The sequence below is a fragment of the Dreissena polymorpha genome, chromosome 3 (assembly GCF_020536995.1).
Source record: "Dreissena polymorpha isolate Duluth1 chromosome 3, UMN_Dpol_1.0, whole genome shotgun sequence".
Taxonomy (NCBI): Eukaryota; Metazoa; Mollusca; class Bivalvia; order Myida; family Dreissenidae; genus Dreissena; species Dreissena polymorpha.
Genome location: NC_068357.1, coordinates 66,877,786 through 66,938,733, shown reverse-complemented (window position 1 = coordinate 66,938,733; position 60,948 = coordinate 66,877,786). Strand labels below are relative to the sequence as shown.

General features: G+C 35.9%; 4 protein-coding genes across 7 annotated transcripts in view; 1 reads left to right on the top strand and 3 right to left on the bottom strand.

The window, feature by feature from the left end:
* Window positions 1–308: 308 nt before the first annotated feature.
* On the bottom strand, window positions 309–25,787 carry LOC127874581 (ribosomal RNA processing protein 36 homolog). Its single transcript, XM_052418976.1, has 10 exons — window positions 25,716–25,787; window positions 19,623–20,148; window positions 18,487–18,502; window positions 15,329–15,389; window positions 13,499–13,570; window positions 10,602–10,668; window positions 8,340–8,444; window positions 7,363–7,437; window positions 5,085–5,202; window positions 309–486 (listed from the first exon to the last, which is right to left on the bottom strand). The coding sequence occupies exons 2-10, from the start codon at window positions 20,112–20,114 to the stop codon at window positions 341–343; spliced, it is 1,152 nt and encodes a 383-aa protein (XP_052274936.1). The 5' UTR covers window positions 20,115–20,148; window positions 25,716–25,787; the 3' UTR covers window positions 309–340.
* LOC127874574 (conserved oligomeric Golgi complex subunit 2-like) lies at window positions 25,784–45,956 on the top strand. Its single transcript, XM_052418963.1, has 18 exons — window positions 25,784–25,970; window positions 28,098–28,259; window positions 28,798–28,863; window positions 29,201–29,281; window positions 30,054–30,163; window positions 30,716–30,821; window positions 32,267–32,446; window positions 33,627–33,751; window positions 34,310–34,433; window positions 35,095–35,234; window positions 36,196–36,257; window positions 36,552–36,718; window positions 38,681–38,896; window positions 40,748–40,823; window positions 41,575–41,720; window positions 42,127–42,263; window positions 43,473–43,644; window positions 44,357–45,956. Exons 1-18 carry the CDS (start codon window positions 25,890–25,892, stop codon window positions 44,462–44,464), a joined length of 2,259 nt encoding a protein of 752 aa, XP_052274923.1. The 5' UTR covers window positions 25,784–25,889; the 3' UTR covers window positions 44,465–45,956.
* A 413-nt stretch (window positions 45,957–46,369) lies between these two features.
* LOC127874570 (uncharacterized) lies at window positions 46,370–54,172 on the bottom strand. 4 transcript variants are annotated; one of them, XR_008046996.1, is made up of 4 exons: window positions 54,045–54,172; window positions 49,225–53,625; window positions 48,728–48,775; window positions 46,370–46,443 (listed from the first exon to the last, which is right to left on the bottom strand). XR_008046996.1 is itself a non-coding variant. In XM_052418960.1 (2 exons), exons 1-2 carry the CDS (start codon window positions 54,166–54,168, stop codon window positions 50,921–50,923), a joined length of 2,829 nt encoding a protein of 942 aa, XP_052274920.1. In that variant the 5' UTR covers window positions 54,169–54,172; the 3' UTR covers window positions 47,817–50,920. The 4 variants fall into 4 exon arrangements, 1 of the variants encoding a protein (XP_052274920.1); XR_008046995.1 differs by lacking the exon at window positions 46,370–46,443 and having other exon boundaries at window positions 47,817–48,775; XR_008046994.1 differs by lacking the exon at window positions 46,370–46,443 and having other exon boundaries at window positions 47,817–48,902; window positions 49,593–53,625.
* A 4,755-nt stretch (window positions 54,173–58,927) lies between these two features.
* The window catches only part of LOC127874557 (uncharacterized), a 3,007-nt gene continuing 986 nt past the window's right edge, over window positions 58,928–60,948 (bottom strand). Inside the window, exon 1 of the mRNA XM_052418938.1 lies at window positions 58,928–60,948. This exon is cut by the window's right edge and continues 986 nt beyond it. Within this exon, the coding sequence (XP_052274898.1) occupies window positions 60,363–60,948 (586 nt within the window). The 3' untranslated portion in view covers window positions 58,928–60,362.

Below are 60,948 nucleotides of genomic sequence, written 5' to 3'. Positions count from 1 at the left end.
AGACCTGTTGCCTTGACTTTTGACTTGAAAATCAGCTGATCTTCACAATCAGATCAGTTTGCATGATTGTAGGTGAAATAATTTCTCTTGAAATCAAACAGAAATAAAGACCGGCCAACCAAGCCCCTGTTGAAAGGGCAGGTACAAAGCAATGTCCATCCACTTTTTTAAAGGGGGGGACATAATGATGCCAACAAGCAATTCAATTAACATAAACAATGAATTATAGCCAATCAAATGTAACATTATATAGTTCATAGTCATTATCCCCCCAAATACTTGATTATACAAGTATGATAGTTCACAAATATATTTTATTTTTTATTCAACCACGAGAGCCCTATGAGAATCGTTCGTGTCTTCCCGGCAGTTTTTTCTTCATCTTCTGAGCGTTTTTCTTGCGTTTCTTCATCAGGTACTGGTCAACCTTTCCAGACTTCTGAAGCTCCTTGTACTTCTCAGCCAACTCCAGTTTCTTCTTATCAGCTGCAAACAAACGATGTTTCAAGTTAAAACCCACTGCCAGAAATAATACAAAAAGTTTGTGGAATTTTTAAAATAACATTTTTATTTGACATTAGATTAATTGCAAAGAAACTTGATTTCAATTTATGACATAACAAGGCTATTGTCAAGCAATATGGTCCACCACTGTCATAAATTCCACCATTTTCAGATTTTTTTGATTTTTTTGGTTACCATAGCAACCACAATTTTTGACGTAGGAACAAAATGAAATGACGTGCATAATGTCCATATTGCCATCTATCCATGTTGCAAGTTTCATGAAAAAAATATTAAAAACTTTTAAAGTTATCGCAGGATCCAGAAAACCGCCATTTTCAGCAGTATTTCTAGTCTATTTGTTGCCATAGCAACCAGAATTTTTGACGGATGGAAGTTATGAGCATGTTCTGAGCGGAAACGCAATTTTTTGATGATTCAAGTGGCCGTAACTCAGAAGTGCCTGAATAAATTTGTCTGATTATCGAACTTAACCTAGATTTTATTGCCTTACAAATTTGTATGAAGTTTGGTGAAGATCCAATGACAATTGGTGGAGTAATTGAGCGGAAAGGAGAAAACAAGAGCACCGCCTTGCGGGTGCAGACCGCTCATCTATTTTCTTTTTAAAGGTGAAGGGACTCTCATTTTCAATCACAAAGGAGGGAGGGGTAGAGTGAAGAGCGGTGCATTGTGTGGGGGTGTGGACATTTATTACATTTTCTTCCAAAAATGCGAAAAAAAGGGAAAAAAAAATCGGGGGTGGGGGGGTGGGGGGGGTGGGGGGGGGATTCTTGGGTGCGATGGTTGGACGGTATTTCAAACATAAAATAATAAAAATAAATATTTGTGTTTTTTAACCGTTTCATAAAAAAAAATTGGGGGGGGGTGAGGTGGGGGGGTATAGTGTGAGGGTGTGGTGGTCATTTGTGAGATGATCTTAAAAAAAAAAAAAAAAAAAAATAAAAAATAGGGGGGGGGGGGGGGGGGGTTCGGGGGGGGGGGGGGGCACGGGCGATGGTTTGGGTGGAGTCTATTGTGGTATGTCAGGTAAGAGTAGTTTTGTCAAAGTATCAATCAAATCTAATCATAAATAAAGAAGTTATGGCAATTTTAGAGAAATTTAATAATTTGACCTTGAGAGTCAAGGTCATTCAAAGGTCAAGGTAAAATTCAACTTGCCAGGTACAGTAACCTCATGATAGCATGAAAGTATTTGAAGTTTGAAAGCAATAGCCTTGATACTTAAGAAGTAAAGTGGATCGAAACACAAAATTTAACCATATATTCAAAGTTACTAAGTCAAAAAAGGGCCATAATTCCGTAAAAATGACATCCAGAGTTATGCAACTTTTCCTTTTACTGTACCCTTATGATAGTTTGCGAGTGTTCCAAGTATGAAAGCAATATCTATGATACTTTAGGGGTAAAGTGGACCAAAACACAAAACTTAACCAAACTTTCAATTTTCTAAGTATAAAGGGCCCATAATTCCGTCCAAATGCCAGTCAGAGTTACATAACTTTGCCTGCACAGTCCCCTTACGGTAGTAAGTAAGTGTTGCAAGTATGAAAGCAATAGCTTTGATACTTAAGGAATAAAATGGACCTTAACACAAAACTTAACCAAAATTTTCAATTTTCTAAGTATAAAAAGGGCACATAATTCTGTCAAAATGCACGCCAGAGTTATCTAACTTTGCCTGCCCATCCCCTCATGATAGTAAGTAAGTGTACCAAGTTTGAATGCAATAGCATTGATACTTTCTGAAAAAAGTGGACCTAAACGCAAAACTTAACCAAAATTTTCAATTTTCTAAGTATAAAAAGGGCACATAATTCAGTCAAAATGCACGCCAGAGTTATCTAACTTTGCCTGCCCAGTCCCCTCATGATAGTAAGTAAGTGTACCAAGTTTGAATGCAATAGCATTGATACTTTCTGAGAAAAGTGGACCTAAACGCAAAACTTAACCGGACGCCGACGCCGACGCCGACGCAGACGCCGACGCCGACGCCAAGGTGATGACAATAGCTCATAATTTTTTTTCAAAAAATAGATGAGCTAAAAACTCAATTTTTTTATGATTCAAGGGCAGTATCTCAGGAGTGTTTAGGTCAATTTGGCAGATTATTAAACTTGACCTAGATCTTATGACCTTACACATTATCATGAAGTATGGCAAAGATCCTATGACATTTGCTTGAGTTATTGAGCGGAAACGAGAAAAAACGCAATTTTTAGATGATTCAAGGGCCGTAACTCAGGAGTGTCTGGGTCAATTTGGCCGATTATCGAACCTTACCCGGATGTTATTGCCTTACACATTGTTATGAAGTTTGGTGAAGATCTGATGACAATTGCTCGAGTTATTGAGCGGAAACGAGAAAAAAAAATTTTTACGATGAATCAAGGGCCATAACTCAGGAGTGTGTTGGTCAATTTGGCCGATTATCGAACTTGACCTAGATGTTATTGCCTTACACATTTTGATTAAGTTTGATGAAGTTTGGTGAAGATCTGATGACAATTGCTTGACTTATTGAGCGGAAACTAATCCGGACAGACTAACTAACTGACAACTGACGGACATTGCGATTTTAATATGCCCCCAGAACCTATGTTCTCTATGTTCTGGGGGCATAAAAAACTTGAGCCCAATAGTCTTTTAAGGTGCACAAATTAGTAGTAAAATCTTTTTGACTGAAATGCACATGCAGTCATGTCATGTACTCGATATCAAGTTTTACAAGACTCTAGTCTACCGTAGCAAACTTTGAATCTCACAAAAGGCTACAATGAAAACTTTGCATTCTATACATCGTTTCTTAACATTTTCACAAGTATTACATTGGAAGTAGATAAATATCTGCCTTTTAAAGAATAACAGCTCCTTTTTACAGGAAAGCCTACAATACGTCATAGAGTAAATACAACTCTTTCTTCCAAAAAACTCACAAAACGTATTTTTCTTGAGTCAGAAAAGCTCCCTGTTATTACATTTCATGAGAAAAATTAATTCTTTTCCCATCTGAAAAGGCCACAGTATATACATTTCCTAAGAAAATACCATGCTTTCCCCTTCACTTACATTTTCTGAAGAAATGTATTACTTCCCCTATTTTAAAGCCCAAAGTCCTTTTAAAAGGCAACACAAATTACCTTCATAGGGGAAATTCAGCACCATTTCCTCAAAGCAAACAAATTTAAAACAAGAGCACGGCATAACGGGTGCCACGCTCGGCTGCGAAAGCTTGTCCGAATTTATTTTTTTTATGAGGTCACAGTGACCTTGACCTTTGACCCAATGACCCAACAAGACCAACAAGAAATGTGTTCGTCAGAAACACAATGCCCCCTACTGTGCCACTTTGAAATAAAATTTCTATTTATCATTTGGCAGGTATAGAAAAAAAATCATCGCTCCATTTAAAACTTATTACTTCCCTTGGATTTTGTCCAATCCAACCGAGGGGGGGGGGAGTCTGAAGACAGTCAAAAATGACCAAGTCAGACATCACTGACAACCAAGGCCTGGTATATCAAAGAGATCATACCCAGAATTCATCATGTATCTATGGACATAAGTCCACAGGTATGTAATGAACACTACTATTAACAACTAAGTACATGAAAGAAATGATTATTATATCATTAAAAAAAAACTTTGACAAATCAATCATTTGAGTTATAAATAATCAAAATAATAAATCTGTACAGTAACTGGGAAAAGAACTTCAATTCTTGGTAAGGAAATATATAATATGAGATTTATAATTATATAAATTACTTCCCTTGAAAATAATTGTCTCTAACAAATCTCTATTTTTAGTAGCAAATAATTAAAAGCCACTACCGTGACTGTAGATTCACCACTCAAAATGTGCAACTCCATGAGATACACATGCATGCCAAATATATAAAGTTCAATATTGAATAATTATCTCCCTTTAAAGCTTATTACTTCCCTTAAATGTGTATTTTTACTGTAGACCTTGAAGGATGACCTTGACGTTGACCTTTTACCATAATGTGTTTGTCAGAAACACAATGCCGCCTACTGCGCCGCTTTGATTTATTTAACAAAAATATATACGTGGGCAAGTCAGATAACGATGTCCATTTAAAGCTTATTACTTCCCTTGACTTTGTTTTTTCAACCCTAGATCTTGAAGGATGATGTTCACCTTGAAATTTTACCACTCAAAATGAGCAGCTCCATGAGATACACATGCATGCCAAATATCAAGTTGCTATCTTCAATTTTTTTTAAGTTATGGCCAATGTTAAGGTTTTAGCACGACGTCTACGGCGGACGGCGGACGACGAGCTGGCTTTGACAATAGCTCGGGTTTTCTCAGAAAACAGCCGAGCTAAAAAAAGAGGAAATGCAGCATTGTCCTTACTGTAAAGCCTAGTACTCCCATTTCTTTAGGAATACATCACTTTTCCCCACTATAAAGCCCAGAGTTATCACATTTCTATAAGAATACATCAATTTGCCCCACTGTAAAGCCCACAGTACTCACAATTCTTTAGAAAACCATCATTTTGCCCTACTATAAAGCCAAGAGTACTCACATTTTTTGAGGAAGTATGGTGCTTTCCCCTCCTTTACGAGCTGTTTCTCCTTGGCCTTCCAGGTGTGCTCCAGCTCCATTCGTTTCCTCTGCTTCTCTTCCGTCTGCTCACGCTGGGTCTGAAAACATTGGAACAATAATTACATTAAAGATATTCAATGTGGATTTCATAATTAACGCAAGTGCCATACTGTCACAAGATACGCCCGTTTTAAGGTTTTGGACAACTTGATAACTTCACCATATGAGTCGCAAAATGATATATTTTTGAAAATTAAGCAACACATAACTTTATTATTTGAGTGACACGATGCTAATTCCTTGAAATGCACTTAGTGACCCCATGACCTAGTTTTTGACCCAGCATTAACCATATTTGAACTTGACCTAGATATCATTTAGACACAACTTCTGACAAAATTTGGTGAAGATCAAACAAAAACTACTTCAATTAGTGAGTGGACACCATGCTAAATTCTTGAAATGCACTAAGTTACCTTGTGACCCAGTTTTTGACCTGCATGACCCATATTCGAACAAGATATTGTTTAGATACAACTTCAGACCAAGTTTGGTGAAGATCGGATGAAAACTATTTGAATTAGAGAGCGGAAACTGCTGTGGACGCCGCCCACCCGTCAAGGGTGAAACTATAATACATCATGTTTTCAACCGGTGTATAATAAGAACCTTTCTGCTTTTAAAATGAAAGCTGTATGTATTAGTTTTACAGACGGTTGTCCGGTTAGCACAGCAATTGGTACATGTGCTTCTAAACCTAGGCGTCTTGGTTTAGCCCTCATTTCCAAAAGCATGTGAGTTTGGATTGTGGTCACCTTACTTGACAGGTGGGGTTTCCTTTGGGTATTCCGGCTGCCTCCCACAACAAACAAGTGTTCAAAAGCATTTTCTTTAATTTGACCTATTGACCTTCATGTAGTTTTTTACCTCAAAACACATGTTAGAACATTGCACTTTTATATATAATTAAAGCACATACCGGTACTTAGTATTCTGAACATGTTTCTTGAAGATTAGAAAATAAATGTGGCTCTAGAGTGTAAACCACAGACAATGCCAATAAATGTGGCTCTAGAGTGTAAATCCTGGACGATGAAAATAAATAATGCCTTAGAGTTTAAACCGCGGACGATGCCAATAAAATAATTTAATTAATAAAATTAATGTTGCCTTAGAGTTTAAACCTTGGATACCAATACATGTTGCCTTAGAGTGTAAACCCTGGACGATGCCAATAAATGTTGCCTTAGAGTGTAAACCCTGGACGATGCCAATAAATGTTGCCTTAGAGTGTAAATCGTGGACGATGCCAATAAATGTTGCCTTAGAGTGTAAACCCTGGACGATGCCAATAAATGTTGCCTTAGAGTGTAAACCCTGGACAATGCCAATAAATGTTGCCTTAGAGTGTAAATCGTGGACAATGCCAATAAATGCTGTCTTAGAGTGTAAATCGTGGACGATGCCAATAAATGTTGCCTTAGAGTGTAAATCGTGGACAATGCCAATAAATGTTGCCTTAGAGTGTAAATCGTGGACGATGCCAATAAATGTTGCCTTAGAGTGTAAATCGTGGACAATGCCAATAAATGTTGCCTTAGAGTGTAAATCGTGGACAATGCCAATAAATGTTGCCTTAGAGTGTAAATCGTGGACGATGCCAATAAATGCTGTCTTAGAGTGTAAATCGTGGACAATGCCAATAAATGTTGCCTTAGAGTGTAAATCGTGGACAATGCCAATAAATGTTGCCTTAGAGTGTAAATCGTGGACGATGCCAATAAATGTTGCCTTAGAGTGTAAATCGTGGACAATGCCAATAAATGTTGCCTTAGAGTGTAAATCGTGGACGATGCCAATAAATGCTGTCTTAGAGTGTAAATTGTGGACGATGCCAATAAATGCTGTCTTAGAGTGTAAACCGCGGACGATGCCAATAAATGTTGCCTTAGAGTGTAAACCACAGAGGATGCCAATAAATGTTGCCTTAGAGTGTAAACCACAGAGGATGCCAATAAATGTTGCCTTAGAGTGTAAACCCCGGACGATGCACGATGAACAACAGACCAAAAGAAATCACAAAAGATCACCATGTGCTAAGATAAGCTATAACATAGCAAAAGGAAATGCATCACTTAGTAATTAGGACTTAATTTGAGAAGGAGTATTTTATTTTATTAACATGGTTTATAAGTGAATTCTTACAAAGAAATCTTGCAAACAACACATAGGAAACATTTATGACTTTGGACTTTTACCATTTTCTTGTATAGTTTTGTAAGCTCCATCTTCTTCTCCTCATTCTTTGTCTTCTTTAATTTCTTCTTTATAAGCTGGAACACATATTAATGTATAACAAATTATGAGAATACTGGCCCACTTTCTGTCTAGACTGGTTTTGCATTTATAACAGACTCCTTTTCAACAAAAAATTCCATGAGAGCAGAAAGTATCGTCCTCGATAAGCCGGTGCGGACTGCACAGGCTAATATGAGATGACACTTTAAACATATGCATTATGACAGGTTTCCACAGAGCAAGGCTCACACATATTAACCCTTTGCATGCTGGGAAATTTGTCGTCTGCTAAAATGTCGTCTGCTTTATTTCTAAAATTAGCATTTTCTTCATTTTTTTCAAAGAATACTATCAGAATAGCAAACAGTTTGGATCCTGATGAGACGACACGTTCTGTGGCGTCTCATCTGGATCCAAACTGTTTGCAAAGGCCTTCAAAATTCGGTTCCCGCACTGAAAGGGTTAAAACTTTATGGGTTAGGGTTGTCAACATTTTAATAAAGGGCTGTCACTTCTTTGCATGGAAGAAAATGATCAATTTCATTCATTATGATCCGATTCATTACATGAAACTTAAAAATCATTGACAATGAGGGCTGTTTTAGATCAAGATTTAAAACTCATTTGTTCAATGTTTTTCAGGGATAACCAATGTGCAGTGTTTGTGAAGCGCAATACAATATTTTTATAATAATTATTGCGTTATTTAAGTGACATGTATTTGTATTTATGAGCATATGCCTTTGATTTTAATGTATTTATTAACTGTTTGCTTATATGCTTTTATAAAAGATTTCATACTGATATATATAATTGATTATTTATTTAACCCTTATTTCTATGTTTCATTTATGGTGCAAAAGAAAGAAATATTACATTAACATTATCCATTAAAGCATAATTCCTGGATAAATACAGTAATACCATCTTGGCTCACCAGTTTTTCCTTGGCCTTCACTTCTTCTAAGAAGGAAAAGTTCCTTGAGAAATGGTCTTCCTTGAACTCTCCGGACAAATCGTCAAACCTTGGGTCTCGCCGGATCTGTGGATGCGACAAAAAAATGAGCCTTGAAGTTAGCAAACACAATTAAACAAATGTGGTGGAAAAGTTACTTCTGGTAAAATCCCTATATTAAAAAAAAATCCCATATTAAAATTTAGGAGAATATTTTTATCAACCATGTGCCACACAGTTCATCTATTCTCGAGTGGAATTGACATTGAAATTTCACTAAAAAGGTTTACTTGATAATTTTCTAAACAAGCAAAAAACAAATATTTTGAAGAAATGGTTTTCTTTTATACCTAATGATAAAATATGACATTTCTGCAGTGAAATAACAAAAATGAAAAGAACAAATTGTTATTTTCACCGGTGAAAAGAACAAATTTTTGGAACTCCTTTTTCTATTTTTAGATAATCATAAATAATTATATATATATATTTTCTATGATCACCAGTGCATTAAAATCGACATTCCGACGAATCCAACACATTTTCTTTTATTCAATGCATTTTTACCGTTTATTTACATTGTAAAAGAGTTTAACTGGTATAATGACGTCATTTCGTCACACTAATGACGTCATTTTGTGTTTTGAAATGTATTGAGGCACGCCATGGGATAAACTCCAAGAAAGGGTAACTTTTCAGCGAAAGGGAAATAGCTGTTAATTATTTTCTTGAAAAAGGGGCATAAAAGAAACAGAAAATTTGTTCATGTCAGTGTAAGATTATTTGTTATTTCACAAGTTATCATAGAAATTATATTTTCACGAGTGGCGAAGCCACTAGTGAAAATTTATATTTCTCTATGATCTTACACTGACATGAACAAATATCCTCCATATCATAATAGGTCAAAGTATGATAAGCAGCTGCCTCTTTGTGGGGATAAGCGATATTCCATAGTTCTGGTAAATTCCCTACAGTTAAACAAGATGTGTTTGTGAAACACAATGTCCCCCTATATGATGTTTGACCTTAAAGGATGACCTTGACCCTTCACCGCTCAAAATGTGCAGCTCCATGAGATACACATGCATTTCTAATATAAAATTGCTAGCTTCAATATTGCAGAAGTGACATTACATGAGCAATTTTGACCCATATATTTGACCTTGAAGGATGACCTTGACCTTGACCTTTCACCACTCAAAATGTGCAGCTCCATGAGATACACATGCATGCCAAATATCAAGTTGCTATCTTCAATATTGCAAAGTATTCATAAAAAAAGCGATTTGGGTCACATATATTTGACCTCTGACCTTGAAGGATGACCTTGACCTTGACCTTTCACCACTCAAAATGTGCAGCTCCATGAGATACACATGCATGCCAAATATCAAGTTGCTATCTTCAATATTGCAAATGTACTCATAAAATGAGCGATTTTGGCCACATATATTTGACATCTGACCTTGAAGGATGACCTTGACCTTGACCTTTTACCACTCAAAATGTGCAGCTCCATGAGATACACATGCATGCCAAATATCAAGTTGCTATCTTGAATATTGAAATACTGCAAAAGTGTACATTAAATGAGCGATTATGACCCATATATTTGACCTCTGACCTTGAAGGATGACCTTGACCTTGACCTTTCACCACTCAAAATGTGCAGCTCCATGAGATACATATGCATGCCAAATATCAAGTTGCTATCTTCAATATTGCAAAAGTAATTGCAAATGTTTAAGTTGGCGCAAACCAACCAACAGACCAACCAACCAACCAACCAACAGACCAACCAACAGACAGGGCAAAAACAATATGTCCCCCACTACTATAGTGAGGGACATAAAAATGATTCCTAATTAAGAAGCATTTGTCATTAATCAAGACTCTGCCATGCATTTTCCGTGCTTTAGAGTGGAATTGCCATCAACGTGTCACTTAAAGGGATTCCTTTTAAATCAGATTTCATTATAACTATCTTCATAAGAAATCCACAAATTTGGCAATACTATTGTGAAGAAATACAGAAATGTAGTTATCTTAAAGCATAGAAAGTATGATTTATTTACACATAATTAAAGATCATGTATAAATTTCCTTTTTTTTATGAAAACTTATTATTTATTTATATATTTATAAATATTTATTTAGTCTTCAAGTTATGCTTTCAGTTGCATGGTCCCTTTCAAGAGGGACTATTTGGCTTGGAACAACTAAAGTGCGGCATAAACTTACCTTCTCCTTTGGCGCATGATGGTGTCGCAGAAGCCCTACCCGTTTCTTAGACGACACCTCCATCGGTCTAAAACACAGTTATGAAAACTATTGCTTAGTTACAAATATGACTAATATAGACTTTGTCAGCTGTGTTCAAAGACACATAACTCAGACAAATGTGTGGATCAATCGGGATGACTAAAGTTATGCACATCTACATGTACACTTCATACTGATGACATGCTTCCAGTTCAATATATTGCCTTGACAAAGTGGAAGTAGTAAGCCCAGGGATGGAAATTAGTGGTTGACCGTGAGCCCGGGGCCAGTAGATTTTCGTCTGGGCAACTTAATTTCAAAAGTTGGTACTACGGCCGGGCAACCAGCTTTTTGAAGCTTGAAATCATTAATTGCAATAAAACATTTCATTTAAATTGGCCTCTGTGGATTAATATTTGTTTAATAATATTCATTTATCAAGGAAATGATTAAACTCAGACTCATATAAAGCATAATACACAGAAAGTTTGTCATGTTAGCAATTGTGTTGTTTGTATTATTATATTTAAAGCAAGTATTAGATACACATGACACTACATATGCATGGTACTGAGCTCATTAGTCTTTAGCGGATGGTAGCCCATGAGGGCAACCAATTGTAAAACGTTAATTTCCATCCCTATTAGCTCCCCAGTATTATAACATTTTTACCCATCTGTCCAACCGAATTACAGAGTAACTTGAACATATCCTTCACCAATTTTGTTTTCAGGGGTATAGTAATCAGGGGTATAATAATCAGACAGTGGAAAACAAAATGCAATTATTCACACAAACGTGTATGTATAATACTCGTGAAACTTCAAGTTGATACCCCTTTAATTTTCAAGATATGCTCCAAACCATTTTTTTTTCATTTAAAAAAGGGCAAAAACAATAATTAAGAGATAGTTGACGTTCTTGTGCACTTCAAATTTCCCATAAAAAGGTTCACCAAGCTTTTAAGTTTCAAGTTGATAAAACTTTTAAGTTTTCAACAAGAGATGTGGTTGTCAGAAACACAATGGCCTCTATTGCGCCCCTTTGAAGCCATATATTTGACCTTGAAGGATGACCTTGACCTTTCACCACTAAAAATGTGAAGCTCCATGAGATACACATTCATGCCAAATATCAAGTTGCTATCTTCAATATTGCAAAAGTTATCCCAAAACTTTAACCAAGGTTAAAGTTTTGGGACAGAATGACAGAGTGACAGAATGAGAGACTGACAGGCCAAAAACAATATACCTCCGATCATTCGATCCGGGGGCATAAAAATTGCATAGATTAAGTACACAAATTAACAAAGGGTACAACTCTATTTCTTACATGAGATATACCTTCATGTACCTATAAAGTTGATATTGATATAGTTTTCATGATATGCTCCCGACAAAAGTTAAGTACAAAAACAAAGGGCAATCACTCCAAAGTGCCTCATGGGATTTAGCTGGTCATTGAATGCGGCCTCCAGTTTATGCTCATAAGCATTTCCAAAGTTTGTTGACAAATGCGTGAAAACTGGTTAAGTAATCGATCTGGAACCAAAGGAACCGATGCTGACTGACTGTTCAGAAACAGTAGTAGAAAGTTATTAAAACAACACACTGTTCATTTCCACATGCCATTATCTAATTTATGGTAGGGCCGCTTATGTTACATTCGCGTCTTTGCGTTTCTTTGTTCATTCAGTTTCAATTCTCTTAACAAAAATATAGATGTTTTTAAATTAATAATTAAATATAAAATTCTGACCAAACAAATCATCGCTAACTGGTCAAGATTTTCACAATGAATACTATCCTTGATTTCATTGTTACTTATAATCACTTCATTTTCGTGAGGAATCAGTGGTGAATATTGGTTAAAAAACATCAAAATAAGCTTCCCAACATCTCAACAGATTGTTATCATTAGTTAAACAAGAAACCGTTGGAGACGGACGATGCTCCCCAAAGTTTTTTTTTGTCACAATATTGCACTATATATTCAGATAAAAGAAAACGTCTCGAGGGGCATAACTTTGGACAAAATAATACGATGGATGGTTTAGCAACTTAAAAATTTCAAAGGGCCATAACTCTCTAAATAAATCATCACCAGAACCCATAAATAACATACGCATCTCCTCAAGGTAGTTAAGCTTCCCATAAAGCTTCATTGAATTCCAGTCAGTAGTTGGGGGGACAAGAATTGCACTATATGTCCAGTAAATGGAAAATTTCAAAGGGCCATTACTCTGTGAAAAATCATCCGACCAGAACTGGCTGATAATATGCACATCTCCTCTTGGTAGTGAAGCTTCCCATAAAGTTTTATTGAATTCCGGTCATTAATTGCTGAGAAATAGCCTGGACAAAAATTGTGCACTGACGGACAGACACACACACGCACAGACGAAGCGGCGACTATATGCTCTCCCCACAAAATTTGGGGGAGAATAATAAATGTGTCAATTACCACTCAGCTTATAGCCCCCACTCCCCCGCAGTTTGCAAGTTAATTTTCTCAAGTAAAACAAAAACAAAAGTGCCAATTATTAAAATATACCCCTGTTTGTAACTACAAAGGTACAGATTTATTGCTTAATAACTGTGTTTGTTGAAGCTCATTTATTTAAATTATTACCATTGTTGGTGTGGCATCTTCTTCTAACTAGACGCCAGCCTAAGTTGGCAGTATGTCGCAAGCAAACAGTAATATCAGATTTTTTATTTAATAAAAAAGCATTTTAAAAAATCAGGTTACCCAGAAGCTTTTTCAAAAAATAAAACTGGTTAACTGATTATTTTGGTAGGTTAACCGATTAGCCTCTTGCTTCCATTCTATTAAGTAATAAGTATACAAACTGTACATTTTTATAAATAATTCACCTGTTTTTGTTTTCCCTTCTGAACACACGATTCTTTTGCTCAAATTTTTCTCCATGCATAATCTTGTTGAACCTTTAAAAAAAAAATTTTTATGAAAAAACAACAACAGTTAAAGCATGACATGATAACTTAAACAAATTTAATAGAACATTATGTGAATGATTTTTTGTGTGAAATATATTTTTGTTTGTGTACCCAAAGTACATATCATACCAATAACCTGATCAAAAGCATGTGATGTTTACAGCTAAACACTTTAAATTAACAAGACTATTGCCAAGCAATATATGTCCCCTACCGGCTCCACCATTGTCAGAAATTCCACCATTGTCAGATTATTATTTTTTATTTGTTGCCATAGCAACCAGAAATTTTGACATATGAACAAAATGAAATGATGTGCATAATGTCCATATTGCCATCTATCCATGTTTCAAGTTTCATAAAAAAATATGATGAACTTTTAAAGTTATCGCAGGATCCAGAAAAGTGTGACGGCCAGACAGACAGACTCACAGACAGAGCGCAAACCATAAGTCCCCTCCGGTGAAACCGGTAGGGGACAATAAAAGCAAACGCTGCATTTGATACAAAGAAGTCTGATTACTATATTATTTTGGAAAAAGGATTCCATCTGGAATAAATGTATTTGACAATGTACATACAGCTATGTTTTATATACATCAGTTGTTTCAGACAGTTGACTGATAGTTACCAATGCCCATAATGGAGGCAGTTTTAAACCTCCTAGATAGGTTAGATTAACCAAATAGATTTTTAATTTAACCCTTTGCATGCTGGGAAATTTGTCATCTTCTAAAATGTTGTCTGCTGAATTTCTAAAATTAGCACTTTCTTCGATTTTTTTTTCAAAGAATACTATCACAATAGCAAACAGTTTGGATCCTGATGAGACGCCACGTTCTGTGGCGTCTCATCTGGATCCAAACTGTTTGCAAAGGCCTTCAAAGTTCGGTTCCAGCAGTGAAAGGGTTAAGACCTTTCTTACTAGATTCAAGTTTTAAAAGATTTATTGTTACCCTTAGATACATGTACTGATGAGCAGCAAACAGCATAAAACCTGAACAGTGTGCGAGTTACTCTCAGACTGTTCTGGTTTTATGCTGTTTGCACACAGCCATTTTCACTTTGCTTCTGAGTGGGAAAGGGTTAAATACACACAAGTGCATGAAAACAGACACTACAGAATGAGAATGATCAGCAGGGATCAGACATGCAGCAATATACTACTAGTCTACTACTCTTTGAAATAAATGTCAAAGAAGAATAGCAAAATGTTGAAATATTATATATGTCCCATAAGGGCATCTGAAAATCAATAAATCTAGTTAACGTATTTAATTGGGTTTTTCAACCCTTTCCCACTTAGATGCTGTTATAACACATTTGTAGTCCCTGTAAAAGTTACATTTAATTAAATACCTTTCTTACTAAATTTAAGTTTTAAAGGCTTCATTTCCAATCCCTAGTTACTGATGAGCAGCAAACAGCATAAAACCCGAACAGACTGGCAGTTACTCGCAGACTGTTCTGGTTTTATGCTGTTTGCACATAGCCATTTTCACTTTGCTTCTGAGTGGGAAAGGGTTAAAATACACACAATAAACAATCATGAAATAATTTCAGTGCATGAAAAAACGAAGTTCAAGCATGATGATGGCAAAATAATAAAATGAAATTGCAGTCAATTTTATATAAAATTTATACCAACTATTTTGATTAAGTCTTTTGAATGTAGTCACTGATAAATGAAGCACAAAACTGAGTTACCCATACATTTTGTAATTATTCTATTGATACCCTACTTACGTTTTAAGACCAAGTTTATCCTTTATTTTCATTAAATCTTCCAATGGTATGCTGGAGAGTTCTGAAACAGTATATGCTTATGTGTAAATCATACAATACCCGTATTTATTATTTAATTTTAACCAGAGTTGTTGTTTTAAAATACTGATATTTTTTATTTCATTTTAATCAGAGTTGTTGTTTTTTATCTACATTGTATCTGTTTTCGTTTAGCCTACATATTTTACAACATTGACTCTTTACAAACAATTTTAAATTAATAAAACAAAATGGTTGCATCTAATAAGCTGAATGTGTTTTAAATAAATGCTCAACAAATATGTACAAAATAGACTGCTATTATGTTGCATAAGTGTTGTTGTTGTTTTGCTCACAAATGCTTTACAATTGAGGAAAAAAGTGTTTTCAATGTTATATTTACTTAGGTTCAACTGATGGAGCAAAATGGGAGATAAACTAGATGTTGAAATCTAAAAAAGATTTTTTTTTATCCTTCAATTTGAAATTTGTAGGACCCTTTTGGGGACAAGAGTGCCAAACTGTCACAAGATACGCCCGTTTGAAGGTTATTGACAACTTGTTAACTTTACCATTTGAGTGGCAAAATGATATACATTAAATTGTGTATTTTTGAAAATCATCAAGACATAACTTCTGACCAAATTTGGTGAAGATTGGATTAAAACTACTTCAATTAGAGAGCCGACACCATGCTAAATCCTTGAAATGCACCAAGTGACCTCGTGACCTAGTTTTTTTTAACATGACCTAGATATCATCTAGACCCAACTTTTAACCAAAATTGGTGAAGATCAGATGAAAACTACTTCAATTAGAGAGCGGACACCATGCTTAATGCTTGAAATGCACTAAGTGACCTTATGACCTAGTTTTTTACCCGGCATAACCCATATTTTATCTTGACCTAGATATCATTTAGACAAATCTTCTGACCGAATTTGGTGTCAGAAAATTGGATGAAAACTACTTCAATTAGAGAGAGGACACCATGCTAAATCCTTGAAATGCACTAAGTGACCCCATGACCTAGTTTTTGACCTGGCATGACCCATATTCCAACTTGACCCAGATATTGTCGAGATCGTCTATATATTAAATATCATATATGATTTTTTTGTGCCGGGTCCCTATTATCTAGATACATCTTCTGACCAAGTTTGGTGAAGATCGGATGAAAACTATTTGAATTAGAGAGCGGACACTGCTATGGACGCCACCGCTGCCCGTCCGTCACCCGTCCACAGCCCGCCAAGGGTGATTAAAATGCGTCTCATTTTGAAAACGGGCTATACAAATGCATACTTTTTTCCTTTGAGAATGGGGCTTAATACCTGCCCAGAATTTTAATGAAAAAAAAAACACTAAAAGATTTTTCAAGTTTTAATTTAAAGCCCTCAAGATCTGTACAGCGGTTCTAAGCGATTTAATCAACTTTGACAAAGGATCACCCAAGGATTACTCCAAAGAAGTTTCATGAAAATATAACAAGCGGTTTAGGATGAATTGTTGCTTGATGAAAATGGTTAAATTCAGACAACTAACACGACAAAAGGCGCTGGATAAACAATCCCCACACTTGCTTTCTATGCGCAATTCATGATCTCTTGAGCAAATAATAAAATTAAACTTCCCAACCAGTTATGCTTGTATAATTTATTATTGCCCAATATTGAACAAAACAAACAAATTTGTTGAATTGATATCCCCTGCCAAATAAAGTTTGTTTATGGATGGGTGCAAATCCCTTGATTTATAGTATAATCACACACACAATATTTCAGTGTAGATAATTATTTTTATGCATTGCAATTCTTCTTATTGATATCTATATACCCATGCAGTTTCATCATAAAATCTTGTAGCATATCTGTGATATAGCCCTAAAAAGTTACACAATACAAAACAACAAAGGGCAATAACTCTAATTTAATAAAGTGTAGGGTTATGGTTATTGTGCATGGAACTTCTCCTCATTTATATCAATACTCCAATGAAATTTCATGTTGAAGTTTTCTATTGTATCGGGAAAATAGCCCTGAAAAGTAACCTCATAATAATCAGCAAAGGGCATTAACTCTTATTTTAGAAAGTGTAGGGTTAAGACTCCTGTGCATTTCTCCTCATTTATATCTATACTGTTACACCAAAGAAGTTTCATATTGTTACATGTATCTTATATAGTTTCTGAGATACAGCCATGAAAAGTTTTGTCACAGACAGACTGACAAACTGATGGACAGATGAATAAAGCCAATTCTATATCCCTCCGTCTTTGGGTTATATAACAAGTTATGTTATTTTATAAGAGTAAAATTGAAAATACATGTATAAAGATATTAAAGGGCATTTTTGGTTGATAATTATTATTATTAGCCGTTATTGTGTCATATTCTCAAAACAGCAAAAATGTCTTTCTTCCCAAATACAGTCCAACATTCCCGGTTGATTGATTGACTTTTTGATATGTATGAATAGAGTTTAAAAATAAAGAGTTTTGAAGTATAAATATCCATTTTACTGATATGCTTATATTTGGAATTTACTGGTTGATGTAAGTTTTATCAGTAAAAGTTCAAAATTACATAAATTGACAATAAAATTCCAAATTTTCCTTGTATAGGTCAATTCTAAAAAACATGAATAAAAATCTGTGTAATGTATGAAGAGTAATTGAAAGAAATGATTTAAAAAAGCAATAAAAAAAATCATATTTAAACAAGAGCTGTCTCCATCGGAAGACATATGCCCCTGAAAAACGCTTTTCCGAAACCTAAACGTAGATTTTAAAATCTAAATGCGGACCCTAAGTTCAAGGTGAAGGTCAAAGGGGTCAATATTTGTGTGCATATGGAAAGGCCTTGTCTATATACAAACGAATTCCAAATATGAAGGTTACATCTGAAGCGACAAAGAAGTTATGAGCATTTTTCGAAACATAAATGCAAAAGTGTGACGGAGAGATAGACAGACACATGAATGCGATCACTATATGCCCTCCTTCAGGGGAATAAAAATGCATACATAATGTTTAAATGTTAATACATGCACTTTTTCAGCACTTATAAATATTGACAGAATATACAATATACGATACAATAAACAAACATTGTGTGCCTCTAAAAGAGTAAAATACTCACCATTTTTTAGTTTTGTCTGAAAAGATAAAAATAAAACATAATTTTAATTTTAAATGATTTTTTTCTTAAACCAAAAAAGTTAAACACAAGCAAAGCACTATGGTACATGTAGCAACAAATTGCAATAGATGATGCATGTAGGTCCTTGTTTATTTTGGTCAGTCCTTTCAGGTGTGCATCGAATATCAAATATTATGATACATTTGTAGCATACTGACAAAAAGATATTTGTAAATAACAACGCTATCATCTTTTAATATTTTTTTTTGTTGGGCAATAATACAATAAGTTTTTATTACAAAGACATTACAAAAAAACTATTATTATATATAACAACTAGGTGATGAAATCAGATGTACGCAATGCAAAGAAAATGTATTTCTTTAGCTGTTCTATTTAAAGGGACTCAATGTTCTAAAGTTCGTAAAAGTTTGGAAACAAAGGTATGCTCTAAATAAAAAGGAGCAAATAATTACAAAATGTACCAATAACAGAAACATGTAAAAAAACAAACAAACAAACAAAATTGCTTTTGTTTGTGGATAATCATGAATCAAAATAATATCATCACTCAATTATTTAGTCAATAATGACGTGTATGTAATGCTTTTAATCAATTGTTTGCAAAAAAAACATGAAATTCTAAGTTTAAGATGTGCTGTTAACCTTGAAAGCCAGAATAATCCAGTTTTAGCAAGTTGTTGTTTTTTCTTCAGAAGATCAAAGGTTCGAATCCTGAATTGTTTTATAAATTATATTTTATGCTTTCATGTCTTTTTACTTCCTGTGGGGAAAGTTCATGCTTAAAATTTTGGAAATAATGTATCAACAAAACTGAGAAAAGGGGACACAATTTTCCAAGATAAACTTGAAATTTTGAGAAATTTGATTTTAAATAAATTATACTTAGGGAAAGGGTCTCCATAAGAGGGGAAGATGTCTATATAAGCTCCTGTAAATAAAGGGAAAAAAGCAATGGCTTTGACAATTGATAATAGGTTTCTGAATAAATGGTACTAAAAACATTAAACGCCATTTTCAAAATATCAAAATATGTTTACAAGACCCTGTTAAGGTTAATTAATGTGAAAAACCTTTACATTTAATTCAATAAGATTTAAATACTAGTATATTACCATTTCATCATGTTCTTGTGGTTCTGATTCTTCACCAATCTTGCCATCATCACTGATGTCACTGTGATCACTTGTTGTTTCAAAATCATCATCATCATCTTTATCACTGCCATCTTCAGCACCATCACTAAAATCTTCTACATTGGGCTTATGTTTAATGTGAGGCTGTTCCATTGCTTTACTTGATGGTTCAGATCTTTTAAACTGTTCTTTGTACTTAACACTATCTTCCAGTTTTTGTTGTTTGCTTTTACTTTGTGTTACAATTGGAGTTTCATTTATTTCTTGCGACTCACCGTCAGAATCTGAGAAGCCATGGGCAGTAAACCGTGTCAAATTTGCACTATTGCTATTGGAGAACTCCTTCTTGTCTAATATGTTTTCAATGTTGTTTGTCACACCAATAAGAGATCTTTTTCTATGAATTTTTTTCTTTTCAATAATATCAGTTTCGCCAAGTGCAATGTCATGCTTCACAAATGATCTTTTCATCTTGGACAGTCAGTTTCAGTAAAATCAATAGTACCTGAAATACAGCAAAAGTGTTTTAATTAGAAAAATAACGAATTTTACTTCAATCAAGTGTGTATGAATATCAGGCAGTTTCACACAACTATTTAGTGGCATCAAAAAATAAAAAGTCACTTATGATATAAGACTTTGTATATTGTTCAACAATTGTGTGAACATTTACAAACTGTTTTTACATCCAATATAGTTATATTCACAAAACAACAGATGTGTTTGTCAGAAACACAATGCCCCCTCCTGCCCAGCTTTGAAATAAAATTTCAATATATCATTTAGCAGGTTTAGAAATTATCTCCCTTTTAAAGCTTATTACTTCCCTTGGATTGTATTTTTTTTACTTTTGACCTTGAAGGATGACCTTGACCTTTCACCACTCAAAATGTGCATCTTCATGAGATACACATGCATGCCAAATATCAAGTTGCTATCTTCAATATTGCAAAAATTATGGCCAATGTTAAAGTTTTCGGACGGACGGACAGACTGACGGACAGTTCAACTGCTATATGCCACCCTAAAAATGTATGTTTTGCAGTGTCCAATGTAGAACGCACAATTGTGCGATTCACGCTAATTTACCAAAGATTGTGCACTTTTCCAGCATATGTGCCGGACTGTTTGAGCAATCGTTATCCATGGATTTTTAAAAAAAAGATAAAAGCGACATCGACCTCCGCAACTTAAGCCCGCCTTTTGGCGGAGCGTCATTGTGTTGGAAAGTTGATATTGGCCCGCACGCTTTGAACGAGCGACAGCACTCGTAGGCAGTCAATATTTGCAGTGAAATCAAGCAGACGCCGCTCGACGTTATTGCCATAAGTGTGTGATTTGTGGCAGTTTGTTGGCATTGTTATAGTATAATACCTACCACACTAACTTTTATATTAGCATTGTTTGCATATTTCTATACTTGTCCAACAAGAACCAACCTTAAGTAAATAACTCAGTGATAATGGGGTACCAAACATCGGAAATTGGCATATGTTTAACAGCTTTTCAATAGCATTGCATGTCTTACGACTTGACATTTAAATATAAATCACTAAAACATGGAATATAAGCACAGTACATCCCTCCTGCTTTCCAAAATTTGTTCTAACTTCTTCATGGCTTTTGTTGTATTCAGAGACAGTAATGTAGACTGGAGAAATTTGTCAAACCAAACAAGAACGTATTGTTGTTGATTCATTATAAATCCAGACAGAGAATGCTCCAATCCACAGGGCTATAGATAACAAGCATACTTTTATTATCACGCAATTAAAATAAGCGAAAACTTCAAAATAAAGCGTACAAAAACGCAAATACAAATTTAATAACGTAATTCCAGTAAAAAAACTTGCGTCATGTAACGCAATTCTTACAAACACTGGGCGTATTTTTTAGACTAGTTTTTTTCTGTAGAAAAATGTATCGGATAGTTTATATGCCGCCCTATGAAGACAAGAAGGCAGTCTTTCCAAAGGTTATCAATCTTTGGGGTATTATTGTTATTCCCACGTTTTTCAGAGAAAAAGTGGGGATATTGTGGTGATGTGCCTCTGTCCGTCCTGGCCACCTGCTCCTCCTACACTTTTAGCACTAGAACCTTGAAACTTACATACATGGTAGCTATGAGCATATGTGCGACGGTGACAGTGACGGAATTTTGATCTGACCCCTGGGTCAAAAGTTATAGGGGTTGGGGCGGGGCTGGGTCGGAGATTTTCACTAATTTTTTAATGATATTTTACATTTACTTCTTCATTTCTGCACCGATTTACTTCAAATTGATACTGAGCCTCTCTTATGACAATACGGTCAATCTCAACTATGCATGGCCCCATTACCAACCCTGGGGCGCCCCGGCCACATAGGCCACGCCCACCCAAAATTGCCTTTTACTTTAATTTCTTCATTTCTACACCGATTCACTTCATATTGATACTGAACCCCTCTTATGACAATAAGGTCAATCTCAGCTATGCATGGCCCCATTACCAACCGTAGGGCACCCCACCCACATAGGCCAGGCCTACATAGGCCACGCCCACCCAAAATTGCCTTTTACTATAATTTCTTCATTTCTACACAGATTCACTTCAAATTGATACTGAACCTCTCTTATGACAATACGGTCAATCTCAGCTATGCATGGCCCCATTACCAACCCTGGGGTGCCCCGTCCACATAGGCCCCGACCACTCAAAATTGCCTTTTACTACAATTTCTTCATTTCTACACCGATTCACTTCAAATTGATACTGAACCTCTCTTATGACAATACAGTTAATCTCAACTATGCATGGCCCCATAACCAACCCTGGGGCGCCCTGCCCACATAGGCCACGCCCACCTAAAATTGCCTTTTACTATAATTTCTTCATTTCTACACTGATTCACTTCAAATTGATACTGAACCTCTTTTATGACAATAAGGTCAATATCAACTATGTATGGCCCCATTACTAACCCTGGGGTGCCCCGCCCATAATAGGCCACACCCACCCAAAATTGTCTTTTACTATAATTTCTTCATTTCTACACCGATTCACTTCTAATTGATACTGAACTTCTCTTATGACAATACAGTCAATCTCAACTATGCATGGCCCCATTACCAACCCTGGGGCGCCCCTGGGTCAAACATGGGGCGTGGGGATACGCGTCGGCCTCTGCCGCGCCATTTCTAGTTATTATTTGTAGACCCACCCGATTTCTACTTTCATTTTCAAGGTATTCAACTCAAAATGACCTGAAAACGGGGTAAATCGCTTTGAACAGCTATAACTTCATCAATTGTGCAGCAATTTTCAATAACTCGGTCTTATTTAAGGCAAAAATTAATGAACTTTTATCAGAAATTCAGTATTTGTTTGTTGTTATGCACAGGTACCTTTTTGAATTCCATTTGTATAAATAATATAGTAACCTGTTATCTAGTCACTTCGGCATCTGGTTACTTCGGAACCGTAAAAAAGTGTTACTTCGGCACTCGGGTTTGACCATTTAGGCATTCACAGTTAGTCACTTCGGCACTGGTATATTATACCATATTTAAATCAATTTGCAAAGTATATACACAAATTGCTTTGCCAATTAAAGTAGGTGTGATGTATTTTTCCTCAGTTGGCCAGATCAAAGTTAAATAGCGATTCATTAAAAGGCCAGTTAATTGATACATAAAAGAGTTTGGTATAATAAGATATTAGCACTTCTAAAAATTGCGTGTTGTTTGTGTATATACTAGATTGTATATGTGATGGTACTTTTGTTTGCGTTTATTTTTTTGTCATTCCATAAAATTGTTAAATGCCATGATTTTTTTTAAAACTCAGATGAAGATACAGAAAACTAACCATTACAAATACATTAACTATTTAATTACTGTTTCAATTGTTTTCTGAAATATGCTAATTGAGCGACATAAAACTCAAATGAAGGTACAGAAAACTAACTTTTACGAATACATTTACTATTGAATATCTGTTTCTATTGCTTTCCGAAATATTCTAATTAAGCCACACTATAACAGATTACCAGATTACGCAAATATTTGTAAAACATTCACATACGCCTTGATAACAGGAAAAGGCTACAGCGGCCGTCAACCCCGGGAGATAATTTGCAGGTTTATGGTATTTATGAATTTATGAGTGACACGTGTATAACATATGCCCCAGTCTCTGAGTGATTCATCCGCTCATATGCAATGAAAATAGAATTGACGGAATTGTCAAAAACATGTCAAAACATGTAATGCATTGAATTATTATGCCTCATATCAGACAAGAAAGCGAGTTTGCAATTGGCAAATTTGTAAAAGCCAATCATATTCGTTTTTATGTTGTCCACTTTAAGAAAGTGTATGAATTCAATATGCATGTACTGTTGAATTATCTGTTAAAAATAATTCACTAGCCAACGTTTTATGTTATATCAAGCCTTAAAACATTTTTCATGCTGTGATAATTTGAATACATTACATGCAACTTGAAAATTAATTTCTAAGTATTTATCCCAATGGACGTGTGTTTAGCGTGTTCCCGTGGAATCAGCCGCCGGCAACATGGAATTGCCTGCGTTGCATGTAGCGGTCTTACGCAGGTTATGGCTTTGCCATTTCCGCCAGCAGAGCACATCCCATCCGTGTTTTTTTTCTCTTTTTCATAATAGAAAAATTAATCAGATTAAAATTTGGTGCATTAAATTTGTCATATTTGGTTGATCATTTACATTTTTATTGATGTTTGCCAGGCATATTTGTTTTTACGTGTTTAAAAGAAGAAAAATATACATGATTAAAATTCGATATGTTTGCCTTTTTTTGATGTTCCTATATCAAGAATACATGTATATATTAATCACTTAGGTTAAAAATTGAAGTTTTCAAGAGGTTTGCAAAAGTTTATAGTTAGATTTAACTATTTAATTTCCATTTGCCATTAGTTTTCAATTTTAAGATTAAATAAAGCTTTAGAAGGTATTGACATGACATAACAATACATGTTGAAATATATTAATTTACCAATAAATGCATTTTATTTGTAACAAACTTACGTACTTAAAAAAAAACACTAAGTGCCGAAGCCTCTAACTATAAGTGCAGAAACATCCAACTTCAAGCGCCGAAATAACTACCGAAGTGCCGAAGTGACTAAAGTCCGACGTGACCAGGTACCAAAGTGACTAGTAACCTGAGTAGATTTTTATTATATTATATATTATATCATTCCCTAAATTACCCAATTGAGTTAAAAACCCGGGGATGAAAAACCCAATTAGGCTCAAAAGTAGGGGGTGAAAATTTTTGCTAAAACTATTGAATTTACAAAAACCAAATTGTTTTCAAAAACAGGGGGTGAATTACCCAATATACCCCAAAAGTTATCTATAGCCCTGTAATCCATGAGTCGACAATGCTTTCACTACAGTAGCAGTAATAGATTATACTATATGTCATAACTGGTGTTCCTAGGTTATCATCGCTGACCTGAACAATGTAAACAAATGAGTCCCGCCGAGACGATAAATGGCATTTGATTTTAAATTAAGCTACATACTTTGTTGTTATTGATCTTACTTAAGTGTGGAACAATTTAACTACGAAAAAGGGCACACAATATGTGAAAACAGGAGGTCAGGACCTGTAGCAAAACCCCAGTGGTTTGGCTTGAGGTACGGATCCGTACCTCTAGAACCAAATTCTAGAGGTACGGATCCGTACATGTAGCCACTGCGTAATGTTTTAAGTTAACAAATTAAACATTAAAAGTAAAATACATGTATTAAATTGGTATTTGATAATCGCCCCCTGTTTCTAAAAAATCCCCCTTATTTTTCAGGGGGGAATTTTCCCCCTAAATATTGATTTCTAGAATAGACACTGGTTATGTTATCTACAATTATTTATTTATTTTGACAGAAAAAAACACATTATAATAAGCAAACGCGTTTAGTATGTATCGTATTTGTTTCTAATGATATGCAATGGACGAAAGTATAGAATATAAAAATTGAGCGCACAACATAAATAAACAATATATACAATAAAAACTCAGAGCATTCAAAAAGAACTACAACTTTTGTGTATCGTGTTTTGAGTCGCGAAATTACATGACACGATTTCACAAAAAACTATGTTGTAAAAATAGCAAAACGCTTACAAATCAATCGCCTGACAACAAGGAAGAACTATGTGGCAAACAAAATCATTTATATTTTGTCTTTTACTTTAAATATTGATAAAAAAAGAAGATGACAGGTGACCCGGTTAAAACCGCGCCTCTTCCAAGTGGTCCGGCGTCTTTATGTTTTGACAAGGATGATTTTATGAAGGTATCTTCATTGCAGAAAACAGCTGCATAATTTCTGTCATTTTCAATTTCATGATTTTTGACATTTTTTGCATTAAATTTTAAACTCCGTCTTCAGTAAAAGCAAATATGACAATAATTATTTTTAAACCTTAGACAAAATGTTCTGGAAATTTTCTTTAAAAATGCCTTTCTTAATGTTCAAAAAGAGCCCTGCACTTAATTTAAAGGGTAGCACATTAAAGTACTCCCGAGCCTATGATAATTTTTTTATGGCGGCTCTTGGAGTACATATGCACCCATTCATAAACACAATTACAGTTTTGCACCCAGATTTCATGCCTATCACTAAACAGACGTTGTTTGTTACCAATGAAGGAAAACAATGAATAAACTTCAATTTTTTTTTCGATTTACCTGAATATCAGCCTATGGACGTTATCCTTTGCATGCAACCTAAAAGTAAAAAACAACAATCTTTCAACACACTATTCTTGCTGACATTTTCCTTTTGAAATTTGGAACAGTGTTTATATTTTACACCTGTTTGACATCGTTATCAACCTTAAGTTACATTAAATATCACGATGTGCAAAAGATTGGTTTACTGCAACCTAACCAATTGCGACACTTTTTGTTGGCAACATTACAACAGTTCCCAATATGGTGGAAAGAGAGTACCAATGAATAACAAAGTAAATAAAAAACAATTATTTCTTGCTTTAATGGTACCATTTGCATGAGTTTGTGCTTTAGACAGGTAAACGTTGATAAGTTTTTGCAGTATCATTGTTCCTTAGCATTTTCATTGATGATCAAATTTTTCATCTTTGGACAAATTATGGCGCATTGCAATTCTTGGCAACCCTTTGGGTTATAAAGCTGAGAGTTGGATTATTGCAACTACGCGGTACTTAAGTGGAAGACTTGCATTATCTTAAGTATCAATACATATTTATGTAAACAGACGCTGTAGTATGGAAATTACTCAAGAAAGAAAGCAAAATCATATCAAGTTATAAAGATACCCAACTTTTACATGGTTTTGTCGCATTTTGGATAGTAAAACGATGGTGACTGTGTCAATCCTTTTTCCATAAGGAACTGCATTATGTGCAAACATTTTATAAAAGGATTTCATTCCCACAACTAAAAAAAGACCCACAATTTAACAAGAACATACCTTACAAATAAAATTGTATGTTTATGTTACAATTAATTGATGTTTAACTGACTGCATTTGAAAAATATGCATTAAACAGTCACAGTGTGTGGATGCTCCAATGGAAAAGAACAAGAAGAAATATTATAATGACACATTTGCATATAAGACTTTTACCGTGTTTTTTATTTGTCTCTCCATCTCAGACATTTTTTTAACCCTTTGCGTGCTGGAAAATTTGTTGTCTGGTAAAATGCTATCTATAAAATGCTATATGAATTTCTAAAATTTGCATTTTCTTCGATTTTTGTCAAAGAATACTATCAGAAAAGCAAACAGTTTGGATCTTGATGAGACGCCACATTCGACGCCACGTTCTGTGGCGTCTCATCTGGATCCAAACTGTTTGCAAAGGCCTTCAAACTTCGGTTCCAACGCTGAAAGAGTAAATGGAGCATTTGGTGCATGGATGACTCAAGTGTGATTTATATCATTAAAATTGTTTTATGAAGTGTTTTCTTTTCAAAGCAGCCATGAAAAAGAATGACTCTTATTTTTTACGACTGTGAAGTATTAATATAACTTAATAAAAGAAATTAAAAATGCTTAAGCCAAATAAATCACTGAATATTACAACTGAAAAGGTTATTATTCCTATGGCAAACACTTATTCCCAAACATATGAAAGTTAAACCATTAATGGAATACTTTGTGACTGGATCTGGAAAGAAAAGACATGTTTTTCTAGTGGTTATTTGAACAAATAAAGCCATTTAAGGCAATACATATAAAATCAGTAAAAAAGCCTTGTCTGGTAAGGATTAAAAGTCTTAACCAATCATTTAAATTCGGCCTAAAAATAGATGGAGTTAAATAAATTTTTAAAAAAGTATTCTGTGCAGAATCCAGTGTATATGACATCAAGTAAATAATTGAGCTAAGCAAAAAAGATCTATTACCTTTCTAGTGCATTCATCAATATTTCAGGATGATTTCAATGTTGATAAGTTTGTGTTGGAGTGTCGACGCAGAGTTCAGCTTGAAGACTTTAGAGATGATCTGTCTACCTACCTGAAAATCCTGCGCAACGCCATGATAGAGCTGATAAATAAAGACTATGCAGACTTTGTCAATCTTTCAAGCAACTTGGTAAGGTCAAGCACACTCATGTTTCTCATCCACTGTCATTTTAGGAGAATATTCATGTAGAATATTTAGTTAAGACATTGTTATTCTTGATATCAGTCATTTACATTATTGCGTAAATGTAATCTCCTACCCTATATATGTTTGAGTATTGCGTTAAACATGTTTGCCTTGGAATCAGGACATCCTTGGTTCGATCTCCATGGAGGCTTAAATAAATTATGTGCTCAGTATTTTTGGTTCATGTATATCTGTGTTGAGAGTAAATCAGGTACTGATTTCACCACACTTACCTTAAGATCTGTGTTTAATTGATATATTTAACCAGTTATTACCTAGATACGTATTTTCATGCACGTGAAGTTCCGTAGAAAGTTATATTTAATGAAAGACCTTTCTTAGATTCAAGTTTTTAAGGCTTCATCTCCAACCCTTAGATACTGATTCGCAGGCTGTGCTGGTTTTATGCTGTTTGCACATAGCCATTTTCACTTTGCTTCTAATGATTAAGGGTTAAGTTCAACAAACTTTTGTTTCCAAGGTTGGGATGGACAAAGCAATCGACAGCCTATCGGAACCATTGAAACAGCTTAAACACGAAGTCTTGGTTAGATTTTCAATTTATGTTCTTTCTTTGTACAAATGTATTAAGGTAGAATTCACATGTCCTTTTGCACAATCATGTACCATGAGCTAAATAAATAACATAACTATAAAAATAAAATAAGTGATATGCATCTACACAGCCTCAAATGGGGCATTGATTGAAGCAATAAACATTTTGTATACCCATATCCATACGCTTGCTTAGGATTGATTATTTTTAATTATCAGCAGTTTAAGAAGAATTCTGCCAATCTTTGTCAATGTATCTAAATGTGCTAAATGTTCTTCATACTACACTTAATAATTCCATGCATTTTGTCATACATTGTACTTGACAGACTGTACGCACATCGATGGATGAGGCCATATCATTAGTAGAGGCTAAACTGAGGCAGAGACAACAAATTAAACAATCAAAAGTAAGAATTGAGTCGCATTCTGAGAAAACTGGGCTTAATGCTTGTGCCTAAAGTGTCGTCCCAGATTAGCCTGTGCAGTCTGCACAGGCTAATCAGGGACAACACTTTCCACTTTTATTACATTTTTCGTTTCAATGATGTCTCTTCTTAGCAAAAATCCAATTTAGGCAGAAAGTGTCGTCCCTGATTAGCCTGTGCGGACTGCACAGGCTTATCTGGGACGACACTTTATGCACATGCATTATGCTTAGTTTTCTCAGAACATGACTTGATTGATTAGCAATCATAAACACACCACCTCAATTTGTGTTCTATTCAGACCCAGCAACCCCCAAAAAGTGTTTAAATATTGCATATGCAAATGCATAGTATATTTATAAATATGTTTTTTAAGAAAATGTGAAGACCTTGTGCATTGCACTGATAGAGTGTTATTTAGTTTCAGAGACAGCACCATATGTACAAATATGTACATCATATGTACACACATGTTTTTCATAGCCTGCAGCAAAGGGCGGGTAAAAGAGTAACTTTGCTGGTCAGTCAGATATTGTGCCTAATGATCTTCTTCAGATGAAATAAAAATAAAATATGTCATCACCATGAAGTATAGATGTGCATTCAATTTTTGTCTTCAAAAGGGATCAATACATTTTCTAATTGAAATGCGCTTTAACATACTTGACACAGCAATTCAAGATTATTAATACCTTCATATTTGATACAAAGCTCTTGTTTACAATTTACACATTTATTATTTGGATCATCAAAGGCCTGTCTGCAGCGACTTCTTAACATCACCCAGTCTGTGGACAAAATAGAGCGCTTGCTGGGGATAAACCAACCTGAAGGGGCCGACAATAACACACATAGCAGTAATGGGTAAGTACTTAATTATTCCAATACACCAACTCGTGTGATTTTTGCAGCAGGGCACATGGTGAAGAAATTAACCCATTTGAGTTGATGGTAACACAGAAAAGGGGTAAATACTTGAAGAACTTGCCCATATATATTAAATCCATCCATTATTAACTTGCCTGAATCAAGGCAGACTTTCTGGAGAGTGACTAATAAGTCAAAATATTATATTACTTGTGACATTCATAAGAAATGCAAACCTATTGGGCATGCTGTTAAACAGAGCTATTTAGAACACCATTAATTATTTGAATTAATCGTTTTTTGTCATAATTATTTTGATCCGAAACTTGTTTCCTTTGTTTTAAGTAAATTACCAGCTGGTCTTCGAACTTGACTGTTCCAATTTATCTTCATTTCAAACTCAAATTCATTTGTCATCTCTTATTGGTTTTCAAATAAAAGTGGTTCCAATATTTGACCAGCTCAAAATTGCTTGATCTTGCACTTGAACTTTGCTGTATTCATATTATTTTTGAAATTCATGTTTTGAATTTGTTTTCTGTTTCACAGAGGCTTGAATGGGCAGCTGATAGAGAGGGTAGCGACAGAGTTCAACAAACTGCAGTTCTACGTCACAAAGTGCAGGGGCCTGCCTTTAGTGGAGCAGATCAGGCCGGTTTGTGCATTTGTATGTCCCCCACCACTATAGTGGGGGACATATTGTTTTTGCCCTGTCTGTTGGTTGGTTGGTTCGTTGGTTTGTTTGTTTGTTAGCTCCAACTTTAACATTTTGCCATAACTTTTGCAATATTGAAGATAGCAACTTCATATTTGGCATGCATGTGTAGCTTATGGAGCTGCACATTTTGAGTTGTGAAAGGTCAATGTCATCCTCCAAGGTCAAAGGTCAAATATATAGCTTCAAAGCGACGCAGTAAGGGACAAAGTGTTTCTGACAAACACATATCTTGTTTGATCTAAAACAATCAGTTGTGCCGTGGTGTTATTTCTTTGAACTGGATTATTTGAAAATGTGGATGTGCGCTCTTATTTATTTTTGTGAATCATTCTTAAACTCTTCTGTTAGGAGGTTTATTTGTATTTACTGTTAAATGGGATTTATGCATTCTAACCAATATATATATGAGAATACATTTAAAGTGGCTACAAATATTTGATTCACAGCTTTTTGTTTTGAACAAGATTGCTCAAAGGACTTTGTGACTAGACATCATGGAGTTGTACAATGTAATGGTTGTTTTTAGCACAACTGTTTACTAAATAGCTTTACTACTCACCCAAATGTTGTTGTCTGCACCTTTATGAAGCTCTGGTTATATATATATATGGTAAACAAGCAACGTCTACATATCACGCTTTCTACAACAGATATTCAATTGAAAATTTAATGTAGGAAATGCTGCCCTTTTGAAGAGTAAATGTTAACCCATTTATGCCTAGTGGACTCTCCCATCTTTCTAAGTTGGATCAATTTATTTCCAGAATTAGGGATGTCTAGTATATTTATTTCTAAATTTAGAACAATTCTTACAGAAATTCATTTAAGCAAACAGCGTATACCCAGATGAGACGCCGCATCATGCGGCGTCTCATCTGGGTTTACGCTGTTTGCAATGTCCTTTTTTCAGGACGATAGGCATGAATGAGTTAATAGACATAATTCAATTTTCACAAATGAAATGTATCTAGATAGTTTTGAGACATAAATATGACTTTCTATGTTATCAGGCTTTTTTCCTTTAACTATACAGAGAAATATGAAAGGCAGTATGTTTAGTTTCTACCTTAATGTTATCAGTACAGCTTTGAGCTTAGTTCTAGCAGGTTAGCACCAAGACTTACCTTAAACCATCATAATGGTGTAAAAGACCATGTTCATATTTAAATATCAATTGTGTGTGAGTACTTTGAAGTTTATCAGGTCCTTCCACACCCAGGGCTGAATTATTTGACGACCAGGAGACATAGTAGACTCCCAAAAGTTGTGACAATTTTTTTATTATAACGGTAGTTACTGAAAGATATTCAATTTTAATATATTCATATTCATTATTTATATAAAGAAACTAAATTGCATGCTATATTTGGTTATATTTAAAGAGGATTTCCAATATCACTACAACCCTACAATACAGCCTAGAAGGGTCGTTCCTGGAGGGACTGGACTCGTGTAATGTGGACATGCTACGACAGTGCCTGCGTACGTACGCGCTTATCGACAAGATCAGAGATGCAGAGAACCTATATCGACAGCACATCGTTAGGCCATATATGGAAGAGGTAAGAAATGACGATGAAAATTGATAATTTAACTGTGGTGAAATAAAAAAATTGTTTTTGGAAAAAAAAATCTGAAAAAAATACCTCGATTCCAGATCATTAAATGTTGTTGGCTAGTTTGTTTTGTTTTATTTAGTGGTTTTTTTTTTTTTTTTTTTCCTTAAGAAGTTTTTTGTTTTTAGGACACCAATATTTGTAAACAATGTTTAAATATGATATCCATAAAGTTTTGAATGCTAATTCACTGTAAGAATTCTCATGTTCACAATTAAGCACTTGACTAAAAATCTCCTTGTTTTTATCTTTGACTTAAGTATGTTTGTACATACACACAGACTCTTCTGACAAAGTTCTGTTTTACTATTCAATGATAAGCAGTTAAGTTTGCAGGCATAGTTGCTTGTCAAATAAAATTGAGTATGGGCCATTGATAGTATGGACATTAACAATGGTATTGCACAATAAAGTGAATGCTGACCCTTTTTATCACCCGCCATAGGCGAAAGGGATATTGTTTTGGCATTGTACATCCAGAAGCATATTGGCGGGGGATATCAATTCAACGAATTCGCTTGTTCAACTAAGAATTTCTATGACCAGATTTGATGTTAAACTAGCTACATTCTAGGACATTCTTCACAGGAAAGGGTTAAGAGTGGTTATTCACTGCTTTGCCAAGAACTAATTTTTGGGAAGAGTAACTAAATTTATTAACTGATAATTCACATGTATATATATATGCTTCTAATTAAACTATTTCATGTACAGAAGTAAACGTCCAGGGCAAACATATTACATCTGAGTCGCGCTATGAGAAAAGGGGGATTAATGCATGTGCGTAAAATGTCGTCCCAGATTAGCCTGTGCAGTCCGCACAGGCTAATCAGGGACAACACTTTCCACTTTTATGATAGTTTCTGTTTAAAGAAAGTCTCTTCTTAGCAAAAATACAGTTTAGGTGGAAAGTGTGTCCCTTATTAGCCTGTGCACATGAATTAAACCCCCATTTCACATAGTGAGGCTCATATAATCTTATTCAGAATTTATTTGTTTGTGATTCTTATGAAATACTGTTCATAAGTATGAATGTTATAATAACAACTTCAATGGGCAAGTCTAATGTAGTCCTAAAACCCCTCCACCGTAGCCCAATAAAAATACTTATGTATGAACATTATAGGTTATCACAGAACAGTTTATCAAGAATGACCACAACGGACTGCGAGGCATGTTCAACAAGGTTCTTGACTTTATCCCAACCCATTGCAAACTTCTCACCGACGTCACTTCCCGTGTCTCAGCAGGGTAAGTTGAACGGCCAAGAAGGCTAGAATGTAATACAGCAACAGGTGATTTGTCCATATTGAAAAACATACAAGCATTCTAACGGCAAATGATATTTCACACTGAAAAAGTAGGCATTGTTTAAGCGGTCTTTGTTTTGTTGTGATTGTAAAATAATTATCAAAGAGCTAATTGTGTGGGGTCAGTAATGTGTGTTCATACCAATTATAATACCTGTTGCTTTGAGCATATCACATAAGCTCTCACTTTGATCCTGGTTTCAGACTCAATGTGTTAATTGCATTGGAAATGGCATTATTTGTTACAAGTTCCTGCTTATGAAAAATTATTGTGTTTTTTTTCATACTTAAAAATTGAAGGTCTGTCATAAAATAATATCTGCATTCTCATTAATTGTCAATTGACAAAACCGCAATTTCGATTGACACTGTTTTTAAACATACAGACCATAAGCTGGGACTTGTTCCACAGGCATGCACATATATTGTCAGCATTGCTTAATGAGCTTTATCCAAGGTTGGATTGGTTATAATTTCTGTAGCGTATTGTCAATTACAGGACCTCAGAAACAGTGCGAGGGTATGATTTTGTGGTGAACTCTGTGTGGCCGGAGATAGTCAGCAATATTGAGGCTAGGACCAGCTCAATATTTGCACCTGGAAATCCAAACATCTTCCAAGCAGTATGATTTTTCTATGTACATTTCGATTATATTGGAATGCCATATGTTTTAGTACTAAATGCTATTATAATTATATAGCGTTTTATTACTTAAGTTTGATTTATTTTAAGTTTTTATGCCCCTGAAGGGTGGCATATAGTTTTTGAACTGTCCGTCAGTCTGTCTGTCAGTCTGTCCTTTCGTCCCAAAACATTGGTCATAACTTTTGCAATATTAAAGATAGCAACTTGATATTTGGCATGCATGTGTATCTCATGGAGCTGCATATTTTGAGTGGTTAAAGGTCAAGGTCATCCTTCAAGGTCAAAGGTCAAATATATGGCTTCAAAGTGGTGCAGAATGGGACATTGTGTTTCTGACAAACACATCTCCTGTTTATTTACAGCATTTGTTTAAGCTGAATTTCATCAAAAAAATTCAGTTTATAGAGGCAATATGGAGTCTTTTTCTTGGGGAGATTTGGTAGAATGATATTAAAATTTAATCGGTCTTTCCTGGCCTAAATTGGTCTAATGCAGAGATAACTGAAAATATAATATCAAATAAGGATAGACACTTAATCAAAGAAAAGTCAATTAATTGGTAACACATTGAACAATTGATTTTGTGGAATGGCCTTTGCTGTCCAGTGAAGAATTACTATTTTATTTGTTTTCTACAGAAATACCTGATAAGTATAGAGTTCTTAGACCAGTTTGAGCGTCTGTGTGGCTCCCAGGCCAGTGTGAGAAGGCTCCGGGATCACCCTAGCTACCATACCTTCATGAGCAAGTGGAGTCTGCCGGTCTACTTTCAGATCAGGTGCCTTTGTTTATCCTTTACCGCTTAAAAACGCACCTTGACGAATTTGAAGTCCCTTAGAAAATAAAATAAAATTTAAGGCCTAAATTTCTCATTCGAAGTGGTAAAGACTTTATTTCGAACCATAAGATACTGATTAGAAGCAAACAGCATACAACCTTACCAGACAGAGAGTTACTCGCAGGCTGTTCTGGTTTTATGCTGGTTGAATAAAGCCATCTGTTCACTTTGATTTCCAGCATGGAAGGGTTAAACAATGGCTGGTGTATGTATAGAAATGGATGACCTGTCATTTTGTATTCCTTTGCTCCAGCTTAATTGGGTAAGCTGGACCCTGCACTTGGAAATGACAATACAAACTTGTTTGTTTTTATTTTATTTTAGCCCCCCCTTAAAAAATAAAAAATAAAAATTAATGAATAAATAAAAAAATGAATAAAAAATAAGCATATTTGTTTAAGGACTTAATCATGTGGTCTTGATGAATTAGAAATATTTGCATTCAAACAAGATTAATATATGAATGACATTTAAAGAGCTGTTTCACCAACGTTTGTAGTTATTTAGTCTGTGAAAGGTTTGTGTTCATCTTTGTTTAAAGCATGCAAATGCAAGTTAACAAGGTTTTAACGTAGAGTTCATGTTGTGCATAAGAGGACCTTCACTCTGTTCATGGCTTGAACAAGTACTTGGTGACTTTGAAAGAAATAAGAATGCTTGAGGAGTACAATGAAACCCTGGGCCTCTTGGTTTAGTTTATGGCAAATTAAAACTCTTTACAAAATGTTTGTTAAATGTGAAGTGTGGCAAGCAGACAGGATGTGTTTATTCAGTAATCTTTTGTGGATTTGAACTGTCAATTAATATTGATTTATTAATGTGAAAGATTTCATTCAGCTGTTAAAAAAACATCCATGTGCACCTCGATAGAATTTCTAATTTCAGATGCTCTTTCTTTCAGATTTCAAGAGATAGCTGGCACATTTGAGGCATCGTTATTCACACCATTCAACATATCTACTGGTAAGTAGCAAAGTTTGAGTTACCAAAATGTCATCTTTACAACTTTTGCTTAAAGCTGCCACATAATAAATTTCAAAAATGTAAAGACATAATGCAAACAGTTATATTAAGTATGTCAATATTTAGTAAGTCTTTTGATCATTCAATAGGTTTGTTGATAAACCTGTCTGCATAAGATTGTGAAAGGACAAACCAACATAATTATTTATAAATAAATTATATTGAAACTTATCTGCATTACATTTTTGTCCTCAGTGTTTCTTACATTTCTGAATTATTTTTCCTTGAACATAGGCGGTTCCCAGTTCCACCTCCTGTCCACCTGTCAGCTGTGGGTGAGCCTTGCCCGGTGCTGGGAGCCAGACGTCTTCCTGGCCCCCCTGTGTCACCGCTTCTGGAAGCTCAATACCCAGATGCTGGCCCGCTACACCACATGGCTTGACGAGGCATACAGGGAACAGGTGCTAACATTTTCAGCCGCACTGTTGGTAAACAGGTCTGAATGCACGTGTGTATAGTATCGCCGCAGTGTAGCGTGTGCAGTCCGCACAGGCTATTAAGGGATGACACTTTTTATGCCCCGGATCAAACGATCGGGGGTATATTGTTTTTGGCCTATCTGTCTGTCTATCATTCTGTCCCAAAACTTTAACCTTGGTCTTAACTTTTGCAATATTGAAGATATCAACTTGATATTTGGCATGCACGTGTATCTCATGTAGCTGCACATTTTGAGTGGTAAAAGGTCAAGGTCATCCTTCAAGGTCAAATATATGGCTTTAAAGCGGCGCAGTAGGGGGCATTGTGTTTCACAAACACAGCTCTTGTTAGTCATTGGTGTTGTTTAAAGGAAGTCTCAAAAAGCACAAATCAAGCGAAGGCCGAAAGGTTTAGCCCTGATTAGCTTTAGGAAACTGCACTGCTAATCTAGAACCATCCTTTATCCACATGCATTAAGCCCTGTTTTCCCTGATCGCGGCTCGTTTACTTGTCCCATGAAGTCTCATAGAAAAAGATCATATAGTTTTAAAATTTTGAAGTTAAAGTGAGACTGCACGATTTAGTCAAATATTTATGAATTTATATAAAATGTGTAAAAAACTTTATTATACATATATTTCAATATAAATTAAAATGAAAGTTAAGGAGAACATGTGTCGAAATATGCGAAAATAAGCCAGATATTTAATTCTGAAATCGAAAATGTCTGTACAGTCGAATCCGCCAGCATGTATATCATGCATGTACGATGTGAATCTATGTTTAGTTTTATGGATAATTTTAATTTCCTGAAACAATATCTATTCAAACGACACACAAACACTAACTCAGATCCTAATAAAAAGACGAATGCTTCGGTTATTGTAGGAAAATATGTACGAAATATCTTCGTCACAATTGGCTCAGGGTGCTAATTTGTCTTTGTTGCATTTTACGAAATTCGTCTTCAATGTATAATTTTTCTTGCCTATTTTGTGTTATTGTAACATATTTGTATCAATATATTACAAATGAACACATATAAAAATCGTGCAGTCTCACTGTAAGGTTCATTGTAAGGTGAAGATGTTTGCAATTTAGTTTTCTTAAGATTGAAAATCATCAGTATTTTAAAAAGATTTTTCACTGGTCTGTGAGTGTTAAGAAAAAAGGCTTGTTGCTGTAATTAGATTTTAGTCGCTGCTACAACATGGGGGCTGCAATGCTGGTCAATAAACCATAAAACCATGTGTTAGACAATTTTGGAGACGCAACCAATAACTGCTCTAATTCTAACTTAATATGGGGCACTTTCCACGGTAATGCTATGGACATACAGATGAATATCCATTCTTTTTCAAAATAATAACCAGTAAATGTTTGTCCAATCAATTAAATTTTGAAAAGAAAAAGACATGATAACTTTTATTCATAATGGTCATATTGAAATATTCATTTGGAGTTGTTGCCTTTATCTGCTTTTACCAAGGTGTAATGGAAAATCTTTTTTTGCGGTTTGTATTTCAGTCATATTATGGTGTTCAGTTGAACAACTCACACTTCTCCTTGTTTTACTGGTACACTTTTCCTGGGTAAGCTGATTTACAAGTACTACAAGAACATACTTAATCCTTTACCACTTAGATACGTATTTTAACGCCTTTGTTGACTCTCAGTAAGTAATATTTAATTTAAGACCTTTCTGACTAGAATTAAGTTTTAAAGGCTTCATCTCAAAACCTTAGATACTGATGAGCAGCTTACAGCATAAAACCTGAACAGACTGTGAGTTACTCGCAGACTGTTCTGGTTTTGTGCTGTTTGCACATAGCCAATTCACTTTGCTTCTAAGTGGTAAAGGTTGAAGGTAAATACCTAACAAATTTGTTTATTATTTTTCATCAAGTACATGCAACAATTTCCATATGAATTTTTGAATTTAGATTGTGGAAAGACAAGACACTGTTACCGAGTCAAAATCCAAGGGGGCTGGAGGGGACAGGGCTGGGCCAGGGGCAGATAATCTGGCAACAGGGCAACCAGAGGGGCGTTCAACACCAACAAAGGGGAGGGTAACTCCAACAGTTCCCACCTCTCCACCCATCACCATAGGCCAGATAGTCTCCCTTGTTACAGATGCAGAGAAGCTACTAGAACTGGTCAGTAATGTCTTTGTAATAGATCTGTATTTGTATTTGAAACTGCTGAGACTTAGAGATTCAGCTTAGGTATTTTTGATTCGCAAATCATGCTTTGACATTTTTGTCGCCAAGTTCAAAAACTGCAAAAAATAAAAGGGCTAAATATCAAACCTGAACCTCAAACAAAGTGCTGAGGGTAAGTTATTGTGGTCAGCCCATATACGGCGTTATTCTTTGTGTGTCATCTACTTTTAAGCTGGTTTTAAGCTTTAAAGCACAGTTTTCATAAAACCTTATTCAAAATGTTATCTTTAATATCTCCTGCCATGTTCGAATCTGGGTCACTTACGTTCAAAAACTTGGTCACCGTGTTGAATATAAGAAGAAACTTTGGTAACACTCCATGAGCCATATTTATGACTCAATCTTGATGAAATGTTGCCAGAATGTTAATCCTGACAATTTAGAATCTCTAACCCTTTCACCCCAAAAATATGTCACCGGTCAAGTTGTTGAAAAACTGTGTTACCTTTTTATAAGCCACGTAAATGGTTGTTTTTATGCCCACGGTAGGGTGGCATATAGCAGTTGAACTGTCCGTCAGTATGTCAGTCTGTCCATCCGTCCGAAAACTTTAATGGTCATAACTTGTTCAATAATACAATATTTAACATAGCAACTTGATATTTGGCATGCATGTGCATCTTATGGAGCGGCACATTTTGAGTGGTGAAAGGTCAAGGTCAAGGTCATCCTTCAAGGAAAAATGTCTAATATATGGCGTCTGTCTGTCCATCCGAAAACTTTAACACTGGCCATAACTTGTTCACTATTGAAGATTGCAACTTGATATTTGGCATGCATGTGTATCTCCTGGAGCTGAAGATTTTGAGTGAGGTCATCCTTCAAGGTCAAAGGTCAAAAATGTTAAAAAAAATAATTCATCACTCCATTCAATCTCTTACTTACTTCTCATGGAGCTGCACATTTTTTATGGTGAAAGGTCAAGGTCATCCTTCAAGCAAGGTCAAAGGTCAAATATATGGCTTCAAAGCGGCGCAATAGAGGGCATTGTGTTTCTGACAAACACCTTAACACCTTAGGGCCATCATGGCCCTTTTGTTTGATGCAGAGAACATTATAAGTGATAGTTTTTATGCCCCCAGTAGGAGGGCATATAGTGATCGGACTGTCCATCCGTCTGTCTGTCCGTCTGTCTGTATGTCCGTTTTTTCCGTCACACTTAGCGTTTAGGTTTCGAAAAATGCTCATAACTTCTATGTCCCTTGAGATATAACCTTCATATTTGGTATGCATGTATATGGACAAGGTATTTCCATACGTACAAAAATTTTGACCCCTGTGACCTTGACGTTGAACTTAGGATCAGCGTTTAGGTTTCGAAATCTGTGTTTAGGTTTCGAAAAATGCACATTACTTCTATGTCCCTTGAGATATAACCTTCATATTTAGTATGCATGTGTATATGGACAAGGCCTTTCCATACACACAAAAAATTTGACCCCTTGACCTTGAACTTAGGGTCCGTGTTTAGGTTTCGAAATCTGCGTTTAGGTTTCGAAAAAAGCTCATAACTTCTATCAAGCGTTTATAGGGGGCATAAGTCATCATATGGTGACAGCTCTTGTTCAGTATTTTTCAGTAATTGAAATATCCAGTTTGATGAATTTCATTAAAATGTGTTAATAAGTCTACGTTAAGACTGCAATGTACAAGGTATATCACAATTAACTAGGCCACTTGTTGAATGCTTCTTGCATGTAATACATGTAAAGCAGTGAGCGAGGATGATATTGTGTTCAGATTGTTTCATAATTTAAAGCATTCAGATTTCTGTTAATTTTCCAGCTACCAGGGTTCCTATCTGAAAGCGTAATTCCACAAATTAAAGGCATTCAAGAAGCAGCCATTGCATCTTTAAAAGGTATTGCCATGCAGATAAAGTGCTAATTAATTGCACTTGTATTGACATGCAGATAAAGTGCTAACTAATTGCACTTGTATTGACATGTAGATAAAGTGCTAATTAATTGCATTTGTATTGACATGTAGATAAAGTGCTAATTAATTGCACTTGACTGCACTTTGAATATTGTTATACAGAAGCCAGCATTGATGTTTACATCTTGTTTATACTTTGAGTAATGCAGGTATGTTGTGTATGGGTTTGCGCTTGTATTTGTCACATGATAGTGATTTTGATGATATCAATATTATGCAATCAGTTTCAAAATTTATAAACTCGTTTTTGATATTTTAAAATAAGCGTTATTGAAGAGGACTTCATTGATAATGTGACTAAAAACTGTTCTGTAATACGAGTTCTTTGTTAAATGTAATACGATAGAAATAAAAAACGTAAAACCCTTTCTCAGACATATATTTTATCCATTAGGAAATTAACAGTTATGTACATGTATACATTCAAGATCAATGCACAAATAGAAATTGATTGATTATGATATTATTTATGCATATTTTAGCATTTATTATCAAATTTTATTGAACAGAACTATGTGGACCAAATTTCATGTAAGTTTTACAGATACTAAAGAAAATAGATAAAGGACACAAATATCAAATAAATGTTGCTGTAGTGAAGAAACAATATACCAAAGATCATCAACAACTTTTTATATATCAAGAAAAAACAAAGTTCATTATGCATTCCACAGAGAGTTTAACAGAATGCTGCACTGCAATGGAGAGAAAACTTCCCCAGTTCCGAGACTATGTTGTTATGGACATCACCAACCAGTGCACCATTCATCTCAAACAGGTCAACGACATTCCCAGGCTGTACAGACGGACAAACAGAGAGGTGGGTATTGAAGACCATCCTGGATTTTGCAGTATTCCATATTCATAGTTCAAGTTTGATAGTGGCATTCACAAATTGGAATCATATCAGTTTGTTTAAGGTCATTATCATATCTTTTTAGGTTATTTCTTTGTATTACGAGTCAAGGATTGAATTTGTATTGGTTTCATGGGATTATGAATGAAACGGTCAAACTGGCCTGATGCCCACTAGTTAGTATTTGTTGGTCATATTAAATGGGGATATAGAGAAAAATACTAAAATACTGTTTAATAAAGATTGACTAAACTTAAAATTCTTGGGAGCCCTTCACAACAAGCACATTTGAAAGTGGTTATTGTGGTCATGCTCATCAAATATATAAATCATTACTCAACTGGTATTCTGTTTATTTTCTATATTTCAGGTTCCCAGCAAGCCGTCTACATACATTAGCGCCATGTTAAAGCCTGTAACCATGTTTATGGAGGAACACGGTGAACTACTCAACCTCGACCAGAAATCGGCCATCTGTTCTCAAGTGTTTGCAAATCTCGCAGACCAGTATGTCCTTTTTGATTGTCACTTTAGTTTTTAAGCTCGTTTTTTTTTACAAGCCAATTGACACTCTCGAGTTCATTGTTTGTGAAGAACAAGTTCTTGATGCTTTAAGCAAGATATTGAAAATGCTCTTGGGTATCAAAACTGGGACCTTTCAGTTGCTAGATGTCCTATTCAATGCACGATTGCTACATGATCACTCTCTATTCTACGATCATTAGGAATGCCACTACTTTTGTCATTTGAAACTTAAGATCTGATGCTTTTAATTGAGTGGTGGAAGTGACTGGAAAGTCAAAAGGTTTTAGTCATTTATAAGCCGGTTTTATAGATTCGTAAATGTTATCACATTCTGCAAAATGTCTTTATTGATCAACCTGTGTAGTAATTGAAAAGCGTGTCTATAATTAAAAAAATGTCATTAAATATTGTTACTTGAGAGACTAATGTATGAAAGATGTAAGCAGATTGAGTACTGTATATATGAATTATATGAACCATTGCTTAAAGTTGAAATCTGAACAATATTAATTTGCCATGCAGCACTGCAACACGATGTACATGCGCTTATATCGAAACTAGTCCTGAATGTTTGGATAATTAAGCTCAATGAGACTGATTTTTGCTAAGAAAAGACTTTCTTGAAATGAAAAATATAATAAAAACGGAAAGTGTCGTCCCTGCAATCCGCACAGTGTAATCTGGGACGACACTTTATGCACATCTGCAGTCCGCACAGTCTAATCTGGGACGACACTTTATGCACATTCATTAAACCCCCTTTTCACAGAGCATGGCTCTAATATTAAAGATGTGAATTTACAATTTTATTTTATGCTTTCCAGTGGTTTATAGAGAAATATCAGTGAAATAAAACTGGTATTTCACTGTTTTAAACTGTGAAAAATAACAGTGAAAAATAACGATGTTTTTCACTGTTTTACTCTGAAATGACGTCATTTTTTCAACGAAATGACGTCATAAATACAGCGACATTATCCAGTTAAACTCTTTTACAATATAAATAAGTGGTGCAAAAAGCATAAAATAAAAATAAAATTTGTTGAATTCGATGGAATATCGATTATAATTCACCCATGATCATAAAAAATACATACAAACATAATATTATTTTATATGATCACTCATGAAATAAAATCAATATTTCATCGAATCCAACAAATATCCTCTATATATTGCAATGCTATTTAGGTACAACACTGTGACAACTGATGTCTTGACCGCGGTCAAAAAGATGGAGGAAAGTTTGAAGCGACTCAAGAAAGTGCGAGGCACGGAGAAGACTACTGGTTCACAGGGAATGTCTGATGATGACAAGATACGAAAGCAGCTCATTATCGACATTGAGAACTTTGGAGAGCAGGTTCGTAGTGAAATATTTTAAGCATTTTGCGTTAAGATACTGTATCTCATATCCAAATGAAGAGGTAATGCGTCTTGCTCCTTGTTTAGTTCAACCCTCCTGCCCCTGTAGGTGGATAAACACCAAAAATGTGAAACGTTGCAAGTATTAATTTGAAAATGAATATAATTGCATTAAAACCTTATTTGAAAGAGTAAGACAAGGAAATTCTCTAGAATAACATGTATTAAACTGAAATTATGTCTCTGTCATGGTTCTGTATTCAACCAAGTCCCTTTTTGGATACGATCCTGCACATTTGTTGTCTTAGATCTTTTCCTAAGAAGTTTTAATAGGTTTACATTCAAGTCATGATATGTTGTTTTATACATGTACTTGCTTAACAATTTAAACTTGAAAGTGATTTTGTTAATATAATTAACTTGTATAATAATATATCATCAGATTTTAACATAAAGTTTGATAAAGCAGAAAATGTATTAAAATTTAAATGATCTATATTTTTGATTGGTAGATTCTTATCAGCAAATAAGTATTGGAGTTGAACCAGTGGATTTATATTTCAGTGATTAATTTATAGTGCATGGTTGCCATTGAGTGAATTCAAATCTTGGACACCCATAAATGATGTTAATGTTTACAAGTGCAACATTTTGAGTTTCGCTTAATACTGTGGTGTTAAATCACAAAGTAGCGTACATAACATTTCCAGATGGCCCAGTTCCACGTCGATTGCAGCAGCCTCGAGCAGTACAGGAAACTGCAGTTACTGATAGACGATGCTAAGAAGGCAATGACCTACAGCAACGATGACAGCTGATGAGCATTTAAGGCTTACTTTTGTAGTGAAATAGATTGAGCAGCATGAATTACTGGGCACAATTGAATACCGAGACATCTCAATACATTTTATTTTTAGTTTAACCTATTATTGTACAAAAGCTTAACCCATATAGGCACTTAACTTTAAAAATTGTCATATGTGGGTAACTTAGCTTGAAAGAATGGGCACATTTGTACACTGAGACGCACCAATATATTTAAGTTTAGATCAAACTTTTTTATTATTGTATAGAAGACCGTATGCATATACATGTATATATAGACACTCTTGAGTCTGTTTCATGATTAAGTACCAGTTCTTGTGTCTTTGGGAAAATCATGTGAATGCTTCTAGAGTCAGGATCCTTGTGGTTTGCAACGGGGACAATTAAAAATATTTATAACTTTTAAGTTTAACTTTTTGTTTAGAGCTATGGAATAATTATGTAGGAGTTACTTGTATCAAAGAAGGCTTAAAGATGTGAATGACTTTAGGTTGTTTTCTGCACAATTATGTTATTTACAAGATTTAAAATAGTGATGTCATTTTAAGATACCATATCATTTTCTACATGTTTTTCAACAACTGTCTTTAATACCTGCTTGCTGTAGTCATTTGTATGAGAATCTAGGAAAATGATTTTGCGAATATTTATCAATCCGCTTTAGGCACACTATTTAGCATGAATTTACTCACTTGGTGTAAGTGTTGTTATTCCAGAAAATTGTGATGTTCAAACAGTGTTTTCTTCAGTGCTTTATTTGTGCTGTTTTTTACAATTTTTCTGACATGGAAACCTCTCTTATTTACCAGACTAATGAATTTAAGATGACAAATCTATAGGTTTGTCAGTTTTGCTTTTATGAAAATTCATAACAAAAAGCTGTAAACAGAATAATAGTATTACATTTATATTATAAAATGTTTGAAATAATACATTATTAATTTATTTAACGTATTAACTCACATATTCTAATTCTTTCAAAGCTGTATATTATCTTATTGTATTAAATACAATGATTCTGTGAATTATACCATGCAAATAAACTTGTGTACGTTCATTTCCTGTAAATTCAAACTAAAATACTGGTATATTTTTTCACCTGAATATAAACCTTTTTTTTTCCAAGAACATCAAAATGTTATTAATATTTTAGTTAATGATTGCTGCAGTATTCTTTGAATTTTTAATATACAGTATAGTATCAAAATGTAATTCAGGTTTTCTTGGACGATAATTATTTTACACAGTTCTGCTACTGATTTCCTTGTTAGCTGTATATGGAACTGGAACTATACCATAACTTATGGTAACCATGTAATGTTTGTATCTTGAATTATGTTCATCTTGCACATAAAAGAATAATGATACATACCGTACATGTACATTGTGCTATAAATGTATTATTTATATGAGTTAGTTATTGCTTTGTTCTGGCACATTGTGTATTTTGAATTTGATCTGTAAAAATAAAAGTGGGAAGTCCAATGTATTCTTGTTGATAAAACTGTCTTAAAACAGAACTGACAGAAATAAGTGCTGCAATACTATTCAAATATTGTATTGAAATATATGTGTTTTCTCATAGTATTGCATACAAATTATTCCTACATGTAACCATACTGAATATTGCCTGTGCAGAAATACTTGTACATATAAGAGTGCCTCTGAAAACCCTTCAGGCTGACCTCTGCAAACCCATTATAAGAGACCTCTGCAAACCAATGGAATTGGACCTCTACAAACATCTTATAGGGATCCTCTGCAATCTCATTATAGTGGACCTCTGCAAACCCCTTGTAGGGGACCTCTGCAAAACCATTATAGGGGATCTCTGCAAACCATTGTAGCGGAACCTCCGCAAACCAATTATAAGGGACTTCTGCAAACCCATTATAGGGGACCTCTGCAGACCCATTATAGGGGACCTCTGCAAACCCATTATAGGGGACCTCTGCAAACCATTGTAAGGGACCTCTGATAACCAATTATAGGGGACCTCTGCAAACCATTATAGGGGACCTCTGCAAACCATTATAGGGGACCTCTGCAAACCAACTGTAGGGGACATCTGCAAACCATTGTAGAGGACCTCTGCAAACCATTGTAGGGGACCGCTGCAAACCGGTTGTAGGGGACTTCTGCAAACCCATTTTATGGGACCTCTGCAAACCATTGTTGGGGACCTCTGCAAACCATTATAGTGGACCTCTGCAAACCCATTATAGGCGACCTCTGCACAAGCCTAGCAGGAGAACTCTGCAAACCCATTATAGGGGACCTCTGCAAACCCATTATAGGGAACCTCTTCAAACCATTGTAGAGGACCTCTGCACACCAATTATAGGGGACCTCTGCAAACCATTTATAGGGGACCTCTGCAAACCCATTATAGAGGACCTCTGCAAACCCATTGCATTGGACCTCTGCAAACCATTGTAGGGGACCTCTGCAAACCATTATAGGAGACCTCTGCAAACCCATTATAGGGGACCTCTGCAAAACCCTTGCAGGATACCTTTTCAAACCCATTAAAGGGGACCTCTGCAAACCATTGTAGAGGACCTCTGCAAACCATTGTAGAGGACCTCTGCAAACCCATTATAGGGGACCTCTGCAAACCCATTATAGGGGACCTCTGCAAACCCATTATAGGGGACCTCTGCAAACCCATTATAGAGGACCTCTGCAAACCCATTATAGGGGACCTCTGCAAACCCATTATAAGGGACCTCTGCAAACCATTGTAGAGGACCTCTGCAAACCATTGTAGAGGACCTCCGCAAACCCATTATAGGGGACCTCTGCAAACCCATCATAAGGGGCCTCTGCAAACCCATTATAGAGGACCTCTGCAAACCCATTATAGGGGACCTCTGCAAACCCATTATAGGGGACCTCTGCACACCAATTATAGGGGACCTCTGCAAACACATTATAGGGGACCTCTGCAAACCCATTATATAGGACCTTTGCAAACCAATTGTATTGGACCTCTGCAGACAAATTATAGGGGACCTCTGCAAACCCATTATAAGGGACCTCTACAAACCCATTATAGAGAACCTCTGCAAACCCATTATAGAGGACCTCTGCAAACCCATTATAGGGGACCTCTGCAAACCAATTATAGGGGACATCTGCAAACCATTGTAGAGAACCTCTGCAAACCATTTTATCCCATCATCAGACATGCATTGTCGAAATAAAGAACTGTGGAATATATTTTCCTTTATTTCGGCAATGCTGAAATATAGCTGTCACGCGCGCTGGACTCTTATATTACTCGGAGTCAACTATAAAGTAATCATTTTAGTAAAATTGCATCAGATTCAACAAAACAAACAATTTGATACCAAGATGTAATATATTTTAAACACTTAATGCAACACAAACAGCGAAAAACATTGTTTACAAATATAAAGTGCGCATACTCATGACGTCATTATTAACACGTTAAACGACGATGGTCATATTCTTTCCCGCTAAAGCTGCAGTTTTTTTAGTAGTTTTTATTATTATTTCTCACAAACGTAATGGGACCTCTGCAAACCCATTATAGGGGACCTCTGCAAACCATTTTAGGGGACCTCTGCAAAACATTGTAGGGGACCTCTTCACATCCATTATAGGGGACCTCTGCAAACCTCTTGTAGGGAGCCTCTGCAAACCCTTTGTAGGGGACCTCTGCAAACCCCTTGCAGGAGACCTCTGCAAACCCATTATGAGGGACCTCTGCAAACCCATTATAGGGGACCTCTGCAAACCTTTGTAGGGGACCGCTGCAAAACAGTGTAGAGGACCTCTGAAAACCAATTATAGGGGATCTTTGCAAACCCCTTGTAGGGGACCTCTGCAAACCCATTATAGTGGACCTCTGCAAACAAATCTTGGGGGACCTCTGCAAACCCCTCGCAGACGACTTCAGAAAACGCATTATAGGGGACTTCTGCAAACCAATAATATGGGGATCTCTGCAAATCATTGTAAGGGACCTCTGCAAACCCAGTATAGGGGACCTTTGCAAACCCAATATACGGGACATCTGCAAACCCATTATAGGGGACCTCTGGTAACCAATTATAGGTGACCTCTAAAAATCTCTTATAGGGGATTTCTGCAAACCCCTTGTAGTGGACCTCTGCAAACCCCTTGTAGTGGACCTCTGCAAACCCATTATAGGGGACCTCTACGAATCTCTTATAGGGGACCTCTGCAAACCCCTTGTAGTGGGCCTCTGTAAACTCCTTGTAGTGGACCTCTGCAAACCCATTATAGGGGACCTCTGCAAACCCATTATAGGTGACCTCTGCAAAACAATTTAGGGGACCTCTGCAAACCATTGTACGGGACCTCTGCAAAACATTGAAGAGGACCTCTGCAAACCCATTATAGGGGACGTCTGCAAACCCATTTTAGGGGACTTCTGCAAATCTATTGTAGAGGAACTCTGCAAACCCCTGATATGGAACCTCTGAAAACCCCATATAGGGGACCTCTGCAAACCCCTTATAGTGGACCTCTGCATTCCCATTATAGGGGACCTCTGCAACCAATTATAGGGGCCCTTTGCAAGCCATAATAGGGGAACTCTGCAAACCCATTATAGGAGACCTCTGCAAACCAATTATAGGGGACCTCTGCAAATCATTGTAAGGGACCTCTGCACCCCATTGTAGAGGACCTCTGCTAATCCATTATAGGGGACCTCTGCAGACTAATTATAGAGGACCTCTGCAAACCCATTATAGGGGACCTCTGCAAATCTGTTATAGGGGACCTCTGCAAACCCGTTATAGGGGACCTCTGCAAACCATCATAGGTAACTCTGCAAACTTATTGTAGGGGACCTTTGCAAACCCATTATAGGGGACCTCTACAAACCCCTTTAAGGGGACCTCTGCAAACCCCTTGTAGGGGACCTCTGCAAACCCCTTGTAGTGGACCTCTGCAAACCTATTATAGGGGACCCCTGCAAACCCCTCATAGGGGACCTCTGCACACCCCTTGTAGGGGACCTCTGCAAACCCCTTGTAAGGGGCCTCTGCAAACCCCTTGTAGGGGTCCTCTGCAAACCCCATTTTAGGGACCTCTACAAACCCCTTGTAGGGGACCTCTGCAAACCCACAGACTTCTAGAGAACTGGACATGCCTACTGTTGATTTTAAATACCAATATTCGACAAACTTTAACATATGATGTACATATGATTTTCTGACTTCACACTACGTTTTATAATGTGGTATTAAGAACTGTTGTCATTATATGCTTACTCATGCGTTACAACGCTGATTAGAAAACAATTAATTGACTATAAAAAACACACAGTTAATATCACCCTCACATTTGTCAAAAGTTAAACATAGACCGACGTTAAATTACTTGTCCCGAGTGTACAAACAAACTCTAAAAATTGGCTTGTAATAAAATGAACAATACAAAATTTAATATCAGTATTTCCGAACAGGTTTTGTTTCTTTTTTATTTAAAACATGGCTGGATGTTATTTTAGTCCCCAAAATGACATAATACAAATATAAATATGTGAAAACTAAACTTTTGCATGTTAAGATGTGAACAATGGCATAACAAGTACCAACAGTTATTGAATTTACTTTTCGAACATTTACTTGCATTTTGACTTTTTCCCCTATTATTGAATACCTGTTTAGAAGATGACAGCTAAATTTTGCATTACTTTTGTATTATTATCATTATTTTTAAATAATAATCGAAATATTACATATTTTAAATTAAAATGACAATTTTATATGTTTAATACATAAACATGTATTGTTGTTCTTTGGTTGCCTTTTTACTTTAACATGTAACCCATTTATGCCTAGCGCATAGAAAAAAGGCCTTGGCAAACAGCGTAGACCCAGTTGAGACGCCGCATGATGCGGCGTCTCATTTGGGTCTGCGCTGTTTGCTTAAATGAATTTCTTTAAGAAATATTCTAAATATAGAAATAAATATACTAGACATCCCCAATTTTGGAAATAAATTGATCCAATGTAGACGGATGGGAGAGTCCACTAGGCATTAATGGGTTAATACATAAACATGTATTGTTGTTCTTTGGTTGCCTTTTTACTTTAAAATTTAATATGCGTATATTCAATAATCCCCAATTGTGTTCCAACATGTTTTTCACTCATACATGTCATATATTTTATACCCCTTGGTGATACTTTTGTTTCGTTATTTTTTAACTTACATGTATATTTATACCTTACAGGTAACAAATTATCGTGGTATTTCATACGCAAAATGACCATACCGGCGAATTGTTGATTTCTACGTTATACTACAATATTTGCTTCGGCTACTTTTAGGACATCCTTATATATTATTTTCCTTAACAAAAAAAATATCTTAATACAATCATAAAAAAACAATATTTGAATCTTGGAACAGGCTATGCCATAATGTTCAGTCTCGTTTAGTTTTTATAGTCGTATTATGGCATGTTCTGCCTTACGTTCCTCTTGCCAGTATTGTATAATGTGTTGTTCTATCTCCCGCTCATGGATCTCTTTCTTGACTATTCCGCTCTCGTTCGTCATCGCTAGTTCCAGAACACGTGGCAGCGCTCCGATGATGACGACAAACACCACGTGCATGACCTCAGAGATCTCCGAAGTGGGACCGGGAGCGAACGAAGATGTTATGTCTCGGGTCATCCCAACAAACGCTACAATTACTGTGATATGAAATACTAATGAAAGAATTTCTCTATGGACCGGGCGAAACTGTTTTACAACGTTCCAGAACAGCTTTTTGGGGATTCCTTGGGTGTTAGCAACAGTCTTGGTTTTTGACGGTGTTGACGCACGCGTTATGGCGCTGAGAACATTGTGCGGCGTGTCAAGAACCGTATCGTTGATATGAATGGACCGTATTCCTGTAATTCTCAGGTTAGAAATCACAAGCCGATCTTCCTGTACTGATACATGATTCAAATTACGTTCTAGAATCACCGATTGCTCTACCACCGTGGATAATAGGACGAGGTACCCGTCGCCGAAGTCGCGTACAAGATGGACCAGATAATAGACAAGAACCACCACAAAGAAGAGATATCCGAATGCGACCGATGGGTAAACAATAACAGCAACCAAGCAGAACATTATAATCTGGCAAATAAATGTGAAACTTTGAACAAAAATTAGAAGAGCGCAATATACAAAGCATATAAACATTGCAAAAACAATAACAATAGCTACGAAAGTTGTTAAACCATTTCGAAAGAAGTAATTGTAACAGCTCATTTTGTTCAGAAAGGATAAAGATACTCCCTTTACCATGATGACGACGAACCTAAACAGTGGTACTGCATTGTATACTATGCATATCACTATTTCGGTAAGGCAAAAACAAGCCAAAAGAGGATACACAAATATTCGTAAGAGCATGTTTAGAAATGTGCGGTTACCAAAAATATCAAATCGTTGTTTCTGGATTTCCCATACCCTAGACCAAAATCCATTGACAAAAAGCATGCTAAAGCTGGCCTTACAGAGGCTTGCAGCTTTGTCGTAGCCAGGAGCGGCATTTGTTCTGAAAAGGGCGAGCGTGAGTATGTCCTCGGTTCCCAGAAATAGCGGGGAGTATTTGAAAGTGACCGGCAAACCACTTTCAGTAACAGCCTTCAAACTTCTCGGAACAACGAGAAACGCAATCCCTAAAGCAAAGTATACGCCAAATACTGCAAACGGCCCGCCTAACAATGGGACAAACACTTTAGCACGATCTTTAGAGTGGGCAAGTACTGACAAAAAGCCCATGGGTGTGCCCTGCATAGCCAGATCAGAAACGGTAATTGTATGCTCCTTTACCCCGATGCCTTTCTGGTACATAAGTATTTGAATAACAATCACACTGGGTCCAAGAATCAACAACAGCAACCGTCGCACTCTAGACAAGGCGTAGGGGTATTTACGCTTTATCCCAGTGAAGGGAGATCCCAAAACATCCGATACGGTCAGAGGAGATCGTCCGTCTAGAAACATCCAATCAGAGTTCTCGTTATCAGCACTGAAGTCCAAAAGTTCGGCTCGGTCACCGTCTGCATTCTCCGATACAGGTTCGTGTTCAGAAAGCCATGCACTTAAACGGAACAATAAAATTGGAAAGTACACTGCGATGACCACTCCTAAAATGTAGGGTCCGATCACCGATTGGTTCCATTTTTTCATTTGAAGCTCAGAACAGTCTTGCACGAATGAGTTGTTGCTAAAGAAGTATATCGATGTGCAGCATTTGTAGTTGATGAAAGCCACCGGAAAACCTGTGTACAACGCTAAATAGTAGACCACCGAGTCTCTTATTCCGGGCGCCTCTGCCAGGTAGCAAAAGTAATTCACGGGGAACTTGTTGTAGCTATTTTTGGAAACACTGTGGATAACTTCGGCAAGCGCCTCGGATATCAGCATAGAGGCATCTTGTGTCCCGAGTGTTATTTTGCATACTTCTTTTTGTGGTGGATTGACCATTAACTTAACGAAAGGTACACTGGCGGTTCGGTAGGACAGAAGGCCAAATGACAAGACGCCGTGGTCAATGGGCCAGTTTAGATAAGGATGCTTTCCTCCGACAGACGTGTATGACCAAAACCAGACTTTAGCTAGAAAGGCATCCCTGGTAAAGTTCAAACGAACAGTTTTGTTATCGAAATCGATTGCAAACTGGATGAAGCAAGCATCTGTGGCTTCTAGACGACTGTAGAAGAAGCGTTTGCTTTGCTCAGAAGCTATTAAGCCTTTACAATCGGGAAGGAATCCCGCTGTTTCCAAAAGCGACAAGCTTTGTGAAGATGTATTTCCAATCTCACGGTGGAGTTCATTGTTGAAAGAACCGTTCAGTGCGTCATTGAACCGCAATGGGCTCATACGATTGACCGCATTCTCGTCAAATGATTTGAGCTTCGACGTGAAAACATACTCCAGTGGATGGCCTTTTCTTGTTGTACTATCAACTGGGAAATGTATGGGCGATGTATTCGGTATGGCTGAGCTTTTAAATCGAACATTGGAATTGTGTCCTGGACTTTCGGCGATCGCCTGCTCTACGTCAGGATCGTCGCAAACAATGGCTGCAATCATGAGCTGGAGCAACAGCAGTGTCTGCAACCACTTCATCATACCTCGGGCGCCTAAAAATGAAAATATTTTTTTACAGAAACACAGACCTTCAAGATTTGTTCAACTAAAAAGTACGAACAAAGTAGGAGTATGTTTTCCCGAAAAGTAAGTAAAAAATAGGAAATTAAGACGACAATTCATCTTTTTTTATTGCTGTTCTGTAGTCATATATGCATCAACCGTAAAATTTATGAAGAAATATCAGGTAAAAATAAGTTATTGAAAATATCTGTTTACGAATACAATTCGTGCTCAGGTGAGTTAACATTTTCAAAAACGGGCCCGTAAATTTACTTCCTAACAATACCAAATCAATACTATAAAAATTATCTGAAGTAACAAATTCCTTTTTTGGGCGCAATGCGCCGTTTGCGTTATGAATAAATGTCATGGCAATTCTAAAAACATTAAGAATTTCAAAAAAATGTACCTGATCTCTTCTTGGAACTACCGAAATAAAGATCCAATATATTGTCGCCGAATAAATTTGATGAATCCATTCGACCAGCTAAAGAAAGCTGCATAAAAGAACAGCGCTGTCCGATTAAGGACATTAAGTTTGTGATACTTTGATTTCTGCGTGTATTAACTTCCGCAAATTGGTTAGAACAATCACTATTGGGATCCGATTAAGGAAATTAATTTAGTGCCTCGTGAGACTTGCCGTGAATGTATTTCCGCCGATTGGTGAGACAATCTCTTAATAATGCAACCGGGACACTAAGGAAAGGATAAGCAACGGGAATTACCGTCAGCATATCATTGATATGAATTCTTTGCGAGTGTTTTGTATGTGAAAGTCTAAAATACAAGCATATATTTTTAAAAACACACACACACATAAATAACCAAAGAAAACTCCCAGGTAACAAAGTCACAGAAGAAAAGTTAAGGCCACACACAATCGTACTAGTGGCCAAACCTGTAGTTTGCCAATTGTTCGCTTATTACTTCTTATACCCTAGCCCTAACTCTAACCCTAAAGTTGATATGAAATATTAAACATGCATGCTGCGACTTGAGGACTACTATGCAATGCAAAAAACACGGAGGATATCAGTACATTTAAGTGGTGTTATCCATAGCGCCTTGTCATGTCATGTGAATGCAATCAATTAAAGTCTACCACGTTATGTATTGTATAATAATGTTTTCAATATTTGTACGTTAACAATTTAGAATTTTGAGGTTTTTCTTTTGAAAAAAATGGTCGCGAAGATGCATCAACTGGATGTTTGTGGTAAATCAGTGAATACAATTAATAACAATTCAACTTTTACACGGAGAATTCCTTTTCATGAAAAAATGATGGTTGTACCATTTCAGCATTTTATGAAAGCTACTTAATCAAGTGTATTCTTTTGTACAATAGTGCGTTCATTCTGGGGAGGCGGAAAACTACAACGGGCGAGGCATGGTCAGGGGTGATAACCCCAAAAAAGGGTTAGGGTAAGGGTTAGGATTAGGGGTCGGGTTAGGGTTAGGGTTGGGTTTAGGCTAACCCAAACCCTAACCCGACCCCTAACACTAACCCAAACCCTAACCCTAACCCTCTTACCCCCCTTGCGCAATACCATACCATGCCTCGCCCGTTGTAGTTTTCCGCCTCCCGTTCATTCTGATAATGGATTTTTCTATTACCGTGCTCATTATACGGGTCGTGAAAATGAAAACCACACATTGGTTTAAGTCCTATTATTGGCATTTTGCACTGTTGCATTGAGCTGAAAAGAATTAACAGGTCAAAAGAGTTATTTAAAATGTGGTTACTGACCAAATATCTGCAACTCATCTTGCTACCAGTTGTTTATCAAAATGTATTTTATATTCGATATACTTACGTGACCCACCCAGTCCTCTAAGCCGAAATGATCCGTAAAACAAAATTGTGTCTTTGTTTCGTATGAACGAATCTGCACTAAAACTAAATTTCCGTGATATTGTTTTAGTATGTTGATGTTGCATTAACAAATATAAGTGTATATGAAGTGAAAACCCCCAAAATAAACAACGGTTGCGATAGACACCTATAAACTGTTAGATGCCCATAATATCACTTTAATATTTGTCTTTTTACACATTGACAAAATTTCATTATTTACTTAAACAACAAGAGCTGTACAAAGCAGCTTGCACGCATATTCTTAAGGGGCCTTTTCACGCTTTCTTAAATTAACGAAATTAAACAAGTTGTTTCAGATTCGCATTTTTTTGTTTTAGTAATGATATTTGTGAGGAAATAGTATTACTGTACATTAATCATGCTCTAAAATATCCATTAGACCTCTATTTGCATGTTTTGACGATTTGAATCCCTGAATATTATAAAGCGTTGCAACGCGAAACGATTGAATAATTTTGAGAGTTCTGTTGTTGTCATTATATTTTGTGAAACTACGAGGATTGCTTATAAGTTATATAAAGTAAAAAAGTTCAACATAATATCTCCATTCAGACTAACGTTATTGAAAGGGCATTTTTTTCTATTTCTATTTTATTGTAAAATTAGATAAAGGGATATATTAAAAATTGAAAAGCTAAAATATTTACTATGAAATTAAATTAAATATAATTTAAAATTATAAATAACAAGCAAATTTGTTGAATTGATATCCCCCGCCAATATGCTTCTGGACACAACAGTGTTATATTTGACACTCAAAAAAGCATTTTTTTCAAGATACAAAGGGCCATAACTCCTTTATTATCCAATTGTGTACAATGCCATTTGGCGTGCATCATCATTTTTCCATATATATACTCATACCAAGTATCAATGAAATCCGCCAAAGCACTTCCAAGATATGCCTCCGGACACAAAAAAGCATTTTTCCAAGATACAAAGGGCCATAACTCTGTTATTAACAGATGGTGTACAATGCCATTAGGCGTGCATCATCATCTTATCCATATATATACTCATATTAAGTTTAATTGAAATCCGCCAAAGCACTTCCAAGATATGGCTCCGGACACAAAAGTGCCGGACGGACGGAAGGACGGACGCAGGGCCGGATTAAGCACTAGGCTAGCAAGGCTGCAGCCTTGGACCCCCGAAAAGGCAAGCCATGGAGTTTCCCAATGTATGATCTTTCTTTATTACGCAATATCGGGATTGCAGTAGAAACTGCCTGTGTGACTTTACCAGTTTCCCGATGTATATCCAATTGCAAGCCCTACAGTTCGCTTTGAGTTACTATGCTATCGTTTTGTTTATGAGTTGTATGTCCATTCAATACTTCAATACCATTAGTTTCATTGTTTATTAAACGACTTGCCCGTATAGTCATTACAGCATCTGGACATGTTTGACGACATTGAAGAGAAGGCCAAAGCGTTTGTTGCAATAAAAGGAATGTAAGGATGCTAATAAGCTTAAGAAACGGCGGGAACTATTTCGTGACAAGAGTGTGACACCAGATGCGAAGTGCAAGCGACAATTTTCGAATTCGCACATGCTTCGTACTGCATGGTTGATTGTCTGATTGTTGAACTTTGCAAGCGGTTGAGCGCATATTCTGGTCTTCACAAACTGTTTGGTTTCATGACAGAGTTTGAGTTTCTCACCTTGGATGATCTACAGAAATGTGCAACGCATCTTGTGGAGTCTTATCCAGATGACATTGAGGCGTCTTTTGTTGACGAGTTCGTTCAGTTCAAAGCCATCTTAGAAGCGGGCCAACCCAGAACCATTACCCACATGATTGGACTGCTTAAGTTAAATGGGGAATTAACTACAGCCAACTTTTGCAAACTTTGCCATCGCTGTACGAATATACTTTACAATTCCAGTTTATAACTTTCAAGGTGAGAGGTAATTTTCAACATTATCACGCGTGAAAAAATGAACTGATGAACAAAATGAGTCAGGAAAGGTTGACAGCATAGGGGCTATTGTCTTTTGAATTTCAAGTCGTCCGAGAACTAGACTTCATACAGCTGATCGATGACTTTGGCCAGCTTAAGTGTCGTAGAAGAGACTTATAGGCTGGACTCTGTTACATGTGACATGTGTGTTAAGTTCAGTTAATAACATAGTTATACATTGTTTAACTTGTTTTGCTATATTTAGAATGCAACTCTCAACAACGGTGTACAAATGCAAGTTTTCTTATCTTTGTAGTTGTAGTATGATTTTCAATATACAGAAGGGGACCAGAGGGAAAGGGGCCCCCGTAACATGTGCAGCCTTGGGCCCGAAAACAGCTTAATCCGGCCCTGGACGGACGGACAATGCCAAAACAATATCCCTCCGCCTATGGCGGGGGGATAAAAAAATAAAGGGAGATCATTCAAAAACTTCAGCCGAAAGAGTTATTCTTCATGTTTACTGCAATTCTTCTAGTTGCGATCTGTTTAAATTTCTAGTTTCAAGTAAATCCGTTCAGTAGATTTAGTGCTTCTTAGTCACTGCACTTCTCCTTTATACTTGGCATCTGTTTATATTTAAAGTTAATCCCTTCAGTAGATTTAGAGTTATTCTCCGGACAAAAATTTACTTTGAAATTAAAGAAAGGGAGATAATTCAAAAACAAAGGTAGATAGAGTTATGGTTCTTAGTCACGGCACTTCTTCTACTTGCCATCTGTTTATATTTAAAGTTTCAAGTAAAACCCTTCAGTTGATTTAGAGTTATGCTCCGGACACAAATTTACTTTGAAATTATATAAAAGGGAAGATAATTCCAAAAGTAAGGTTGACATAGTTATGGTTCTTGGTCACTGCACTTCTCCTAGTTAAAGTGATATTAAGGGCATTTTTTCACTGTTGAATTAAGCTGAAAAGAATTAACAGGTCAAAAGAGTTAGTTAAAATGTGGTTACTGACCAATTGCCTGCAACTCATCTTGCTACCAGTTGTTGATAAAAATAAATAAATACGATATTGTACATGACTCACCCAGTCCTGTAAGCCGAAATGATCCGTAAAACAAAAAAAATGTTTTTGTGTCGTACGATCGAATCTGCACTTTAACTACATTTAGGTTTACATCGTACATGCATGATCAGTTGTCAAACGAAAGTACGGTTGATATTCAAATGCATTATTTTTTTCTTTCCGGGATATAGTTTTAGAATGTTGATGCTGCATTAACAAATATAAGTGTATATGAAGTGAAAACACCAAAAATAAACAACGGTTGCGAAAGACATCTATAAACTGTTAGATGACCATATCACTTAAGTAGACCTAAATCCATTGAATACATTTGGAGTTATGCTCTGGGCAAAGTTTCGGACGGACGGAAGGGACCAATTACAATATCCCCTCTGATTTTTTTTCGGTGGGGATAATAAAGAAAACAATTGCTGATAGATGTTACTTTTTATTCATTAAAAAAGAAAGAAACAATAATTAGAAACCAACAAAAATCAGCATGGTTTCCCAAAGATTTAAGATATTGGTACTCTATTATTTTCACGAAAATCATGTTCGAGATTTAAGAGACTTGGTCAGAGATTTTGTCATTAAATGCCTTCAATTTATAGATTTTAAAAACAATTTTTTTAGTAAACTAACATTAAAGAGGGTATCTGTATATTCGAAAATGTATAAAGTTGTTAATGCATTTGGTTAGAAACAAAAAAAATGTTTATTTCACACACAAATGAAACAAGGGCTGTTTGTAAAACACGCATGCCCCCCAAATGGGCTGTCAGTTGTAGTGGCTTCAGGTCACTGTGACCTTCAACTTGGACCTAGAGTCCTGACCAATGTCCCCGTGAACTTTCCTGATCCGAACCCTACGCATTTGTGAGTAATTATCCGGAAGCCATTTTATTGTTTCAAGTCACTGTGACCTTGACCTTTGACCTAGTGACCTGAAAATCAATAGGGGTCATCTGCTAGTCATGATCAATGTACCTATGAAGTTTCATCCAAAAACCATTTAACATGTGCAAAACATGCCCCCTTCGAAGGGGGCATAATAAACTTGAAACTGAAACTTCTAAATATCTCAACGATATAAACAAGAAATTAATCTTTACTAATCTGTATAGATGCTAGTGGCTGAAAATGTTAAAAATGTCTAGTAACAAATAAATGTTTCGCAGATTAGATTTCCATGTAAATGGCGTCCATGTTTTAATGCAATAATGTAAGGCAACATAAATCAAGCAAAATACTGTCATTTCAATAATAAGAGTGCTGCATAGAAATACATAATAAAATTTTTACACACCTAAATGACTTTCAGTAAATATATTTTCTAAACAAGATATGTGTTTGTCAGAAACGCAATGCCCCCTACTGCACCGCTTTGATTTTTTTTAATATTATTGACCTTTCACCTTAAAGAATCCTTGACCGTTCACCACTCAAAATATGCAGCTCCATGAGATACACATGCATGCCAAATATCAAGATGCTATCTTCAATATTGCAAAAGTTATGACCAAGGTTAGGTTTGTGACACAAACAATGACAGACAGACACATACAATGACAGACAGACAGACAGGCCAAAAACAATATACCCCCGATCATTTGATCCGGGGGCATAAAAAACTTGCTTGGAAAATTGAGATGGTACAAAGACTAAAGTCAAAATACTGAAATTTCAGATTATTTGTTTAAATTCCAAATGAGAAAATTGCAATTTGCTTGCATCAAAAAAGATACTGTCATAATTGGAATTCCTTAACTTAATGAAACATGTACCTATACATGTCAAAAATCTTCGCACCAACATGTAAATACACAACTATTCAAGTAACATTGCAAATATTGTTTCCAATTATTATTGTTTAAAGTTCATCTTTTCTCATTGTGACATTATGTTTAATAACATTTGGCTTCTTAGCAGGCTGCTTTTTGGACTTGGACTTTGCTTGTTTTGTGCAGAAATTGTCTAGAATCTGTTCTGCAGCTCTGATACCAGAATTGTATGCACCATGTAGTGAATCCACGTGACCAATCGACTCTGTATATGCCCCAGCAAAATATATATATGGACACACAGGCTCTTGAAGTGTTTGCCAAATGTCTCTTGTGTTTCCAACTTTTGCATAGGATACGGAGCCTTGGACAAATTCATCCGTGGACCATTCGGAGACCACAAATGAAGTTACCTTTCGTGCATTCACTATGTCCTCACCAAACATTTCTCCTAAGACTTTTAACACAGCAGCTTTGAGCTCAGTTTCTGGTTTGGTTTCCCAAACCTTGGCTTCGTCACCTAAGATATTGCCGTGAAGATACGGGTTACCACTAAGTCTGTATGCATTAAACCAAGTCTGTAGGAAACCATTTTTAGCAGTGTCTGAGCAAGCTGTGAATGTTCCAACTTCTTGAGGCCAGAATGCTTCATCAAATCCTACGATTATCTTCCCT

What these genes read in the sequence shown, in the direction of transcription:
- LOC127874570 (XM_052418960.1), bottom strand. Translation starts at nt 54,168, where the DNA reads ATGTCCTTAATCGGACAGCGCTGTTCTTTTATGCAGCTTTCTTTAGCT. An exon ending in TAGTTCCAAGAAGAGATCAG is followed by an intron (nt 53,626 to 54,044) that starts GTACATTTTTTT and finishes TTTCATTTTTAG; the next exon opens with GCGCCCGAGGTATGATGAAG.
- LOC127874581 (XM_052418976.1), bottom strand. Translation starts at nt 20,114, where the DNA reads ATGAAAAGATCATTTGTGAAGCATGACATTGCACTTGGCGAAACTGAT. An exon ending in TGAAGGCCAAGGAAAAACTG is followed by an intron (nt 7,438 to 8,339) that starts GTGAGCCAAGAT and finishes TATGTGTTCCAG; the next exon opens with CTTATAAAGAAGAAATTAAA. An exon ending in ACCATACTTCCTCAAAAAAT is followed by an intron (nt 487 to 5,084) that starts GTGAGTACTCTT and finishes GTTTGTTTGCAG; the next exon opens with CTGATAAGAAGAAACTGGAG.
- LOC127874574 (XM_052418963.1), top strand. Translation starts at nt 25,890, where the DNA reads ATGACAGGTGACCCGGTTAAAACCGCGCCTCTTCCAAGTGGTCCGGCG. An exon ending in CAGAGAAGCTACTAGAACTG is followed by an intron (nt 38,897 to 40,747) that starts GTCAGTAATGTC and finishes TTAATTTTCCAG; the next exon opens with CTACCAGGGTTCCTATCTGA. An exon ending in AGCCATTGCATCTTTAAAAG is followed by an intron (nt 40,824 to 41,574) that starts GTATTGCCATGC and finishes TGCATTCCACAG; the next exon opens with AGAGTTTAACAGAATGCTGC.